Source organism: Capsicum annuum, chromosome 5 (assembly GCF_002878395.1).
Source record: "Capsicum annuum cultivar UCD-10X-F1 chromosome 5, UCD10Xv1.1, whole genome shotgun sequence".
Lineage (NCBI taxonomy): Eukaryota > Viridiplantae > Streptophyta > Magnoliopsida > Solanales > Solanaceae > Capsicum > Capsicum annuum.
In genome coordinates, this window is record NC_061115.1 from 196,866,454 (window position 1) to 196,938,542 (window position 72,089).

A 72,089-nucleotide genomic window follows, 5' to 3' on the forward strand; every position below is an offset into this window, starting at 1 on the left:
TCATCCAGGGGATCTGCTTGAACGGGTGGAGGTACTAACTGATTTCTAGTTCTTCTTCCATTAGTCATTTTTGGAGCCACATTCTGTAAATGAAAGGAAATATTGGATTAGATAGAGAGTTAAACTTGAGCTCATGCTCACTCGTAAGATATGAACACTGAAAGAAGGAAACTTATTACTAAAACTCCTCTTAGCTTCTTGTCCATAAGTGTGGTATGCGACACGCCTATGCACAAAACTCTACTAGACAAAGCCTTCAGACTCCCTAGGACTATTTTGAACCTTAGGCTATGATACTAAGTTTGTAATACCCCGAGTCTACACTCCAAATGCTATATAATACTCATGACCCAGAAGGACCACGAGCCAACCCATGACTGGCACCTACTATGAGCACTGAATAATAATTCTCAAATAATGGGGAAAAAAGGTTGAAATGCCATAAGGTTCATAATATCAAAATAAATACTGAATACTGACAAATAAATACTGAAAACTGAACATTTGTCTAAAATAATCTAGCCTGAAAGCCTCTAACTATCTGAATATAGAGTTGATAAGACAAGTCCCCAACTAACTCCGACTACTGAATATACGGGACTATTGAAATTCTTGAATGATAACTCTGTCCTTGAACTATAAGGACTCATCACTAAATCTGTTGTTGGTAGGCTGGGCTGCTAAGTGTGGTCAGGAGCTTGTGTGTCTGAACCTATTATATAAGACATCGTAGTGCAAAAAAAAAGATTATGCATCAGTACTTTAAATGTACTATTATGCTAAGTGAGGTAGGATAATATGCAAGGGTTCATATGCATGAACAATAACTTGTTGAGAAATATGAATATAACTGAATGAGAGTACATGTCTATCTAAAATTCTTGTAAATACTGATTATGCTATTCTGCATAAGAATCTACTTTACTGTAACTGAGATTACTGATAACTGAATTACTGATAACTGAGTTACTAAGACTGTGTGACTATATAGCTGAGTTACTATTAACTGGCTGACTATTTCTGAAAGTCCTAATTTTGTAGAACTAAACTAAGTTCTATTTTGAGCTGGGTAAAACTGTAACTGTGAGAGTATTCATCTAACCAACATACCCCGATTATAAACTTAGTTGGGGTCCAACCTGTGACCCTAGTTGGAAGGGTTTTAGCACCTTGCCATAGGATACTAACAATAGTTGTGAGTTAGCCCTATCTAGCCGGAAGACATTTTATTAACCCTCACTTGCAGAAAAACTCATATGAGATGTATCAACCATTATCTGGTAGGAAGATATCTCAACCTATGCTGGCTACGTAGTTCTATAACACAGGGATTGAAACCAAGGGTCAAACCCTTCACTGATTGGAATTCCCCCATCCCTACGTTTGCTCACTGTTGATTTCTACTCTTAACTGAATAGACACTGAACTGGTTTTTTGATTGTACTAGGCTTGAATAAACTGTTATTAATCGAGCTAAATGAATGAATTGGATTGAGTATACTGAGTTTTGTTAACAGAAAGAATACACTAAGTTTTGTAACTAACTAAGTACTGTTGTACATGACAACACTAAGACTATTTTAAAGCTACTGTAATTCTAAGTAAACAACTACATTTTGGGTATTGAGTACCCCCAAGATTCGATAGCATTGAAATTAAAACATGGCATGGTTATAATAGCACAACAATAGTAGCTAGTTAATAATGCTTCTATTTAGATGTTTTGTCAAACACTTGAGATGCATGCATTATGCTTATAATTATAACTAACATGCAAGCATCATGATCATAATCCCAACTAAAAATTTCAAGGGCTATTAAGATAAATAAAAATAACCCTACACATATGTTAATTACTTCACATGAAACTTGCAATAAATCATGGATTAAGACTCAAATAACATGATAATCATGGATACAATCAAATTCAACATGAAATTCATGAAAGCAATCAACTTGTAGTTTTAAAAGAGGTTCATGAACTCCAAGTGTGGAAGGAAACCCTTAGATTAACACATAATATACCTTGATTGTAAATTCTCTGAAAGTTGTGGTGAATTTCTGTAATACCCCATATGTTTTTAAGCTAGGAGACGAACTATTTTTCCTACGTATGAAACCGCCTATCCTATGCGCAGCATTTTAGTACGTGACTTAAAATGAGTATCCTAGCAATAAGACAGCTTATGATACATTAAGCATGTTCATATGAGTCACTTAAGGTAGTACAAGCTAAGAGTTTTTGAATCCATCAAGTTTTAGTGTTTGATTTTATAGGGGTCATATTTGAATGAGTATAACTCAATGTTAATGTAGTATTTCTGCATATTTATATGAACCAAATTGTAGATAATTGAATTATCTTTCCAAAGATACCAATTTCGCCTTAATCTAATACCCGAGTGAAAAGTTATGCCCATTTTCGTGAGAGATAGTAAGGATAAGCGATTGGTTACGCGCCGCCTAACTCAGTTCCAGTGCCAAAAACACTCCGTTTTGAGTTATTTTGAGGGTAATTAAGTCTTTTAACACTTCTTACTCATTCCTAAACTTAACCCTACGAAATATATAGCTTCTAAACACATTACAACCCTATTAACATCTCAAAGCTCATCATCCAAGAGCACCATAGGAGAAAAACAACTAGGGTTGCACAATCAAGCTTGAAGATCAAATTTTAAGGAAATTCCTTCATCAATCATCTAGAACCTCCAATTCAAGGTATGCGTAGTGTTCATACATGGATTTCTTTCGTCCGTTGAGTTCAAGAATCAATCTTTAAAATATAAAAGCTTGGTTGATTGTGGTGATATGATCATACCCATGTTAATGTTTGTTTGTTTTTCTATATAATAGTACGTGTTAGTTGATTTATGGATCCCTTTCATCGATAAAGCTCAAAAACAATCTTTTTCATTATAAAGTATGATTTCAATATTGTTGGGTATTGATGATCATGTTGTTGATATTGGGTGATTCCCAAGATGGAATCTTTATATGTTTTTTTTTTAATTTCATGATATCATATAAGTCAGAAACATGTAAATTTGGTTGTTCATGATGTATAATTTGATGAAATCCACCTATGCCTTAAAGAATGCATGCAAGGTATTTGATAAAATGCCTAGGATCCTAGAAATTCCTATTTACATGATTTCATGATATCTAAATAACAAGTTCATGTTAGTCATACACTCCAATATGAATTTCCATGCAAATTATGTGTTGTTATTATTGTGGTATAAAGCATGTATGGTAATGGAGATATAATTATTTATACAAAATATAACCATGCTTTCCCTACTATGTTTGAGATGTTGAATAAATGCATGAAGTATCATATCCCCAAATCATTACAATATGAACTAAACGTTACATGTTATCGTTCCCTTACGCTTGAATGGTTTCCATGCGATTGCTATGAATAGTATATGCTGTCGGAATGCCCATGATATTAGAATATGAGATTTATGACATGATTATAAGCATTCCTATTCGTGATATATATTATGATGACCATGTACTTCATGAAATCCCCCACTCATGTATTATGGATTGTTATTGATGCTCATATACTCAAGAAATTCATGTTGTGTCAGTTTCCTTCCATCGAGTCCTGGGGGTAGTTGTACCCAAAAAATATAGTTGTGTGCCTAGAGCCATGTCATGCTTTCATAACACTCTCAGTTAAGCCATGATCTATAGAATTCAGTCAGTCATATGACTCAGGAAAACTCAGAAATCTCAGTAATCTCAGTAGTCCAGTAATCTCAGTAATCTTAGTGCTCAGTAACCTCAGCAACCTCACCAACCTCAATATTCACAGTCAATCTCAGTAACTTCAGTACTCTCAAGCAGTCCTCAAAACTCAGTACATTTCATTAATCATTGGAATCCAGTAATCTTAGTTTAGCTCTGCTAAACAATACCACTAGTATCAATCTAGTTAATTAGTATCAGTTCAGCTAACCGGTTCAATTCAGTTATTCAATTTAGCTTAGTTATTCTGTTCAGTGTCCTTCAGATGGGAGTAGAAGTCAGCACTGGGTGAACCCAAGGATGGGAACTTACCCGCCAATTCAGGTTGTGATTCTTAGTAGTCATCCTTATGTTCTAGAGCTACGTAACCAGTGTAGGTTGAGATATCTTAACCCATCAGATTAGGGTTGATGAGGTTTCTTAACTCGTCAGTTTAGGGTTCCCACCATTCTCATTGAGTACCTGCCAATATAGGGTTCTCACAGCTGTCCTTACCAGTAGCACGGTATTGACACCCCTTCAGTTAGGGCAGAGATTGGACCCCAGCTTAGCTATTATAGCATATTTAGGGCATGTCAGTTAGATAACTACTTCCCACAATTTTAGTTATATATTTTAGGACTGTCAGCTATAGTTTTCTAGTCTCAGTAAAAAACTCAGATAGTACTTCAGACTTCAGTATATCAGGACTGGCAGATACAGTCAACTCAAAAATAGAATGGAACTCGGATTGTTTCCTTCAGATTTATCTACTGTGTGATATAGTCACTTATGCTATTAATCACAACAGTAATCAAAACCTATGCTATTAGTACTCAGCTTCAGGACTGTCAGATACAGTCAATCAGACCAGCTTTTTATAATTCGAACTATCAGAAACAATTATTAATTTATTAGTAATGAAATATCAGTCTCTTAGTATTCAATAATATTGTATCAGATCTATCACATATTAGTGATTTACATATCAATATCAGTAAACTCAGTCTTTCAGAATCTTATTATTAGTACACTCATTTTGTCAGTATTCATATTTAGTAGTTAGTATCTCAACGACTTTAGTTAAAGTTACGTATGCATGTATGTACTCTCACATTCATATCTGTTAGTATTTTTAATGATTATAACCCTTTGCATTTAGCCTACCTCACTCATATACTCAGTACATTCAGATGTACTAACGCATTTGCGCTATGTTGCTTTCTCTTATGTTACACCAAAGGTTCAGAGGCATGAGCTCCAAATTAGCAGTAGATTCTAGGATCAGCAGTCAGAGTTAGCCGTGAATCCTCATCCTTTGAGTACATGATGATTTCATTTCTATTTCAATTTTTAGTTTATTTCATTAGTTGGAGTTAGTTGGGGACATGTCCCATCAACTCCTTATTCAGTTTAGTCAGAGGCTTTAAAACTAGATGTTAGATTAGATGTTCACACTTCAGTATTTATGTTTCTTTTTCGGTATTGATATACCATATTTTTTAAATATGCATTAGTATTGAACCTTATGGCCTTACAGTTGATATTTCTGCATATTTTATGAGATATTATGCAGTTATAAGTATAGATATCAGTCATGGGTTAGCTTGTGATCCTTTGAGGTCATGAGCACTTTGTAGCATTTTGGTTCAGAAAATTGGGGCGTTCCAAACTTGGTATCAGAGCCTAAGGTTCAACAGTGTCCTAAGAAGTCTAAAAGTTGCATCAAGTAGAGTCTTGTACATGGGCGTGTTGTGCACCACACTTATGTGCAAGAGGCTATGAGATGTTTTAGGAATAGTTTCCCTTCTTGCGTGTCTCAAGATCGAGCTATAGCAAGTTTGTTTAAGGAAACCATGTAGATTCATATAATGCACCCCTCATGTTCACTTTAACTTAATTTCAAAGTAATAGAAACAGTGAAGTTGAAAGTCCTAAAGAGAGGTCTTTCTCAGAAAGTCCCTACGGTCAGTTATGAGATTAGAAACAAACTCAAATAGTATCCCATTAGTTCATTCTTGTTCCAAGTTCGTATAGATTTTATTTATGATCATGAGAACTCATTCTTGAACCCAGAAGTTTAGCAGTAGTAGAGTTGGGATCGTATTATTCTATTTGATCAGATTATGTATTAATGGGGATTAGATCAGTAGGCTGGAACAGTATGAGCTAAACACTTAAGTTTATTGACTCAAAATTAAGCATGAAGGTATGAATGTGATATTAGCAGTATGTGAGGAAACAAAATTAGATGATGTGTTTAGTAAGACAGAAAGGTGTTGAACATAATGTAGGTATGTGATGGTACATCAAGTACCTAAGCCAGGCCCTTAGATTTTAGTAGTAGATCCAGTATGTATAGAAAGCAGTAAGAGAATACAATTCCAAACCCATTATCATCTTAGTGCAGAGTTTTTTATTTCAGCTATTACGAAACCAACTCAGGCATTGCATACCAACTTTATGGTCACAAACTATAATCATGTATGAATTCAATTTCTAGCATAAGGAGTCCCTTTTACTCCATAGTACGAGTCATGTTCCATGAGAACAATCTACTTTCACACACTTTCCATGAGATTATGTGTGCCTTCAGTTCCCAATAGAAGGGGTTCAGTGCCAGCTCCCTCAGTATTCAAATCATATCCCACGAGTACAGAAAACTCTAGACTCAGTTCATGAAGCTCGACTCATGTATGCATATCATGCTTTCCAGTATACTTAGCTTTCATGACTCATTCTATGCCGCTATAGATCAGATGTATTTAGACTATCTAATGTATATCCTCAGTTCAGACCTTATTAGTAAATCCAAACTATTGATGTTTTATTCCTCAAGTACCAGTCATGTGTCAAGTTTAGTTTGTATCTATTCATGTTTCAGGTCCTCCTGATTTAGTCCTCTAGTTAACTTTCCTTATAGAACAGTTTAGTGATGAGTAGTTGTTTAGATAAGAAAAGATTGTTGCATGCTTACTTTGCACGAGGGCGTAGTTGTGAAGATAGGCCTGAATGTTATGATAAATGTGCAAGTAAACATCTAGAAAGGGGTCGCATTTAGAAGTTGGGAAAGTACAAAGTGTAAGTGTACATTTAGATCTTTGACTTATGTCAGTACCTAACATGTAGCCATCAAAAACTCAGTTGCCAACTCAATTATAGTTTTGGTATCCAGCACTCAGTGATCAGTGTTCAGTCCTTGAATTCAGTATTTCTGTACTAGATATAGTCTTAGTTATAATGTCATCTTCAGTTCAGTAACCAGATTTGAAACTCAGTACAGTTCCAGACATGCTTGACCATAGCATTTAGGTTGTCAGTACTCAGTTATCAGTGTTTCAATACCCCAATTTATAGACTACCTCAGAGCCATGTCATATTCTTGGTCTCGTATTTGCAAATAATATAGACTTCATGAATCCATGCTCAAATACCTCATTCTACTCAGTCAGTCCTTAACTCCTACATATAAAACTCAAAAATCTCAGCCCATCTATTCAGACTAAGTACAGTTTAGCTTTGCCGATCCAGTATTCAGCTATCAGTTATTCAGTTAATCAGATAAGTTAGTGTATTTATGCACTCATGTTTAGCTCAGTTCATTTATCATGTCTCATTTTTAGATCCTAGTTATTCAGTCATGACTCAGTTCCTAAGTGTTTTGAACATCACCTCAATTTCCCTCAGTAGCTCATCCAAGTCAGTATTTTTTGAGGGATATAGTGTCCCAAGGGGGAGATACATCATACCCCCAAACTTTCATGACATAAACGTGTTGTTCTCTTTTTTTTTGATGAATCTAGTTTGGAGAAGGGGTACTCATAAGATAACCCTCAAGCTCCAACTTCAGTTGTATGCCATGTTTTCAAGATTCAGTTCAGATCATGATATTCAGTATATCTACCACGTCCTAGACTAAGTTATAATCTCATGTTTCCGATCATGCATATGGAGTAACTAATCTTAAACTTATCAATATTATCAGTTAAAAGTAATAGTTTTCCTAAAACTTACTCGTTCTCATGTTCATATTTCAGTGCCAAACTTGGTATTCAGTTCCATGCTAAGTTTTCATTTCAAACTTGATATATTTACCATTGCATGTTCATGAGTAAGTTTAGTCATGAATTCACGCATCAGATATGTGTGATCATCTCATTAGTACTTTTAGTTATGCATTCACGTATCATGTCAGTCATATAATCATGTATCAGATATGCATGAATTCATCCTTTCAGTTGTGCATCAGATATGCATTCTCATTTTGAGAAAACTCACTTTATTAGAACCCTCAGTCTTATATTCATGAATCAGTTTCCCATGCATCAGATATGTATGTTTAGTATGTTGTGCTCAGCTTTCAGTCATGCCAGTCATGAACCCATATTTCATTAGTGTATGTCTTGTATGTACTTCATTTATCATCTCTCTTGCTTTAGTTAATTTCCATTTGAGGATCAATGTTCCCAAGGGGGTGATATTGTAATACCCCATATGTTTCGAAGCTAGGAGACGAACTATTTTTCCTACGTATGAAACCTCCTATCCTATGAGTAACATTTTAGTGCATGACTTACAATGAGTATTCTAGAGATAAGATAGCATATGATACATTAAGCATGTGCATATGAGTCACTTAAGGTAATACAAGCTAATAGTTTTTGAATCCATCAAGTTTTAGTGTTCGATTTTGTAAGGGTCATCTTTGAATGGGTATAACTCGATGTTAATGTGCTATTTCTACATATTTTTTCCCAACAAATTATAGATAATTAAATTAGCTTTCCAATGATACCAATTTTGCCTTAATCCAGTACCCGAGAGAAAAGTTATGCCCATTTTCGTGAGAGAGTAAGGATAGGCGATTGGTTAGGCGCCGCCAAACCCAACTTAGGCGATTGGTTAGGCGTCGCCTAACTCAGTTCCAGTGCCAAAAACAGTCCGCTTTGAGTTATTTTGAGGTTAATTAAGTTTTTTAACACTTCTTACTCATCCCTAAACTTAACCCTACGAAATATATAGGTTCTAAACACATTACAACCCTATTAACATCTCAAAGCTCATCATCCAAGAGCACCATAGGAGAAAAACAACTAGGGTTGCACAATCAAGCTTGAAGATCAAATTTCAAGGAAATTCCTTCGTCAACCATCAAGAACCTCTATTCCAAGGTATGCATAGTGTTCATCCACGGACTCCTTTCGTCCGTAGAGTTCAAGAATCAATCTTTAAAATACAAAAGCTCGGTTGATTGTGGTGATATGATCATACCCATGTTAATGCTTGTTCGGTTTTCTATATAATAGTATGTCTTAGTTGGTTTATGGATCCCTTTCATATATAAAGGTCAACAAACCTCTTTTTCATTATAAAGTATGATTTCTATATTGTTGGGTGTTGATGATCATGTTGTTGATATTGGGTGATTCCTAAGATGGAATCTTTATATGTTTTTTTTAATTTCATGATATCATATGAGTTGGAAACATGTAAATTTGGTTGTTCATGATGTATACTTTGATGAAATCCACCTATGCCTTAAAGAATGCATGCAAAGTGTTTGATAAAATTCCTAGGATGCTAGAAATTCCTATTTACATGATTTCATGATATCTAAATAACAAGTTCATGTTAGTCATACACTCCAAAATGAATTTCCATGCAAATTATATGTTTTTATTGTTGTGGTATAAAGCATGTATGATAATGGAGATATAAATTATTTATACAAAATATATCCATGCTTTCCCTACCATGTTTGAGATGTTGAATAAATGCATGAAGTATAATATCCCCAAATCATAACAATATGAACTAAACGTTACATGTTGCCGTTCCATTATGCTTTAATGGTTTCCATGTGATTGCCATGAATAGTATATGTTGTCGGAATGCACATGATATTAGAATATGAGATTTATGACTTGATTATAAGTATTCCTATTCATGATATATATTATGATGACCATGTACTTCATGAAATCCCCTACTCATGTATTTTGGATTGTTATTGATGCTCATAAACTCAAGAAATTCAAGTTGTGTAAGTTTCCTTCCATCGAGTCCTGGGTGTACTTGTAGCCGAAAAATATAGCTGTGTGCCTAGAGCCATGTCATGTTTTCATGACACTCTCAGTCAAGCCATGATCTATAGAATTCAGTCAGTCACGTAACTCAGGAAAACTCAGAAATCTCAGTAATCTCAGTAACCTTAGTGCTCAGTAACCTCACCAATCTCAGTATTCACAGTTTATCTTAGTAACTTCAGTACTCTCAACCAGTCCTCAAAACTAAGGACATTCCTTCGGTCATTGGAATCAAGTAAATTTAGTTTAGCTCTTCTAAATAATACCACTAGTATCAATCCAGTTAATCAGTATCAGTTCAGCTAATCAATTCAGTTTAGTTATTCAGTTTAGCTTAGTTATTCAGTTCAGTGTCCTTCAGATGGGAGTAGAAGTTAGCAACGAGTGAACCCAAGCATAGGAACTTACCTGGCAATTCAGGGTGTGATTCTTAGTAGTCATTCTTATGTTCCAGAACTACGTAGCCAGCGTAGGATGAGATATCTTAACCCATCAGTTTAGGGTTGATGAGGTGGCTTAACCCGTCAGTTTAGGTTTCCCACCATTCTCATTGAGTACCTGCCAATATAGGGTTCTTACATTTGTCCTTACTAGTGGTGCGGTATTGACACCCCTTCACTCGGGGCAGAGATTGGACCCTAGCTTAGCTATTACAGTATATTTGGGGTATATCAGTTAGATAACTACTTCCCACTATTTTAGTTACAAATTTTAGGACTATCAGCTACATCTACCTAGTCTCAGTAAAGAACTCAGATAGTTCTTCAGACTTCAGTATATCAGGACTATCAGATATAGTCAACTCGGAAATAAAATGGAACACAGATAGTTTCCTTCAAATTTATGGACTGTGAGATATAGTCAATTATGCTATCAATCACAATAGCTATCAGAACTCATGCTATTAGTACTCAGCTTCAAGACTGTCAGATACAGTCAATCAAACTAGTTTTTCATAATTCAAACTGTCAGAAACAATTATTCATTTATTAGTAATAAAATATCAGTCTCTTAGTATTTAGTAATATAGTATGAGATCCATCATTTATTAGTGATTTACATATCAATATCAGTAAACTCAGTCTTTCAGAATCTCATATCAGTACACTCATGTTGTCAGTATTAAGACTTAGTAGTCAGTATCTCCACGAGTTCAGTTACAGTTATGTATGCATGTATGTACTCTCACGTTCATATCAGTCAGTATTTTTCATGCATATAACCCTTTGAATTTAGCCTACCTCACTCGTATACTAAGTACATTCAGACGTACTGACGCATTTGTGCTATGGTTCTTTTTCTTATGTTACACCATAGGTTCAGAGGCATGAACTCTAAATCAGTAGTAGATTCTAGGATCAGCAATAAGAGTTAGACATGAGTCCTCATCCTTCGAGGACATGATGATTTCATTTCTATTTGAGTTTTCACTTTATTTCAGTACTTATAGTTAGTTAGGGACATGTACCATCAACTCCTTATTCAGTTAAGTTAGAGGCTTTCAGACAAGATGTAAGATTATATGTTTAGACATCAATATTTATGTTTCTTTGTGGTATTAATATACCGTATTTTAAAATATGTAATAGTATTGAACCTTAAGGCCTTACAGTTCATGTTTCCGCAAATTTTATGAGATATTATGTAGTTTACAGGTACAGATATCAGTCATGGGTTAGCTTGTGGTCCTTCGAGGTCATGAACATCGTGTAGTATTTTGGTTCAAAAAATTGGGGCGTTACAATTTCTTGGGACTTGAATCTAGATTTTGATGGCTTAGGGTTTGTTCTGAAGAGAATTTGTGAATAATGAGTGAATTTTGCAGTTAAAAAGGCTTAATTTGTGTTTTGAGGTTCATATTAGGTGGTAAAATAACCTAATTACCCCTCTCTTGATATGGATTATAATTACTGAAAAACATGTCCAGCGATGAATAGAGCAACGCGCTGCATCGATGGGGTCGACGTGATGGCTGGCGCAATATATCGAGATCATGTAGGCTCACTGGAATTTGCACTGGGGAGCTGGGGAAAAATATCTATCCACAAGATAGGCAATGCGATGTATTGATCCACTATTTTGGACTCCCAAATATGTCTCAAATGATGTTTGAAAATTCTGAAATTTATTTGAGAACACCTACTGACATTCCTCATCATGAATCTACCTAAAAATTGATATTTTAGGGTCATGATGGCTGAAAATAAGTTCGTCAAAATATCAAGGACAATATAAAACTAAGTGCCAATACTTAATTTTATAAGTTTGGGACCTATTTTCATGCTACAAAGGACTGAGTTATGCTTTGATTTTGCGGGCGTCTTACATGGTAATGCATCTTCAGTGCCCCTCGCCCATCCACTAGATCTCCTTCATTAGGTGTTATTCAAGTATATTGAGGGTTTTTGAAGATCTTTGTGGAGAGTCATAGATTCATGGACACTCAGCTATAGAATGTCGAGGTCATGCTTGTGACTTTTTATGAGCAGATATAGCCATGGGTCTTCAATGGAATCGAGATTGATGAGGGTAGATTGGATGCTACATATAGAGGCGTTATATAGGAGTTATGCATAGATTTGCCTACAAGTATTGATACTTTTGAGGGACGTGTGGTAGCCTTGGTTTGCAAAGATTGAGGCACAAAATCTTAGGCATATTAGGGAGGAGGTGGATGTTTTGCGATGAAAGGTACACTCTTTTACTAAGAGCCACATATCGACCATCACTCCAGTTTTTACCTAGTTATTCGAGGACCACATATGTATGGGCGGAAACACTTTAATTTATTTCTTAAAAATGAGGATATGAGCCCCATAGTTTGGACCATGAGAGGTCAAGGGGGAACCTGCAGGATCCAACTATGCTATATGTCCGGGCCCTGAAAAGGGTCAGACATGAGTCAGTAGAGACTATAACAATTTATCAGCGGAGGAAAGCAGAGATAGAAATGGGTGAATACTCTAGAAATGTACTACAACCACCACCACTACTGCCAGTCCAAATACACTCATTGAGGGATTATCATGATACGGATGACTATATCATCCCAAGTACGATCGTATTCTATTATTTTATATTATTTGTGCATTGGGCAAAGTTTACAGTTGTAAGTTAGGTGAGGATATACCATAGCCATTGAGGGTTTTTATAGTAATTTTTCTTTTACTGTCAGCAGTGATATGGTTATAGTAATGATATGTCTAGGTTTAAAATTTGTGTAGTGATATGTTTTGTTTTGTTTTGTATTTTTTTTTGTGCAATTAGAAGAGTTTTATGTATCTAGGGGTATTGTCATTTTTTATTTCAAGAAAAATAATACCCCTTAAAATTTTTTTTTTCAGAACTGCGTCAATATATATATGTTTGACTTTTATGGATCTTTTTATGGTATTAGAAATATGGACATGATAATCATAACTAACGTGTCCATGAACTACGTATGTAAGTAACTTGTGATGTGATTCTGTGCCATGTGTGTGTCAGATGCTACTTAGTTCTCTTTATATGTTAAATCAAGAGCTTGTTCGACTAGTCTTGCCTAGGTTGTAGGACAGTCAGTCAAGGATCATATGCCAATTTTTTAGTTTAGTCCACTTTTAGCCTTGATGACATTGCGTGTGTGAAATAGCATCCCTTGGTCCAATTTTTTAGCCTTGAAGCCTACTTTTTTTAACCTGTAACCTTTCCAGAGTGCCAATGAACCTATTTTGACCCTGGTCTTCCTTGGATACTGTACACCTCAACTCAGGAAAATCCCCTATATTGATGGTAGCTATCACAGGGATGTGTGATATATATTGGGTGTGAAGAAAGGTAAAAAAAGAAAAAGTTAGTAGGGCTGGGTATGATAAAGGAAGGAAAAAAATAAATAGAAAGGAAAAACAAATAAAGAATAAAAAAATTTCCACACCCAAGTTGAATGTGCATTAAGTAATCAAAGGGTGAAATAAAAGGAAATTGATTAAGTGTGGTCCGCAAAGTTAGTGTAGTCCCTAGGAAGCTTAGTGACTTAATACCAATGTATACCATACTAGCCCTCTAAGTTTACATTACAAGCCTAATAAAGTCCTACAAAGATCCTAACTAGACTATCTAAAAAGAAAGGGAAAAAAATAAGGGCAGGCCTATGATATTTGATGTGTATTGGTTGAACTTCTCTTTTAAGTGTGAGTGTCTCTTGACCTTCCCTGCATTGATAGGAGTACTTCATATGAGTGAGTTGGACTTCATTATTGTTAGAGCACATGGGCTGCAATATATTGTTGATGCATGCTTTCCTGATGCTAATGTAATTTCCATATATTGTTCAATTATATAACATTATTATGCATCATATTCATAAATGGTCGGTTTTTAACTTGTTCAAATAGGAGGGGGGAAAATATATTTTAGAATGAAGTGATGATTGACTGCGTTAGATAGCTTAGATTCTCTTAGTTAAGCGCCATGTTTTTGTTTTGTATTATTGTGGTTCTTACGGACAAGAAAACATTCTAAGTTGAGGGTGTTTGTATGCTATAGAAACACCACATTGTTGATGCTTATAACGATGAAAATATGCAAGTTTCTTAGGTAGTTTTGTAAGATATGTTGTGTTTTGTGTTTGTTTTGTAGGAAACTAGGTTTTCGATGATAAATTGAATAAAATGATGTATTGTTATTGTTTTTGATACTTACTAAGGTTGTTTTGGGCATATGTACCACTATCGGGCATATATGACCTAAGATAGTGTAGAGATCAAAGTGCAGGGGCTTAGAATTAGAAATATTAAATACCCTACACTAGCCTATATCCATATATGGTCCGTATATGACCCAGGATAGTGCATAGTTTGAATGTCCAAAGATCTCACAAATCAAACTTTAGTTCTGGTACTTACCTAGGTCTACATACTGTCAGTATGTGGCCAAAGTAAGTGGCCACCAACCATGTTTTTCCTTTTTCATTTGGGATTTTATTTTTAGTGTTTCCTTGGGTACTATATATACTCTTTATACATTTTAAAGTTAGGTTACGAACTTTTAACACTCAGAAACATATATTTGATTCCTAGATTTGATTTTGGTCTTCGAATTTCTTTTATATTACTTTTGACTGATAATTCTATTACAGTATTTGAGTTTTATTGAGTTATTATTGTGATATTGCTTAATGATATTCAATATGAATTCTTTTGATTGTCTCACAAGCATGAGTGGCTAAAAGTTATAGCTAGGGTTATATGAACCCAAGGTAAGTAAGTAGTAGGGCAAATATTAAATCCTCCTAGCTAATTGTTGTTGCATGCATTGTGTTTACCTACACGCTTATTTTTTTTCTTAAAAGTTGCAAATGTTAGGATCCATCTTGTATTCACAACGAACCTGAGGGATGTAGAGATTAGGCTAAGGAGATCATGACAGCCATTTTGTCTTAACTGTGAAAATATGCTTACTTGTTTGATCTTCTTAATATAGTTGACTTATATGTAATCAACTTAAGACTTAGAAGAGATAGCTGAAATTAGGGTCTAAGGTAAGGATTAGTATGGAGATTCTCTAAGACCAAGTGGAGATACATGGAATTCACAAAATTATCCTGAGAGGTGGTTAGTGATAACTATCTTACCAGAATCTACATGCACAATAGCTAAATAGTTAGGTTGAATATGACAAGTCTATTGAGTTAGAATCCAGGGGATCATAAACCTAGTATTCATCTATGACTGATCAAAAATAGAGTTGATATGTGCTACTTTCTTGAGATGGCCACTTCAAAACCCCTATTTAGATTTCCAGTTCTACCCATTGATTAATAAAAGTGCAAGGAAAATTTTCATTTATACCCTTAGGTTTGATTGCAACCTGAGTTAGGTTATTACATTTTAAAAATGACCGCAATAGCCTTATTTAAGGTGTAGTTTGGGCATGATAAGAATCAAAAGAATGACAATCACTGACTAGATATCACTACTCAATTCGCTAAAGCTATTATTGATCCATCTATGACTATGGTTGACAAGGTAAGGAATTATACTATGGATGTTTATAATTCACCTAAAACTAAAACATAGAAGTTAGGGACTAATGATGATACATTGCAAAAATTCATGGGTGTGGGGAATAAGATGATAATGATAAAGGGAATGGTCAGGAGGTCATACCAGCAGTGAAACTTATTCCACGACCTCCTCCACCTTCTCATTAAAGTTTGTAGAAGAAATCTAAAGATGGGAAATATAATAAGTTTATGTTGATACTGAAGAAACTATCTGGGAATATCCCTCCTGTGGAAGATTTAGAGCAAATTCCTAGTTATGAAAAGTTCATGAAGGATTTGGTGATCAAGAAGTAGATGGTGAGTATTTATCCTACTAATAATATGCATCAATGTAGTGCTATTGCATTGCAATATTTTATTTAAAACATGGAGGATCTCAAAGCTTTCTGTATTCCTTGTACTCTTCAATCCTTTAATTTTTCAGGAGCACTACGTGATCTGGGAGTTAGCATCAATCTAATCCTACCAATTGACAAGAATATGGGAGTTGAATAACCTAAGTTGGCCTCTATGAGACCATTGATAGCCAATCACACTGTGTAGAAGCAATTGATATATTGTGTGATTCTTTGGTGAAGATGGATTATTTCATATTACAAGTACACGTTGTAATTATTTTTTGTGAGATTGATTTTAACATCCCTACAATCATAGAAAAACACTTCCTAGTTACATTAGGGCATTGGTTGACAAGGAGATGGAATAGATAACAGTTAAGTTAATTATAAATTTGTCACAATTATTTTATGTCAGTCATTGAGGCAACCAAAGGATATGTTGGATGTTTTTGTGATAGACACTATAGATGAAGATGCATTATTTGTAACTATAGAGGAGAGACTTAGTATCAAGGCACTTTTAGTAGTGATAAGGAATTTTTCAAGAGATCATATCGATGACCATAATGAGATAGGGATCCGAAATGTTAGTAGAGGTTCTTAAACTTATCGACCAAATAGGTTTGACCATGATTTAATGAATAAAGCAACCCTTCCATCTCGCCCAACCAATGAGGAGCCATTAGTTTTACAATTGAAGACCAACCCCTCTTGTTTGTGTAATGTGTTCTTCGAAAAAACAATACCTTATCGTTTATCATTATAGCAATTTATTGGTTTCATAGGTTAAGGCCTCGATATCAATTTTATAGAGGTTTAAATGGTCTATTTGTTGGACAATTATTGATATTTTCAAAATTCTACCAAGAATTTGCACTCACGAGATTCAACTTTAACTGGAGTGAGTATCTAGCATTGAGCATTGGTAATTCCTAAATCCATCTATGCAAGAGATGGTGAAAAAAAGATTATTAAGTGGTTAGATACAAGTGTAGTTTATGTTGTATAACAAGTGGGTGACCCCGGTTCAGTGTGTGTCAAAGAATGGTGGGATCAAATGGTTCCTTATGAGGAAAATGACTGATTTCCTAAAAGACTAGTTATATGATGATGAGTTTGCATAAATTATTTAAACATGAATACTTGGACAGAAAATGATCACTTTCCTATGCCATTAATGGACCAAACATTAGATCATCCTTTTGGTAGTGAATGTTATTGTTTTCTTGATGCTTATTTAGGGTATAATTAAATTTATATTTCCCCAAGTTTCAAGAGAAAACCACTTACACATGTCTATCTGGTATGTTCTCATTTAAGAGGATGCCTTTGACCTTTGTAATGCTCCCACCACCTTTTACCATAACATGATGTTCTATTTTATTAGATATGGTGGAGGATATAATAGAGTTCTTCCTAGATTATTTCTCTATTATGGGTGAATCGTTTGATGACTTTTAAGCTCACTTGCCTAATGCACTGGAAACATGTTATGGGTGTTTGGTTCAAAATCAGGAGGGCATTATGCGGATGCTTAGAGTTTGCAAACCGATATGGTTATAATTCAAATGACAAATAAAAGTGTATTGAAAATACATCTTATTGATATTATTTGGACAATTGGTCTACACATGAAAACTAATATCAAATAAAATATAAAAACTATTGGGAGAACATCTTCCCCTAAACAAGACTCGTCAATGACTACATTATGGATGCAACTATGTTCATGTATGAGTAGGGGGCCTTCTAATTATAGAGTGCCAAAATCTTTCCTCCAAGAAAGAGGTTAGTCAAATGTACAAAGAATTATATTTTTCCATTCAGGAAAAGTAAGAGTAATTATGGTATTACTTTTTTTCCTTTTAACAAAAGTAAAACTTAAACTTGGTACGTAAATCAGACAAAACCCTAACAAATCTCCCTCTTTGGCTGATTTTCTTGACCTAATTTGATCCACCTTCTTCACTTGCATGATCTTCGTTTTTCAAATAATCTTCATCATTGTTGTTTTCTATGGTTAAAAATAAGTTTTAAAATATTATGGCTAAAAATAAATATTTTATTTTTATTTTTAATGATGCAACAACAGGAATGTTAAAATACGCTTAAACGTTCTTCTCCTTATTTAGCTAGAAAAAGATCTTCATTATCATCAAATTAGTTGTAAATTTATTTGAGTCATCTTGAACTTGTTTTAAACCACGTTTCACCAAACCATTGGACATTGGAACTACAGGCTCTAGTACCACTTGTTGGGTTTGAAATCGGGAAGGCATTATGCGAAATCTTAAAATTCGCAAACAAATATGGTGGTAATTTAGATGACAAATAAAAGTATACTAACAAGACAAATTATTAATATTATTTAGCAAATTTTCCTACTCGTGAAAACTATCACAACAAAAAATGTAAGAAACTATTGGGAGAAAATCTTCCCCTACACAAGACTTGTAAATGACTAAGTTGGGAATACTATTGTGTTCTTGTATGAGAAGGGGGTCTTCTATATATAAAGTTCCAAAACCTTTCCTCCAAGAAAAAGGTTAATCAAATCTAGAAAAGAATTATATTTTCCTTTTAGGAAAAGTAAGAGTAATTATGGTATTACTTTTATTTTCCTTTCAAATAAAGTAAAACTTAATCTTTGTAATAAAATCAGGGGAAAACGCTAATAATGAGTGTACCTTGTTCTGAATTGGAGTAATGTCTCTTCATAATAATTATGGTAATTGATGTTGGGGAAAAACATTCAAATTAGGAGAAAGAGGTTCACAAGGCTAAAATTGAGATGATTGAAAAATTTACTCCATCTATTTTTCTGAAAGGCATTAAGCGGTACTTGGTTCATGGATGTTTTTAATAGAAAATTCATCAAGGACTTCTTTAAGATTGCAATTTTTTTGTGCAAGTATTTATAGAAAGTGGTGAAGTTTTTTTTTATGATGCTTCTTAATGCTTTTGAGTGCCTTAAAGAAAGGTTGATCTCATCTCTTATTATTGTGTCTCTGAATTGGACCCTTCCATTTGATGTAATATGAGACACAAGTTATGTTTCCCTAGGAGAAGTCCTAGGATAAAGATACGACAAGTACTTTATCCCATTTATTATGCCAACAAAGCAGTCAACCCTACACAAAAAAAGCCATTGTTATGAAATAATAAGTTCATGTGATTGTGTTTGTTTTGAGAAATTCTGGTCCAATTTAATTGGTAACAAATTCATTCTGCACACTGACCATACAGTTCTCAGGTACCTTATTGAAAAGAAGGATGGTTGGCTTATATTTATTCAATAGGTACAATTGTTGCAAGAGTTTAACTTTGAGGTTAAGGACCAGAAGGGCAAAGAAGAAAAGGGAGACTAAAAGAAGCATGGTTAAGTAGTGGATCCAATAATGTAGGTGTAGTGTAAAGGGTGAGATAGTCCCATATGTACCATACGTTACCCCAAGCATACATTACAAACCTTGAAATGTTCTATAGTGTCCTAGTCAAATTGTCCAGAAAACTAAGGTATATTAAAAAAAGGGAAGCCTATGGTATTTTATGCACATTGTTTGAACATCTTTAAGAGTATAAGTATTTGATGTAGTCCTACTTTGATATGCATTATGATATTGTGAGATATGGGACTTTCTTATTGTGAACTTACATGGTTGTGTTGTCAAATACTTATTTTTTTCGTAGTGTCAATTGCATATATGTTTGGTAATTTATCCCAAATTTAATGCCAACACTTGATTCCTTTTGCATCATACTACCTTATACATGGATCCACATGGTAGTTTTGAAAGCTTTGAATAGGATAAGGTATGAAATTTAAGCTTAAATGATTTGACTGTAGTTGTGAATAGGAATAGGTAAGTTTGAGCTAAAATCATTTGATTATCATAGGTGATGTGTGAGAAGATGCTAAAACATTTAAGGCTTTTAACTGAGAATAATTGCAAAGTCTTAAGTAACTTTTGTCATTTTGATTGTTTTATCTTTGATTTTTTAGTGGAAGTCAAGATGCAAGAGAACCATCAATGATGGAAGAAAAAGAGTTGAAATCTGAAGAAAATAGAAAAGAAGTGTGGTTGACGACATTCCTTATAAGTCATCATCACTCTAATAGGTTATCAGCTTCATCGTCAGCCTTAAACAGAGAATGGAATTCAGTTGGAGAAAGTGATGATGACATATGATAGGCCATCAGCCTTGTGATAAGTTGTTAGAGTCTCGTTCGGCCTTAGACAGAATATGGGAGCTAAGGTGGAGAAGTGATGACATTATTTGATATGTTGTCACAGTTTTGATAAGCCATCAAGATCGTCGTTAGCCTAAGGTAGAACATGAGAGCTGAAGTAAATCGTCGACGACATCTGTGATAAGTCATCAAAGATCTAATATGTCATCACACTTCATTGTAAGCCTAAGCCAGCGAATGCCAAAGTTAAAGACGAGATTATGACATCTTTAATGAGTCGTCAGACTCCTGATAAGGCATCACAAAATATCATCACCTATCTGAGAAATTACTGAACTCTATTATTTTGTTTCTATAATTAAAGTGAACTACTTAAAGTATTGTTTAGGGTTTTCTTGGGGGCTGAACATATCAGGGGGAAGAAAAACTTATTGCAAGGGACTTCACCTCTCTTTGGAGGCTCTGAACTTAGAATTCAATTTTTAACTCTTTGATTTGGTTGTGGGAATTTTCTCTTGAACTTGGAAGACAATAAACTTAATACTTCATCTTTTGTAAGTTTAATTACTTTGAATGATGAATGCAATTGTTGCTACCTCTTTCTTTCTTATGTGGAAATGAAAACCACAACTAGGGTTGTGGGATCTATGATTATTCCTCCATGGATTTAATATTTGTTAGTGATTGTGGGAACATCTTGATAATTCTTTTGTATTAATTATTTTCTGTTGGTTGCAAACAATAGGCCTTGCTTAATGTTGATTTGCTTGAGATAAGAAATCAACCCTAGTAAGAAGTGAATTATCAATGAGGATTTGGGAAGGTTAAGCTCTCATCTAATGATTAATGTTGTAACAAGATTGATCAACTTAAGATAAAATTAGTATGAATAGAATTCTTTCCTAAGTTCAAGAGAATTAGGGAGTTCAACATCTATGAAGGTTGAGAAACACTTAGATGGACTATCAAAACTAATAATTTAGTGTTTTCCATAAGTCATGAGAATCCAATACTTTAATTGTTATTCAATGGAGGATTACTAATCATAGTGATCACAACTCTAGTTTCTCTATACCATTGATTTGAAATTTTGGAGTTTAAGATTTGAGTTCTAAGGTGAATTGAAGTGTTAATAACTTTTGTTCAATCATTTAAAACCCCTATATTGTCTTTTTGTGTCAGTTGTTTGAATTTAGCTTGTAGCTTTAGTTTCAAACAAGTTTAATTGCCACTCACATTGTTCCCTGTGCATTCGACTCTGACTCTAAAATAGTGTAAATATATTGACGACGACCGCGTTGCATTAAATTGACGTGTAAGTTGAGAGTTATCAAAAATGGCACCATTGTCGGGGAACAATTTGGCGTATTGAGTTGGCTTGGAATATTAGCTTACTTGCTTGAATTCAAACTTGTAAATATTTGTTTATTTTTTTTTTTTATTTTTAAAATTTTCTTTTATATTTATTTTTCTCATACCCTAATTGAGATGTCAGCCCGGATAGATGGTTTTTTGAGTGATGAAGATTCTTGTAATTATTATGGGGGACCATCATAATATGATGCAGACACTATTCTAACTAAGGAATAGACTGTAACTTGGTGTTTGGCTTGTGGTCAAAGTGATCGTTCTGAAGATATGTGTGCTCTCACGATTCAAACGGACAAATTGGTAAAACAAATTTTAGAGAATCAAGCACAGTTGTGGGTAGAGGTAAAGGAGTTACCACTACCACCATGTCTACAATGGCTAAAAAAAGAAAAATAAGAGCAGGACATAAGCCAATTTGAGGATAAAACTCAAGAATCCCAACCACTCAATTGTTATCTTGATCGAGAGACTGATATTGAGAAGGTGAATAAAAGTGAGTGCATAGTAGATAGTGTAAATTTTGAAGTAGAATTAGTTGGGCCTCACTCAAAGATTATTTCCACATTATGTTTAGATGATATCTTGTCTGTGGAATCATTTAAAATAGCAGAAGAGTGTGAAGATGAGGAACAAAAATCCTATATTCTTTATTTTACACTTGATAAGCAACATAAAAACACACCTCTCATTAAGGATGAGTGGTTTACCATACTCAATACATTACTCGACTTCTTAATTCTTGTAGCACCCCCTATGATTAAGGCAAGAAGATGGACTCTAAGTTGGGAGTGAAATTCATATCCTCAAGGTTGAGGAAAAAGCTGAGTTTGGTCATGTCGCAACACAAAATTAGGCACTTCTTGGGAGGCAACCCAAGGTATTTTGTTGTTTGTATTCGTATTATGTGATTGAGATTAGATCTTTGCACCCATGGTGCTATACGTATGTTTCTGACTCTCTTGTTTTCATACATTGGTGAAAATGTATGATTATAAGTTGAGGATGGGACTACTTGTGGGTACTGATGTCCTCTTAGGGTTTTTGTTGTTGTACCTCTTTTTCCCAAAGTCATGTCCCTAGTCGAGCCAGTATGTTTAGGCGTATTGTGATTTGTTGTAAAATGTTGTAGTTGACCAGGAAAAATACAAGTACCTTAGGTAGTTAACATATTTTTATTTATTTTTGAATGCCTCTCCAATGGTTTGTTTTATAACTATGTGATATGTATTTATGGGTGACCACTTTGCATCTTGTTATGGCATTAGTATTAGTGACATGATAACCATTGATAAACAATTGCATGAACCGAATGGGTAGTAGCTTGTGATGTACCTTTGTACCATGTGTGTGTAAGATACTACCTAGTTCTCATTGTGTGTAAAATCCAGAACTTGCTCGGTTGGTCTGGCCCGGTTGGTCTTTCCTTGGTTGTAGGATAGCAGTTAGGAAAAGATCATAGGCTGTTATTGATATTAGTCCACTTTTAGCCTAAATGACCTTCCATGTGTAAGTAATATCCCTTGATCCTGATTTTGAGCATGAATGCCTATTCTTTTTATTATACCTATCAACTTCCCATTTGTATCACAATAAACCTATTTTTACCCTAGTCCTCCTTGGACATTGTGCACTTTAACTTAGGCAAATAGCCTAAGTTGAGGGTGGCTACCATAGGGGTGCGTGATGTAAAATGAGTATGAAGAAAAGTAGAATAAAAGAAAAGAATAAAAAGGTGGGTGCGGTGGAAAAGAGCAAGAAAAGAAAAGTTGTGAAAAAAGAAGAAATGATTTCAAAAAAAGACTGCACCCATCCTGAAAATTTGTGATCATGAAAAGAGAACAATAGAAAAAGGTTAATAAGTGAGACCCCAGAAGCTAGTGTAGTGTCAAGGAGGCTTAGTCACTTTAAATATCATCTAGTATCACACCAGCCCCTAGCCTACATAACAAGCCTAAGAGAAGACCTATAGCGATCCTAGCTGACCTGTCAGAAAATCTTGGTAATAAAAATAAGGGCAAGCCTATGGTATTTGGCTTACATTGATTGGAACTTCATTCTAAGTGTGAGTGTCTTTTGATTGTCCCCATGGTTACATATGTGATGTTTGATAAAAGTGAAGTGGGACTACGTTGTATTGAGGGCACACTGGTTACGTTACTAGTTACTAACTTATTTGGATAGTGTAGTCTTGATACATGCATGATTATTGTTGCTGAATTGATGCAATATCTTGATTCTTGTCTGTCGCATTGTTGTTCTTCAATAATATGCACAGTTGTTGTTTTTAAATTAATTGACATTGGATATGGTGAAGATGTTTTGAGATAATATAGATGGTTGATTGCCGAATGTACTCTGTATCCTCTTAGTTGTGTTTTAGATGCTTGAGGACAATCAATTGTTTTAAGTTGAGGGTGTTGATGTGTGAGCAGATGCTAACACATTTGAGGCTTTTAACTGAGAATAAATGTAAAGTCTTTAGCAGCTCTTATCATTTTTTATTATTTTATCTTTTATTTTGTAGTGGAAGTCAAGATGCAAGAGATCCAACAATAATAGAAGTAAAAGAATTGAAATCTGAAGCAAATAGAAGAGAAGTATGGCTAACGCCATTCATGATAAGCCGTCATCACACTAATAGGTTATCAGTTTTATCATCAGCCATAAATAGAGAATGGGATTCAGTTCGAAGAAGTGACAAAGGCATGTGATATGCCATCATCTATGTGATAAGCTGTCAGAGTGCCCGTCAGCCTTAAAGAAGTGATGACATTGTCTGATATGTCATCACAATTTTGATAAGCCACCAAGATCGTCGTTAACCTAAGGCAGAACATGAGAGCTGAAGTAAATCATCGATGACATCTATGATAAGTTGTCAAAGATCAGATAAGCCATAATGCTTCATTGTCAGCCTAAGGTAGCGAATGTCAACAGCAAAGAGGAGATGACGACATCTATGATAAGTCGTCAGACTCCTAATAAGGCATCACGAAATTTCATCACCTATCCGATAAATTACAGAACTCTGTGATTTTGTTTCCATAATTATGGTGAACTATTTAAAGTATTTTTTAGGGTTTTCTTTAGGGATGAACATATCGGGGGGCAGCAAAACTTATTCCAAGGGAGAGTTCACCTCTCTTTGGGGGCTCTGAACTTAGGATTCAATTTTCAACTATTTGATTTGGTTATGGGAATTTTCTCATGAACTTGGAAGAGAATAAACTTCATACTTCATCTTTTGTAAGTTTAATTACTTTGAATGATGAATATAATTATTGTTATCGCTTTCATTCTCATGTGTAACTAAAACCCACAAAAAGGATTGTGGGATCAATGATTACTCCTCTATGGATTTAATATTTGGTTAGGGTTCGAGTGATTGTGGGAACATCTTGATAATTCTTTTGTATTAATTATTTTCTGTTGGTTACAAACAATAGGCCTTGGTTACTGTTGATTTACTTGAGAAAATAAATCAACCCTAGTAAGAAGTGAATTATCAACAAGGATTTGGAACGGTTAAGTTCTCATCTAATGATTAATGCTGTAATAAGATTGATCAACTCAAGATAAAATTAGTATAAATAGAATGCTTTCCTAAGTTTGAGAGAATTAGGGAGTTTAACATCTAGGTAGGTTGAGAAACACTTATATGGACTATCAGAACTGATAATTTGGTGTTTCCCATAAGTCACAAAAATCTAATATTACAACTATTATCCAGTGGAGCATTACTAATCATAGCGATCACGACTCTAGTATCTCTATATCATTGATTTGAAATATTCGTTTTTAAGATTTGAGTTCTAAGGCAAATTGAAGTGTTAATAACTTTTGTTCAATCATTAAAAACCCCCATTTTGTCTTTCTGTGCCAGTTGTTTGAATTTAACTTGTAGCTTTAGTTTCAAACGAGTTTAATTGTCACTCACATTGTTCCCTGTGAATTCGACCCCGACTCCAAAGTTGGGTAAATATATTGACGACGACCGCCTTACACTAATTGACGTGTAAGTTGATCGTTATCAGTAGGTACCTTATGTTTCTTGTTGTTAAGCATCATGTTTGTTAAGCTTTGTGTTAGTTGCCTGATGATATGTAAATTTTATAAGTTGATGATTTTGATATGCCATGGTTTCATGGAATTTTCTACGCTTAAAATATTGAAATTTTGCAACTACATAGGTATTCTTGTTAGATGTGATGTGCTTTATTTTTAGTTTTTTGCAGGAAAACCTTGTTTGAAGCAAAGAATGCAAAAAAGGGATGAAAATTTGCTGAGAAGGCCACCATGAGCCAACCTAAGACTCGTGGGTAGTACCTATGAGTGGTAGGTTTCAACATGGTTTGAATTTCTAAATATTATAAAGATGTTTGATTTGAGATTGATTCTCATGAACCTACCTACAGGTGTAGGTACAACCTACGACCCGTAGGTTGCCTCTTAGGTAGGAGGTTCTTCAATGTTTAGTATTTTACTCTGATTTCGATAACTAAATGCACAATTCATGGGTTGTACCAATGATTCAACCCTTGAACCAAGAGTAGATAGGGTCTTTGGTTTTCTACACTGTTTAGAATATATTTTTGCTTGTATCTATATATACCATTAGAATGTTTTATTATCAGTTCTACACTTTTGACATTTTTTTGAGTCCTGTGATACATTATAGATCTTAGAATAATTGTTTTTTGTTTTTAGAGTATATAATTAATTTATGATTTTGTCTTTTCATACTTATTCTTCGTAAGTTAATCTTAATTCTTTCATCCATTGAATCTTTTTGTGTTATTATTATCATGATCAACTAAACTTCATAACTAGGGTTGTTGGAACGTAGATGGATCAACGAAATAACTATAATGCAAACTCATTGTAAATTGGTGTTCTTGTATGTATCAGTATTTCCATTGCTTTGGTTGAATTCTTAATTGTTGTAAATATTTAGGAACTTGCCTTTAACGCCCCAAGAACCTATCCTGAGATATCACACGGTGCTTAAAGCTACACATAACCTTAAGCTAATCCTCTGAGCCTGTCTTTACTCCGATAATTCACCATGACAATAATCGAGTGGTAATAAGGAAGAATAATCATGCCATGAACATACTGCGATACAAAGTAATACTATCATGTACAATCAAAATACTAACATTCTGTACATACTGGTACTCTAGTCTGACAAAGCCTCTACTACATAAAACTGAAGATCCATTGGGACAGATCCCCAACTGGCTCATGCTGAATGAAAAAAATAAACAACCGTCAATTAGCAAGACAAAAATCATGAACATAGTTCCTCGAACCATGAGGACTCACCAACTGCAAGAATGTAGATTAAGGTACTCGTAGATCACTGTCGCGGCTGAGACTGAGCACCTGAACCTATATTGCGAGGAAATATAAAATACAAAAGGGTATAGGAGTAAGTACTTGGAAATGTAATGAGTATGTAGGGGTGGACGCAACATTTTAAATAATATCGTAAGGGTACAAGAAAACCATGCATGCTGACATTAATTAATTTCTTCGCTTGAATTATCTGAAACATTATTTCCATAAATCATCAGTAATAACACATGCTTCATAAATCTCATAAATCATTCAACTCAACTCAAAAGCTTTGACTCATGACTTAGAGTGACTGGGTAACTCAAGGTATTTAGATCATTATAAGTTCGGGAGTTTCTTATAACCGACATAACTACTCTATGTGAGCCGCATAGAGTCCAACACTTTGCCCTCCTAAGGAGAGAAGCCCACATTGGCAGGGGTGTTGTACTCTTGCCAGGGAGTACAACATTAATATCATTATCACAATCCCATACTTGTCCTTTGGCCCATAATTATCAACATCAATCCTACGGTGGTACATAGTTTTGGAGAAATACCATATTTCCCTCTTGGTGATAAATACTCCTCCCAGACTCAGCTCAGAACGCGTTAGAAAATCCACCTTAATCCATATCAACTCATGGGTCAATCACAGAGACCAAAATATAAATATATCTCATCTGTAATTCATGAACAACTGTGGACTCCTAACTCAACTCAAAATCAAAACAATCTTTCTCAATATCTAGTACCTTTGCTTATCAAATCATTTCAAATATCAAAGCTTCAAGGAAACATCATAGGACTCATTCTTGACTTTCAATCTCAAATTTCAATATATATATTCAATAGTCAAATTTCTCATGGAAAAGCATAACTCATGACACTTGTCTTAAATCTCTTAGAAATCATCAATACGTAATGACAACATACAACTCATGGAATAAAATCTCAATTTAAGAAATATGATGGTGAATTAATCATAAATATGAAACTGATTCAACTCAAAATTCATAAATCATAAATAAAGACATTTGGGTGTAAACCCACTTGCGAAATCATGTAAGTCAGTAATAGAATGTAAATTTTTAGGTACAAGAACAAAAGGAATGTTCTTGTTCAAACTGCACATACCTTAGCTTTTGATTTTGAATATATAGAAACTTGCTTGAAACTTCTTTCGCACACTTTTAGATCAAGACCTTCCTTCCTTTGACTTGAGGAGCTTAGTTCTTGAACAACTTGAAGAAATTTATGGGACATTTCTTGAATTTCTTAGAGATGATTTGATTTTTGGGTTTCGAAGAAACCCTAGGTTTCTAGAGAATTCTTGAAAGAAATTTGGAGAGAAATGGTCTTCTCTTATCTACATAGATATATATATATATATATAAGGACACAAGGAGCGGAAATGGCCAAGATGCCCCTTTGAAAAAAAGTTGAAATTTGTTGATCGAGGCCTGTGATGGTCGACCTAACGGTGTGTCAGAGGGACTGACGGTCTACCAAGCCGTCCGTCACTCGAACACAAAAACTGGAATGTTCTGGCTCGACGTGATGGTTGACGTAACGGTCCGTCAGAAAAGTGATGGTCCACCAAGTCATCCGTCACTTGAGGGCCTGAAATGAGACATTCTGTCTCGGTCTGATGGACACCTTGACGGTCCGTCAACTTTGTGATGTTCCACCACTTTGACCATCATATGAAATCCCAAAAAGGGAGCTACTGCCTTGCTTTTATGGGACACTTGACGGTCCACCAAGGACTTGATGGTCCACCAGGTCGACCGTCAAACATGAGCTATCATGTAGAATTCAATAAGGCGGCCATAACTCACTCATCCAATGTTGGATTCCAATGAAATTGGTATTGATAGAAAGTTTATTCAACATAGTTTAATCATCAATCACTTTGGAAGTCATACATATCCATTCAAAAAGATTGATTTAGGCTTAAGTAATGATTGGGGTATTACAATATCTCCCCCTTGGAAACATTCGTCCTGGAATGTTGCTAGATAGGCCAAAACAAGAGAAAATGAGGACGCACGGCTGGAACTACTCACATAAAAGGGCTCACTTTACTGTAATACTCTTGAGTACTTCACCAAATCCACGAATCGTAGACGGAATAACCATCTAGAGGAATAAGTTAGATTAGAAGGAAACTGAATTAAGGGAATAGTACCTTCAGCTTGATTCGAACTCATGGAGAAAAGATAAGGGTAACAGGCTCGTATATCCACTAATACTTCCCAAGTGGCACCCTCTACTGATTGATTTCACCATAGAACTTTGACCAGGGGAACTACCTTGTTCGTCAGTCTACGGACTTGATAATCTAGGATTTCAACCGGTATTTCATCATACGAAAGGCTATCCTGAAAATCACAACCTTCTGATGGATCAACAACAAAGAGTCTCCAATGTGCTTCTTGAGCATAGAAACATGAAACACAAGATGGACAGCTGACAATTCTGCAGGCAACTCAACCTCATAAGCTGTTTTCCCAACACAATACAAAACTCTATAAGGGCCAACATATCTAGGACTCAGCTTCTCTTTCTTTCCAAATCTTTTCACCCCTTTCATTAGTGAGATTTTCAAATACAATGAATCATCGACTTCAAAATCAAGAGCTCTTCTTCTCACATCTGCATATGACTTCTAACGACTCTGGGTTGTCTTTAATCTCTCCCGAATTAACTTAACTTTCTCCATAGCCTTAAATACAGCATCAGGTCCAATCACAGTAGCTTTACCCACTTCAAACCAACCTATGGGCGATCTACATCTTCTCCTATACAAGGATTCAAATGGAGCCTTTCCAATAATAGCATGAAAACTATTATTGTAAGAAAATTCAATTAACGGAATGTTCGTCCCAACTTCTTTTGAAATCAAAAACACAAGCCCTCAACATATCATTCAAAGTCTGGATAGTCCTCTCAGCCTGACTATCTTTCTGCTGATGAAAAGCAGAGCTAAGATAAACTTGGGTGCCAAGACCCTGCTGAAAGTACCTCCAAAAACAAGAAGTAAACTGAGTACCACTATCGGAGATGATAGACAATGGAATTCCATGCAACCTGACTAACTCTCGAATATACAGCTTAGCACAGTCCTCCACAGTGAAAGATGTATGCACTGGCAGGAAATGTGCGGACTTAGTTAACCTATCTACAACAACCCAAATTGAATCATGATGATAGCGAGAAGGAGGTAAACCAGACACATAATCCATATTGACTTCCTCCCACTTCCAAGTAGGGCTACTAAATTCATGCATCATTCCACTGAATCTCTGGTGTTCTATCTTCACCTGCTGGCATGATGCACACTTCTCTACGAACATCGCTATATCCTTCTTCATACCATTTCACCAATAAATCTCCCGCAAATAGTGGTACATCTTCATAATACCAGGATGAATAGAATACTGCGCGCTATGCGCCTCAGCCATAATTCTCTACCTCAGATCATCAACATCAGGAACACACAACCTATTTTGAAATTTCAATGCACCATCTCCCCTTGGGAGAAAACCTCCATGTTTTGGTCTTTAATTGATTCTTTCAGTTAGACTAAATGAGAATTTGTATCCTGTTTCTCTTTCACTTCAGAAACTAGGGAAGATACAAAACTACTTTGGACCCAAGCATTACCCTCAGCTGAGTCAAGTAATCTAACACCTAACATAGCCAAATGATGCACTTTGTGGGCTAACTCCTTCTTATCTTTCTCGATATATTCTACACTACCGATGGATGACCTGCTAAGAGCATCTACCACTACATTGGCCTTGCCCAGGTGATATAACCTACTCATATCATAATCCTTTAGCAATTCTAACCATCGCCACTGCCAAAGATTCAATTCTCACTAAGTAAACACATAATGCAAACTCTTGTGATCCATAAAGACATCAACATGAACGTCGTATAGCTAGTGTCTCCAAATTTTCAAAGCAAAAACCACTGTAGCTAACTTAAGGTCATGGGTTGGATAATTCTTCTTATGAGGTTTCAACTGTCAGAAGACATAATCTATAACCTTACGCTTCTGCATCAACGCATAACCTAAACCAACTCTGGAAGCATCACAATATACCATAAAACCATCGACACTATTGGGTAGGGTTATCACAGCGGCTGAAGTGAGTCAAGTCTTTAATTCCTGAAAACTCTTTTCACAAGAATTTGAGTTAACCGGGTCAATGGAGCAACAATGGAAAAGAAACCTTTGATGAAACGACGATAGTAGCTAGCTAGAACCAGGAAACTCCTAATATCATATGGGGAAATAGGTCTAGGCTAATTTTTCACAGCTTCTACCTTTTGAGGATCAACTCGAATACCCTCAGAAGAAATAATGTGACCCAGAAAAGCAACTGACCAAAGGCAAAATTCACACTTGTTAAGTTTAGCAAACAACCACTGATTTCTAAGGGTCTGCAAAACAATTTGGAGATGATTTACATGGTCGTTCTAACTTTGGGAGTACACACGAATATCATTTATGAACACAATAATGAACATATCAAGGTATGGTCTGAACACCCGATTGATAAGGTCTATAAAAGCTGCTGGGCCATTATTTAATCCGAAGGACATGACCAAGAATTCAAAATGACCATACCAAGTGTGGAAAGCTGTCTTTGAAATGTCACACTCTCTGAATTTAAGTTGGCGATAACTGGATCTCAAATCTATTTTTGAGAAATAACTAGCACCTTGTAGCTGATCAAACAAGTCATCAATTATAGGAAGAAGGTACTTGTTCTTAACTGTGACCTTGTTAAGCTGACGATAGTCTATGTATATGCGCAATGAACCATCTTTCTTTCACACAAATAAAATGGGTGCACCCCAGGCAGACATAATGGGCCTTATAAAACCCTTATCAAGAAGATATTTACATTGTTCTTTTAACTCTCTAAGTTCTGCAGGGTCTATATGATACAGAGGAATAGAAATTGGTTGTGTATTAGGGAGAAGATCAGTTCCGAATTCTATCTCTCTATCGGGAGGTACCCCTGCGAGATCTTCCGGAAAAACATCATAAAACTCATTAACAACACTAAGAGATTGAATAGTTGGAGTCTCATACTTAGTATCTTTAACTCGAACCAAATAATAGATACAACCTTTGGAAATCAACTTCCTAGCTTTAAGATAGGATATGAAATGACTTTTAGGAGATAAAGAATTTTCTAACCACTCAAAGATTTGCTCATTGGGAAACTAAAACTCTACTACCCAAGTACGACAGTCTATAGATGCATAAGAAGAGTGTAGCCAATCCATACCCAGAATAATATAAAAATCAACCATGTGTTGGTTAATAGATCTGCAAACATGATACTATTAAGAACATTGATAGGACACTTCTTATATATTTGCTTAACAACAATAGATTCACCCACTGATGTAGAGACCAGAAAAGGCTCGAAAATCTTTTCAGCACTGATTTCAAAATTGACAGCCACCAACAGAGTCACATAAGAAAGACTTGACCTAGGGTCCATCAACACATACTCATCAGAATAAAATACATGAAGCATACCAGTAATAATATCTAGTGAATACTCCTGCTCCTGGTGGGGTGGTATAGCATAAAAGCAATCTGGTGCTGACCACTTACAGTACTAGACAAGGCACCCTAAAGAGGAGTAGGATAAACTACAGGGGATGGAGCACTAATAGTCTGATTCTGGGGATGAATATCACGACTTCCCTATCTAGCATATGGGCAATCCCTAAATTTGTGGCCAAACTTACCGCAACAAAAGCAACCCCTCTGACTGATTAAGCACTCACTGAGATGGTCTCCCCCGCACTTTGGACATGGGGGATGACGAGGTTTGTTACTCATACTATCCTGGGACCTGGACATAGTAGGTCTATTACCCTAGTCTGGCCTAATTCTAAATGTAGGAGTACTGGCTGATGAAGGCTCTAGCATAAGAGAACGGCTCTGGAACTGAGGGCTGATCCCTCCAAAAAATCTAGCCTGACTATACCCCTGCTTCTTAGATCTAACTCTCTTATTCCCTCTCTCTCTCTCTCTTTCCTTCACTTTGTCTGCTTCAATTTGCTGATCATGGATCATTAGTCTTGTAAGGTCCATCTCCTTTTTAAGCATAGCAGATCTACACTCTTTCACGTCATAACTAGATACACCGACCAAGAACTTACTCATACTAGTTGTAGAATCAGCCATCATACCGGCAGCACATTTAGACAACTAGTTAAAACTATGGCAATACTCCTTAACTATTATGGAGCCTTGTCTCAAGTTCATAAATTCTTTTAATTTTCCTTCCCTCAACTCTGGGGGAAAGAATCTGTCTAAAAAGGCATCTTGGAATAATTGCCAAGTCACAGGAGTATCATTCTTCCCTCTACTCTTCCTTCACATCTCCACCCAATCATAAGCAATATCTTTCATTCGATAGGCAGCCAATTCAACACTCTCCACCTTAGTCATGTGCGTAATCTGAGTTATCTTTTTCACTTCATCTAAATACATTTATGGGTCCTCACCTACTTTTTACCCATAGAACTCAGGTGGATTCATTCGTATAAATTCACAAACCTAGGCTTCAGCAGAATTATTCCTTTGTAGAGGTGGAATAGTAGCCTCTGAGTTGGCTTGGGCATTGGCGGTGACCGCCTGGGCTAGCGCTTGGAAAGCTGCCCGAAATTCGGCATGGGACACCGTCTCACCTAAAGGATCAATAGGTTAAGGTCGGTCATTATTTCTGCGAGCTCTACGAGGAGGCATTTTCTGTCATAAGAGCGCATGAATTAACAATACAGAAAAATAGTCATAGGCATGATAGACTCTTGAAATAAAGAAACAAGTTTTCCTAAAACATCCCATAACCTATTGCTCATAGATGTGGGGTGCTAAACACCGATGATCAAGATTCTACATAACGCGGCTTGGCAGACTACCTAGGACTCCTCGAACCTTAGGCTCTAATAACAAGCTTGTAATGCCCCAATAACCTACCCCAAGATGTCACACAGTGCTTAAGGCCACACACATCCTTAAGCTAACCCTCTAATCCTGTATTTGCTCCTATAATTCACCATGAAAAAAATTGAGTGGTAATACAAAAGAATAATCATGCTATGAACATACTGAGATACAAAGTAATACTGTCTTGTACAATCAAAATACTAACATTCTGTACATATTGGTACTCTAGTCTGATAAAGCCTCTACTACATAAGAGTAAAGTGCCATTGGGACAAATCCCCAACTGGCTCATGCTGAACAAAAAAAAAAACAACCATCAATTAGCAAGAAAAAAATCATAAACATAGGTCCTCGAACCATGAGGACTCACCAACAGCAAGCATGTAGATTAGGGTACTCGTAGATCACTGTCATAGCTTAGATTAAGCACCTGAACCTATATCACAAGGACATATAATATACAAAATGGTATGGGAGTCAGTACAAAAGGGGTAGATGAAAAATTTTAAATAACATCATAAGTGTATAAGAAAACCATGCATGCTGACATTAATAACTCTCTTCGCTTGAATTATCTAAAACATTATTTCTATAAATCATCAGTAATAACACATGCTTCATAAATCTCATAAATCATTCAACTCCACTCAAAAGCTTTGACTCATGACTTAGAGTGACTCGGTAACTAAAGGTATTTAGATCATTATGGGTTTGGGAGTTTCTTATAACCGACATAAACACTCCATGTGAGCTGCATAGAGTCCAATGTTTTGCCCTCCTAAGCAGAGAACCCCACATTGGCAAGGGTGTTGTACTATTGCCAGGGAGTACAGCCTCAATCTCATTATCACAATCCCATACTTAGCCTTTTGCCCACAATTATCAACATCAATCCTATGGTAGCACATATTTTCAGGGAAATACCATATTTCTAGCTCGGTGCTAAATACTCCTCCCAGACTCAGCTCAGAACGCGTTAGAAAATCAACCTTAATCTATATCAACTCATGGGTCTATCATATAGACCAAAACATAAATATATCTCATCTGAAATTCATGAATAATTGTGGTCTCCTAACTCGACTCAAAATCAAACCAATCTTTCTCAACATAAAGTACCTTTGCTTATCAAATCATTTCAACTATCAAAGCTTCAAGGAAACATCATAGGACTCATTCTTGACTTTCAATCTCAAAAATCGATATATATATTCAATAGTCAAATTTCTCATGGAAAGACATAACTCATGAAACTTGTCTTAAATCGCTTATAAATCATCAATACGTAATGACAATATACAACTCATGGAATAAATTCTCAATTTAAGAAACATAATGGTGAAATAATCATAAATATCAAACTTATTCAACCAAAATCTCATAAATCATAAATAAAGAAATTTGGGTGTAAACCCACTTGCAAAATCATGTAAGTCAGTAATAGAAAGTAAATTTTTTGGCAGAAGAATGAAAGGAGTGTTCTTGTTCAAACCCCACATACCTTAGATTTTGATTTTGAATATATAGAAAGTTGCTTAAAGATTCCTTATCACACTTTTAGACCAAGACGTTGCTGCCTTTGACTTAAGAAGCTTAGTTCTTGAACAACTTGAAGAAATTTATGGGAGATTTTGTGATTTCCTTGGAGATGATTTGATTTTTGGGCTTGGAAGAAACCCTAGGTTTCTAAAGAATTCTTGAAAAAAATTTAGAGAGAAATGGAGATAAATGGTCTTCTCTTATCTACCTAGATATATATATATATATATAAGGCCACAAGGAGCGAAAATGACCAAGATGCCCCTTTGAAAAAAATTGAAATTGTCTGATCGGGGCCTATGACGGTCGACCTGATGGTCCGTCAGAGGGACTGACGGTCAACCAAGTCATCCGTCACTCGAACACCAAAACTGGAACGTTCTGCCTCGACATGATGGTTGACCTGATGGTCTGTCAAAAAAGTGAGGGTCTACCAAGTCGTTTGTCACTTGATGGCCAAAAATGAGACATTCTATCTCGATCTAATGGACACCTTGACGGTCCATCAACTTTGTGATGGTCCACCACTTTGACCATAACACAACATCCCAAAAATGGAGCTACTGCCTTGGCTTGATGGGATGCTTGACGGTCCACCAAGGACCTGACGGTCCACCAGGCCGACTGTCAAACCTGGGCTATTCGATAGTATTCAATAAAACAACCATAACTCAATCATCCGATGTCGGATTTCAAGGAAATTGGTATCGATGGAAATCTTATTCAATGATCTACATGATAAAAAGAGGAAATTGAAGAAATACAACATGATTTAAACATCAATAACTTTGGAAGTCATATATATCCATTCAAAAAGATAGATTTAGGCTTAAGGAATGATCAGTGTATTACATTGCCGGTATTTGATACTTGGTCAAAAGAGATATAGAGATTAGGAAAATGAGATAACAATAAAATTTTTAGGTGGTCATTCTTCATCTAGTTAACTTGTGACTGAGATTCAATAGTTAATCTTTGATCATAAAATAAGTGTCGCAAATGCCACACTCTGAGATCAAGAGGAGATGACTGAAATTTATTCAAACCAAGCTCAAGATATGATTTGGTGATACATAACTTGTTCGATCATTCATGAAACAAACCAAGATTGTTTGGCAAGTCTGTAGAGTTCTAAAGTCAGAGGGAACACAATCATAGTGATTGTCTCAAATTGATAAAGACTCTAATGTCCCAGCATTGGTGTTGTTACTAATAATTGGTCAAAAACTCCCATTTACTTTCTGCAATTTCCAATTACATCAACAATCTCGTGATTGACTTCTAATGTATTCCTCATTATATTGGCCCCAAGTTGGGTTCTATATTTAACAAGTGACCATTTTATTATTTCATGGAGGTGTAATCTTTGGTGATATCAGCTATCACTCTAGATGTCTCACTATACTATTTAATCATAGAGAAAAATCTTAATGGTCCACCCTATATTTGGAAAACGTGTGCACCTTGTCAATTTTTTCCATAAGCATTCTGTGTAGCAGCTCTAGCAGACAGAGTAAAGGCTTGTGCGTTTGAAACATTCCTTTTCACTTGAATAGTAGATATACTACTACTTAAATCTCCCTTTGGACAAAATTTAACAATATATCCCAGTTAACCATAAGTATAAGAAGCCCTATTTCTTCCATAACATGAGCAATATGATTTGTACCACACATCGAACAAAGAGGATGTTGACTTGACACATAGAAATTGTTACCCTTACTCGGCATCTATTGTTCACTGTATCGTGCTGAATTAGTATTCCTCAAAGACTACCCCACTGACTCTGACTGTGTAGGTCTGGACTGTCTATTATGAGAAAACTACCATTGTATTAATATGCTAGACTCAGTGTGACAATAATAGTTTGAGTGTCTTAATTCTAGTAGTAATGTTGGAGTCATACTTTATTATGAGTAGTGTAAAGAATCGCTCAAGGATGAACAGGAACATAAGTATGGGGTAGTGATCTAGGGTATATTTATAAATCAAAGTGCTAGTTATTGGATGTACTTGTGTATATTTTTTTAGCTACATTTCATATATATATTAACTTAGGTGAGCTTAATTTGTCTAGATAAACTAATGGATATGATTAGTGTTTAAGGTCTAAATTGTTGCAGTGAAGGCACTTGATTTGGTGGAAATACCATTATTAAAGATGACTAAATGGTTTAGGATCAATGTCAAGATTAAAATGAGTTTAACAACATCTGCAATGCTTGGTACACGAAGCAAAGTGAACAGACTATACCATAGGGGAGAATTGGAATTTTAAGCACACAAGTGTGCCACGCTCCCTGTCCTCCGTGATAAGAGAGTGCAATGCCCTTGGATAAAATTTCAATTGCACAAAATAATTTTCTTGTACAATAAGACCTTATAACATCCACTGTCCTCTGTGATAAGGCATGGGGCTTTTTTCGGAAAAACATATCCTACACTATCAATAGAATACTTAGCTTCTATTCTAAACATTTTGGAAGGAGTAGATAGTGACAAAACTCATGAGATAGGCTCTAAATAGTTTTTTTCATCTTTACCTTATCTCTCCTTTAGTTTTTACTTATAAATTCCATTACTATGATTCTTTGTAATACCTTAAGTTTCTAAACACCCTCATTCAAGCATTTAGTCTACAGACATGAGTGTGTAATTATTGTTTGATTGTTGGTTTATATATTTATCAAATATGCAATTGTTCTTGCATTCTTGGTTAACTATTCTAAAGTGACATAAACTATAGGATAAATATAAGTCCCCAAAATGATTAGACAATAGGAGTGGATGGATAGAATAAAGAATGTAAAGAGTGTGGATTATATTTTTAAATATCAGATGGCACCATTGCCGGGGAATAATTTGATGTATTGAATTGGTTTGGTATTTTATCCTACTTGCTTGAATTCAAACTTGTAAATATTTGTTTTTAGTTTTCTTTTATTTATTGTGTTAGGTAGATTTTTATTTTAGTTTACTTATTGCTTTGGAATTGGGGAATGAATATGATCTTGGTGATTGGAAGTCTTATCTTGATGATCCATTTCTATATTATGATGGACCTTACTTTTGGCGAGATTGTAGATATGCTCCCCGAAGGGAGATGTGTGCACCATCTCCATCCTACCGGGAGTATGATTGTCCTTTATGTGGTAGTCAAGATGGACATTGGAGTGCTTGCCCAAATTCCCCCTCCCCCTATTCTGCTAACCTAAATTCTAGTTCTTCTTATAAGTTGGATAGGTTTTATTGTCAAGAAAACGAAGAACGAAGCACCGGGAAGATGGCATTGAAGCAATGTTTCAATTAATGCTGGATCCCCAGAAAGAAATATATGATATCGTATGTGATATGTGCCAAGGCATGAAGGAAATCATTCATGAGGAGATAGCTATAGAGGTCAATCATTCAAAGCATTCTTCTATATTATGTTTAGATGATATCTTGTTGGTAGAATCATTTAAAATAATGGAAGAGTTTGAAGATGAGGAGCAAGAACCCTATATTCATGTTGAGCTTGATGTTGAGCAACCCTCAGTGATTTCCCAACAAACTAAACCAAACATGATATATGATTCCACGATTGAGGACATGTTGCTATAGGCAAAAGAAGAAACAAAGAAAATCTCTAATAAAGACACTTGCCCAATTCAAAGTGAAGATGTCGAGAAGGTGAATAAAAGTGAATGTGTAGCAGATAGTGTAAATTTTGAAGAAGGATTGATTGGGCCTCATTAAAAGCACTTTTCTACATTATGTTTAGATGATATCTTGTCTGTGAAATCATTTAAAATAGTAGAAGAGTGTGAAGATAAGGAACAATAATCCTATATTCTCTATTTTACATCAGACAAGCAACATAAAAACACACCTCACTTTAAGGCCAAGTGGTTTACCATATTAAATGCATTACTCGACTTTTTAATTTTTGTACCACCCCTTTATGATCGAAGAAAGAAGATGGACTCTAAGTTGGGGGTGAAATTCATATCCTCGAGGTAGAGGAAAAAGCTGAGTTGGGTCGTGCCGCGATCTTAAATCAGGCACTGCTTGGGAGGTAAGCCAAGGTATTTTGTTATTTGTACTTGTATTATATGATTGACATCATTTATTTGCATATATGGTGCCACAGGTATGTTTCTAACTCTCTTGTTTTGGTTTGACGCATTAAGGACATTGCCTGATTTTAATTTAGGGTGGGGCTACTTGTGGGTGTTGATGTCTTTTTAGAGTTTTTGTTTTCATGCCCCTTTTCCCCAGAGTCTTGTTTCTCGTAGAGCTGGCATATTTAGGCGTATTGTGATTTGTTCTAAAATATTGTAGTTTACTACGAGAAATACAAGTACCTTAGGCAGTTAATATGTTTTTGTTGATTTTTGAACACCTCTCCAATGGTCTATTTTATAACTGTGTGATATGCATTTATGTGTGACCACTGTGCATCTTGTTATGGCATTAGCACTAGTGACATGATAATTATTGCTAAACAATTGCATGAACAAAATGGGTAGTACCTTGTGATGAACCTTTGTGCCGTGTGTGTGAGAGATACTACCTAGTTCCCATTGTGTGTTAAATCCAGAACTTGCCCGGTTGGTCTTACCTTGGTTGTAGGATAGTGGTTAGGAAAAGATCATGGGCCGTTGTTGATATTAGTCCACTTTTAGCCTAAATGACCTTCCATGTGTGAATAATATCCCTTGATCCTTATTTTGAGCCTGAATTCCTATTCCTTTTTATTATACCTATCACCTTCATATTTGTATCATAATAAACCTAGTTTGGCCTTGGTCCTCCTTGAATATTGTGCACTTTGACTTAGGCAAATAGCCTAAGTTGAGGGTGGCTACCATAAAGGTGCATATTTAAAATGAGTATGAAGAAAACTAGAATAAAAGAAAAGAATAAAAAACTGGGTTTGGTGTAAAAAGAATAAGAAAAGAAAAGTTGTGAAAAAAAAGAAATGATTGTTAAAAAGACCGCACCCATCCTAAATATATGTGATCAAGAAAAGCGAATAATAGAAAACGGTTAATAAGTGAGACCCCAGTAGATAGTGTAGTGTCAAGGAGGCTTAGTCACTTTAAAAATCATCGAGTATCATACCAGCCCCTAGCCGACATTACAAGCCAAAGAGAAGACCTATAGTGATCCTAGCAGACCTGTCTGAAAACCGCAGTGATAAAAATAAGGGCAAGACTATGGTATTTGGCATACATTTATTGGAACTTCATTCTCAAAGTGAGCATCTTTTGATTGTCCTCATGGTTACATATGTGATGTTTGATAAAAGTGAAGTGGGACTACTTTTTAGTGAGGGTACACTGGTTACGTTGCTAGTTGCTAACTTTTTTGGATAGTGCAATCTTGGCACATGCATGGTTGTTGTTGCTGAATTGATGTCATATCTTGATTCCTGTATGTCGCATTGTTGTTCTTCAATAATATACACTGTTTTTTTTAAATTAATTGACCTTGGAGATGGTGAAGACATTTTGAGATAATATAGATGATTGACTGCCAAATATACTTTGTATCCTCTTAGTTGTATTTTAGTTTCTTTAGGACAAGCAATTTTTTTAAGTTAAGGGTGTTGACGTGGGACCAGATGCTAATACATTTAAGGCTTTTAACTGAGAATAATTGCAAAATCTAAAGCAAATTTTGCCATTTTTGATTGTTTTATATTTGATTTTGCAGTGGAAGTCAAGAGGCAAGAGAACCAACAATGAAGGAAGTAAAAGTGTTGAAATCTGAAGAAAATAGAAGAGATGTGTGGCTGATGACATTCCTGATAAGTCATCAGCACTCTGATAGGTTATCAGCTTTATCGTTAGCCTTATATAGAGAATGGGATTTAGTTGGAAAAAGTGACGATGACATGTGATAATCCATAAGCCTTGTGATAAGCCATCAAAGCCGCCGTCAGCCTCAGACAGAACATGGGAGCTGAGGTGGAGAAGTGATGACATTGTCTGATATATCATCACAATTCTGATAAGCCATCACGCTTCATCGTCAGCCTAAGGTAGCAAATGTCAAAAGAGAAGAGGAGCTGATGACATCTTAGATAAGTCGTGAGACTCCTGATAAGGCGTAACAAAATGTCATCACCTATCCTGGAAATTACTGAACTTTGTGATTTTGTTTCCATAATTAGGATGAAGTATTTAAAGCATATATTAAGGTTTTCTAATTATAAGAGGAGGCTGAACATATCGGCTGGTAAGGGATTCTGAACCTATTTTGGAAGACATGTATTTTGTTTTTTCTCTCTAGTTTCTTGGCTTGAACAAAACAATTAACTTTGAAGATAATATCATCAATATTTTGGGATTTCTACTTTGATCTAATCTTAGAAACACTCGTTGCTATTCGTCTTGTTGTAATTTCATCTTTCAAATTATAAATTTCACTTGTTGTATCGATTATTACATTATGAGTGGCTAAATCCCTTTAACTTGAATTATGGGATGTATGGGTTAGGTCTTGGTAGGTTGCTAAGTGTTGAAGATTCTAATGATAATAGTACTCCTTGATAATTTTGAGGCTTTAATTATGGTCTATTGGTTTCAAACGATAGATAGCACCTGCTTTGATTTGCTTGAGATAAGAAATCAACTATAGCAGAAAGTGAATTATTGACAGGTCCTTGAAAGCTACCAACATTCCATTAAATAATTGAAACTATAACAGGGTTAATTAACCTGAGGTGAAGTTTGGTTAGTGAATATAATTTCCCTAAGTCCTGAGAGGATTAGCTAATTAAATGCTTAAGTAGGTCGAAAAATATTTAGGCATAACTTCGATAAAGACAATCTATTGTTTCTACCTATCGTTAGAATCTTGAATCACTATTAGCATCTATCAAGAACCAAAACCTATAATGAACATAATTCTTGTTTTCCATAAACTCTTGATTACAAAAACTAAAACTAAAGTGACCAACAATTATTTGCTAATCTCCAAAACCCCCATTTTATCTTTTAGTATCATCTGTTTGAATTCGAATTTTAGCAATAGTTTCAAATTAGTTTAATCGCCACTGACATTGTTCCCTGTGGGATTCGACCCCGACTCTAAAGTTGGTTAAATATATTGACAACGATCACTTACATTTTCACATGAGAGGTGTAGTTTGTGTGGTATCAAGGTTACATTACTAAGTTACGCTTTTTGATGAATCAAGTTGATCGAATAATGTGAGCCAAAATTTGATTTTTGAACATAAGGGACAAAGGACCAGAGAAAGACCTACTTTTATTGGGGTCTGAGATAGCCTTCTTGGCTTCTTCAAACCTAACATCAAAATTCTCAGGCCAAGTGTCGTTCATGAACAGAATGGCCTCATAGAACTTAGTGTCAAATACTTTCTTAAAAATAAAATCATAGAGAACAACACGAGTACCTAGTATTAGGTTTACTAATTCCCCACTGTCTAGGGACAGGTGAAGGTTATCATAGAACACATGAATGTGGTTTTCAAACACTTACAATCCACATAAGGGGAAAAGCATAGACAGATCTTAGGCCAGGAAAAAGGATTGACATTGCAATGGTACTTTCTTAGGTGATAGAGGTTGACGATTCATCTTGGTGCAATAGAGCGATTTTGAAAGGTGAGGAATCTCTCCTTATGATTACAAGTACAGAACTTGTGCAATTCATTTGGCCGAAAAGAATCAAGAGGAGAGGGCTAATATATTTGTGAGAAGGACACAGGGCTTGAAGAAGAATGCTTTTTAGAGATAGTTAACTAGAGTGAGCAAGTGGGGGATTCATCAGAGGATTCAAAGAGAAGTACGGGTTCAACATTGTTGGAAATATGGTCAGGATAAATTTGGTAGAGATAATCCATGGAGCCAGTTCAAGTCAAGGTAGAGGAGAATGGAGATAGATAGGTATAAAAGAAGTAAAGAGGAAAATAAAAGGATGAGAGATGATAGGGGATGGGGGGTAAAGTGAATGGTTGTGATGAGTGAGACGAAGTGGCAGTGAAATGTGTGAAAGTGGGAAGGCTGAGCGATGGTAATTATGGATATAGAGAAAAAATAGCGTGAAAGGATGGAAGGAAATGATGGCATTTAGATAAAGCAAAAATATATGATGGATTTTAAGTACAAAAAATAAAAGATTTTAATCACCAAAAAATTTATGAAATGATAACAGATCAGTAAAGAATATTATATCAAGTTTTTTCCCTTAATAACAAAATCTTTCCTGAAGTAAATGTTTTATAAAAATATTTGCAAGTTGATTTTCTGGGTCAACAAATTGAAGAGAAAAAATCACCATTTTCTATATGATCACAAAAACAATGATGCTTAATGTTTATGTGTTTAGCTCTAGAATGATGCATCTTATATATTGATAAGCTAATAACACTAGTATTATGTCACATAATGTGAACAGATTTAAAAGTTAAGTAAAAATCAATTAACTGATACTTAATCCATAAAATTTGAGTACCACAACTTCCAATGACTATGTGTTTAGCTTTAGTTGTGGACAGAGTAATTGTTTTTTGTTTCTTAGCATGCCATGAAATTAAGGCATCACAGAGAATTTTATACGTACCACTAGTGTTTTTTCTATCATTTTTATCACTGGCAAAGTCAGCGTCGTAATATCCAATTAAATTAAAATGAGAACAGTGTGGATATCATTGTCCAGTGTCTTAGGTTCCAATAAGATATCGTATGATTCTTTTGATGGAAGTCGGATGAGATTCTTTGGGGGGCGACTATAACCTTGAACACTTACATATGATTAATGTAATATTTGGTTGACTTGCGGTCAAGTAGGGTAGTGAGCCTATCATTCGCATATATGTCCTTTCATCCATATCTTTTCCAAATGAGTCTAAATTAACACTTGTGGATTTACTCTTTGCAGATCTATAGGCCTTTGATTTCTATCTGCCAAACTTTTTGATTAGTTTCTTTGTATATTTGGAGTAATATCCCATACTTTTTCCTAGCTTAAAAAGCTTTCTTTGAAATATGAATCCACTTTTGTACATGTGGGATTTTTAAGATTTTCACTTTTTATCATGTGGGAAATTGAAGTAGCTTTCTAACGATACCGATTTCATCTAAATTTGAAATCAGAGTGAAAAGTTATGGACGTTTTACCGACAACTGTCAGAATCACCCAGGTGCGACGGCCAAGTTGACGGACCGTTGATCTAGCGACAGACCTTTACCTTGACCATCGTAGCCAAAGCAGTAAGGCAACCTACTGGATTTGGTATGACGGACAGGTTGATAGGCCGTTGAACTTGAGATAGACCATCTCCCAATTTTTAGCTACGTAAGCAGTGAGTCCTTTTCCTGGTGCACGTGCAACGGTCGAAACAACTGACCATCAAGCTAACGATAGACCATCACACATCCCATTCAATTATTTTTAAGTCATTTTTAAAGGGGATTTTTGGTCTTTTACCACCGATTTATATACCTAGTAATATCCGACCAAGGCTAGAAAAATTCATTATTCTTCCACAACATCAAAAATTAGGGTTTTCTCCCTAACAGCAATCCTTAAGCAACAAAATCCAAATCTTCTTCAAGAACTAAGAGATTCAAATTCTTCAAGTTCGATAACTTCAAGAAACTCACTACCAGGTATGTATAGTGTTCATTCATGGACAATTTTCATCAATGAAGCCCAAGAATCTCTTTTTAATGTTCAAGTGTATGGATTTCTTTATGAATTTCGTGTTGGGTTAGATTTTGTTCATGTTGATAATGGCCAATTGAATTCTAATCCATGTTGGTTGATCAATTTTATGTGGAATTGATTAGTATAGGTGTTGATTCATGTGAACCTATGATTAAATCCTTCGATGATGAAATTAGAGTTGAATCGTGATGTTTAATTGTTGTATAATGTTGTCTACTTATACTATGCTTACCATGTGTTTGATTAAATGCATATGAGAAATAAAAGTGCCCAACTAGTATGATATTATGCAATCCTCATGTATGTACAAGTTTATGCATATCACATATTTTATGAAATACCTCAATAAATAAATTATGGATTGTGATGTTGGTCATGTATTCAAGAAAGTCATGATTTGTCAGTTTTTTTCCATCGATTCTTGGGACTCCTTGTACCCAATAATTTAGTTGCATGCCTATGTCAAGATCTCAAGATATTCTCAGTCAATTCATGTTCAGTAGAATTCAGTAAGACTCATGACTTAGGAAAATTCAGTAACTTCAGTAAATCTCAGTCAGTTATCATACCTCAGTAATATTCTGTCAGTTAATGGAACTCAGTTAACTCAATCCAGTCAATTCAGTTAATCATGTTCTGTGTCTATTCAGATGGGAGTAGAAATTAGCACCGAGTGAACCCAAGGATGGTAACTCACCTTTTATATGAGGGTATGATTCTTAGAAGCAATTACTACATTCTCGAACTAAGTAGGCAGCATAGGTTGAGACATCATATCATGCTATATAAGGGTAGATGAGGGGGCTTCACCTGTCATATGAGGGTTCCCACCGTTCTCACTAGAGTTACCTGATATACAAGGGTCACTCACATGTTCTCCTTACCAGTGGCACAATATAGACACCCTTCCAATCAGGGCACAGACTGGACCCCAATTCATGTATATTGTATTATTTGGGACATGTTGTTTAGATAACTATTTCCCACAGTTTTAGGATCAGTATTAGTAAAAGAACTCAAAGATTTCTTTAGGTCCAGGACTGTCAGATACAGTCAACTCAGAACAGTATGGAGCTCAGCTAGTTCCTTCATTTTCAGGACTGTCAGATACAGTCACTTATGTTACCAGTTATATCAGTCATCAGAACTTGGTTACCAGTCATGTTTATTATCAGTAAATTCATGCTATCATGATCTCAGTTATAGTTAGTATGTATTCATGCATGTATTCTCCTATTTATATTAGTCAGTTAGTTGGTATTGTTCATGATTATGAACCCGATGCATTCAGCCTACCTCACATATAGACTAATATATTCAGAGTACTGATGCATTTGTTCTATGGTGTCTCATACCATAGGTTCAGAGACACAAGTTCCAGAGCATCAGTAGATTCTAGTCTCAGCAGTCAGAGTTAGCAATGAGTCCTCATCTTTTGAGGACATGATCATTACTTTATTACATCAACAATTTATTTATTAGTTGGAGTTATTTGGGGACATTTCCCATTAACTTCTTATTAATTCCTTTTTCAGACAGTTCAGTCATTATTTAGAGGTTTTTCAGACTATAACATGTTTCACAAAGTTTATTTCAGTTGTTTTGGGTATTTCATACCCCACCCAGATGTTATATTGTTATTATATATTATATCTTAGTGTTGAACCTTATAGCTTTTTAGTTTATGTTTCCAAATTATACAGTATATTATGCAATATACAGGTACAGATATCAATCATGGGTTAGCTTATGGTCCTTCGGGGTCATGTGCACCATGTAGTATTCCATGTACCAGATTTAGGGCGTTACAAACTTGGTATCAGATCCTAAGGTTCAATAGAGTCCTAGGAAGTCTGAAAGCCGCATCGAGTAGAGTCTTGTACATGGGTGTGTTGCACGCCAAATTTCTAAGCAGAAGTCTATACGATGTTTTAGGAACAGTTTCCCTTCTTTCAGTATTCATGTCATTCCAATGAGCATAATCTCAACTTAATCTCTTATTCTAATCTATTTCTCCCTTTCTTCTACAGAACATACCTCCAAAAAGAAGAAATGAGAATCTGTCAGCCCCTCAGGCCGAAGAACCTTTGGGCGAAGATGTTTCTTATGCAGAGTTTAGAGCTCCATGCACTACTCTTGCTCAGTCAGTTACTACTCAATATGAATGACCAGTTGTTGTTTCGGCCAACCCAGTGGACAATTCAGCTGCAGCTAGGATTTGGGACTACACCTGAATGAATCATCCCTCCTTTCTCGGGTCTAAGTCAAATGAGGACCCAGAGAAATTCATCGATCAGGTTTAGAAGGTTACTGACATTATGGGGGTGTCAGCTGTTGAGAGTGCTAAGCTAGTTGTATATCAGTTATGGGATGTTCCTCACACATAATACAAGTATGGAAGTCAGAAAGACCAGATGATGTAGGTCCTATTGTGTAGGAGGAGTTGGTCACCACATTCATAGAAAGGTCCTTTCCCCTAGAGCTGAGAGAAGCTAAAGTGTTAGAATTTATAAACCTCAGGCAAGGAAACATGACAGTGAAAGAGTATTATCTTAAGTTTACTTAATTAGCTAGATATGCTCCTCATGTGGTTGCAGATAGCAGGGCTAAGATAAGTTTGTCTCTGGGGTGAATGATAGTGTGGTCAATAAGTGCAGGTCTATAATGTTGAATAGTGACATGACTTTAGCCAGGCTTATGACTCATGCACAACAAATAGAAGATCAAAAGATTAAGATGAAGGAGAAGAAGAATAAGAGAGAAAGGATAGGTAGTTTTAAATTTCATCAGCCCAAATCAGAAAGAGGAAACCATTCTTAGTTTCATCCTAAGTTATCAATTCTAGCTCTTTCTTTAGCTAGTGCTCCAGCTCCTAAGTTCAAAGATGGTAGAAAAGATAAAGCGCCAGGCTCTAAGTCTCAGGGCAGTGTTAGAAGTGTCGGCACCTATCCTCTTTGCCGGACTTATAGCAAGTACCATCAAGGTAATTATAGAGTTGGAATTGGTATTTGTTTTGGATGTGGCAAGCCAGGTCACAGAGTCAGAGACTATCCTCAGCCAGGTCCTCAGAGTTAGTAGAACCATTCCTCAACTCAATCTGATCACCCAAAACAACAAGGTGCTTCCTCCAGTACTACTAGTGCGTAAATCCCAAGTACAATTTATGCTCTCCATTCTTGACAAGACCAATAAAATTCTCTTTATATAGTTATTGGTACATTACAAATCTTTCATGTGCATGTATACGCTTTGCTAGATTCGGGAGCTTCTTTATCTTTTGCTACTCCCTATATAGCAGGTAATTTCAGAATCAATCCAAAAATTCTAGTAGAGCCCTTTTTAGTCTCTACCCCTGTGGATAAAACCACCATAGCCCAGTGGGTATATAGGGACTGCCCGATTATGATATTTCAGAAAGTCACTCTAGCAAACTTAATCAAATTAGAGATGACTGATTTTGATGTCATTCTCGACATATATTGGCTTCATTCCTTCTTTCCCATAGTCGATTGTAGAAATAGAATAGTCTAGTTCCAGTTTTCAAATAAACCCGTCCTTGAGTTGAAGGGTAGTACTTCAGCTTTCAGAGGTCAGCCTGTTTCCTACTTTTGGGCAGGGAAAATAATATCTAAGGGATGTGCTAGCATCTTGTTCGAGTTAAAGACACTAGTTTCGAAACTCCCAGTCTTGAATCAGTCCCAGTAGTAAGTGAATATTCAAATGTCTTTCCCAAAGATCTTCCAGGAATTCCTCCTGAAAGGGAAATAGACTTCGGCATTGATCTTTTTCCAGATAATCAGCCTATATCTATTCCACCATACAAAATGGCACCTACAGAATTTAGAGAATTAAAAGAGAAGTTGAAGAATCTCTTATATAAAGGATTCATCAGACCTAGTGTGTCCCGTGGGGTGCAACAATCTTATTCGAGCAAAAGAAAGACGTTTCTCTTAGGATGTGTATTGATTACCGTTATCTCAATAAAGTCATGATCAAGAACAAGTATCCTCTCCCTAGAATTGATGACTTGTTTGACAAACTTCAGGGTGCCAGCTATTTCTCTAAGATAGACCTCAGATCAGGCTACCATCGGCTCAGAATTAGAGAATATGACATTCCAAAAACAATCTTTCGTACTCGGTATGATCACTTTGAATTCCTAGTCATGTCCTTTGGTCTTACTAATACCCCAGCAGCTTTCATGGACTTGATGAACTATATGTTAAGAAGTATTTGGACATGTTTGTCATAGTCTTAATGGATGATATTCTTGTATATTCTTGCAGTGAGGTGATCATGTAGACCATCTCAAAATTGTACTTCAGACTCTCAGAGATCATTAGTTGTTCACCAAATTTAGTAGGTACGAGTTTTGGCTAAGGTAAGTAGCAATCCTTGGTCAAATAATTTTTGGTGATGGCATTAGAGTAGATCCTCAAAAGGCCAAAGCAATATGAAGCTGACCTCGCACTGTCTCTCCATCAAAAATCAGGAGTTTCTTAGTTTTGGCTGGCTATTATAGATGGTTTGTTGAGGTATTTTCTTCTATTACATCCCCTATTTCCAGATTCACATAGAAGAAAATCAAGTTTTAGTGGTCAGATACTTGCGAGAAAAGTTTTCAGAAGTTTAAGACCCGACTCACCTCAGCTCTAGTCCTAGCTTTTCCAGATGGCTTAGATGGGTTTGTAATGTATTGTGATGCATTTAGAGTAGGTTTTTGTTGTGTCATCATGCAGCATGGTAAGTTCATATCCTACACCTCCAGGCAGCTTAAACCCCATGAGAAGAATTATCCTACTCATGATCTTGAGTTAGCAGGCGTAGTATTTGCCTTGAAGATTTGGAGGCACTATTTATACGGTATTTATGTAGATATCTTCACAGATCATAAGAGCCTTCAGTATGTATTTTCTCAAAAAGATCTTAATATTCATCAAAGAATATGGTTAGAGCTCTTGAAAGATTATGACATGAGTTTCCTTTATCATCCAGGCAAGACAGACATTGTGGCCGATGCTCTCAGTAGACTGTCTATGGGTAGTGTTGCTCATGTTGAGGACAATAAGAAGAAGTTATCTCAGGAAATCCATTAGCTTTCCAGACTAGGTATTCTCTTAGTTGATTCAGAGAAGGATAACATATGGGTTTATAGTAGTTCAGAATTATCTCTAGTTTCTGAGGTGAAAGAAAAGCAAGATAGAGATCCCAGCCTTGTCAAGTTAAAAGAGTCAGTCAAGGATTAGAAAGTAGAGGTTTTCTCCCAAGGGGGAGATGGTCTTTTGCATTGTCAGGGTCGTCTGTGTGTTCTAGGTGTAGACGACTTAAGGTAGAGAATTCTTGCAAAAGCGCATAGTGCACACTACTCTATTCATCAAGGGGCCACAAAGATGTACCGCGATTTGCGGGAAATCTATTTGTGGAGTGGGATGAAGAGATATATTCCAGAGTTTGTGGCTAAGTGCTCTACATGTCAGCATGTTAAGATAGAGAATCAAAAGCCTAGTAGGTCCATGTAGGATTTTAGTAGTCCTACATAGAAGTGGGAAGTTGTGAACATGGACTTTATAATGGGTTTGCCTCATACCCATCATCAGCATCATTTAGTTTGGGTCATTGTAGATAGAATGACCAAATTAGCTCATTTTCTTCCAGTCCATACCTCTCATTCAGCCAAGGATTATGCCAAAATCTACATCAGATAATGGTCAGATTGCACGGTGTTCTACTATCTATTATTTCAAACAGAGGTACTCAGTTCACCTCTTATTTCTGAAAAGCATTCCAAAAGGGTCTTGGTGCCCAAATTCATCTCAGTACAGCCTTTCATCCTCAGACAGATGGTAAAGGATAAAGGACCATTCATACCCTAGAAGATATGCTAAATGCATGTGTAATTGATTTCAAGGGTAGTTGAGATTACCACTTGACTTTGATTGAGTTTGCATACAACAATAGTATTTTGATGGCTCCATTCGAAGCTCTCTATGGTAGGAGATGTAGATCTCCAGTTTGTTAGTTCGAAGTTAGTGAGGCCTCATTGATTGGACCTGACTTAGTATTCTATGCCTTAGAAATGTCTAGTTGATCAAAGAAAGACTTCGGGCTTCCTAGAGCCGACAGAAGTCTTATGCAGATGCTCATAAAAAAAATCTCTAGTTCGATATTAGTGACTATGTCTATCTAAAGATATATCCCATGAAGGGAGTAAAGAGGTTCGGCAAGAAAGGAAAGCTCAGTCCCTGATATGTCGGTCCCTTCAAATTTCTCAGTTGTTAAGGCAAGGTAGCTTATGAGCTCGAATTGCCTTGAGACCAAGCCTCAGTTCATCCACTCTTCCATGTCTCTTTGCTCAAGAACTGCATAGGTGACCCAGTAGTTGTAGTCCCTATTCAGAGCATAGATGTTCAGAACATCCTCTCTTATGAAGAGATTCTAGTCGAAATTCTAAACTGTCAGACTCGTAGACTGACGAACAAAGAAGTCCCTTTAGTCAAAGTTCTTTGGCAAAATCAGTCCGTTGAGGGAGCTACTTGGGAAGCAGAAGAAGATATGAAATGAAGTATCCTCACCTCTTCTCCTCCAACTCTTATCAAGATCAAGGTAATAGCTCTCCTTAAGCTTTTCAGTTTCATGTTCAGACTTTAGCTACAAGCTTGGTATACAGTTCATGTTCCAGATTTCATCACAAATTTGGTATTAAATACCATTGCATATTCAATCATGCATTCAAGTATTAGTTTATTTATATAATCATGCAACATACATGCATTCTCATTGTGAGAAACATGGTTCACCAGAACTCTCAGCCATGCATTCATGAATCAGCTACATAGGCATCAGATATGCATGCTCAGTATGATATATTTAGTTATCAGTCATGTCAGTCATGAAATCATGTTTTAGTCATTCATGTTCAGTATGTACATCAGTTTATATTCTCCCCTAATTCTCATTCTCATTCGAGGATGAATGTTCACAAAGAGGAGATATTGTAATACCCCATAATTTTTCCTAGCTTGAAATTATCCCAAGAAAGTTAAAAACTTTCTTTGAAAGATGAATCCACTTTTGTAAAGATCGAATTTTTATAATTTTCACTTTTTATCATGTGGTAAATTGAATTATCTTTCCAACTATACCAATTTCATCAAAATCCGATATCGGAGTTAAAAGTTATGGATGTTTTACCAAGAGCTATCAGAATTGCCCGGGTGCGACGGCCAGGTTGATGGACCGTCGATCTAGCGATGGACCGTCGCCTTTACCGTCGCAGCCAAGGTAGTGAGGCAACCTTCTGGATAAGGTGCGACAGATAGGTTGACAGACCATCGAACTTGCGATGGACCATTGCCCAAGCCAACGCTACTTAGGAAGCGAGTCCTTTTCCTGATCCACATGCGAAGGTCAAAATGACTGACCATTGAGCCAGTGATAGACCGTCGCACCCATCGTCGTACATCCTATTCAATTATTTTTAAGTTATTTTTAAAGGGGCCTTTTGGTCTTTTACCACCTATTTAAATTCCTAGTAATATTCGACCAAGGCTCCAAAAATTCATTATTCTTCCACAACATCAAAAATTAGGGTTTTCTTCCTATGAGCAATCCTTAAGCAACAAAATCCAAATCTTCTTCATGAACTAAGAGATTCAAATTCTTCAAGCTCAAGAACTTCAAGAAACTCACTACCAGGTATGCATAGTGTTCGTTCATGGACTTATTTCGTCCATGAAGCTCAAGAATCTCTTTTCAAAGTTCAAGTGTATGGATTCTTTATGAATTTCATGTTGGGTTTGCTTTTTTTCATATTGATAATGACCAATTAAATTATAATCCATATTGGGTGATCAATTTTATGTGGAATTGATTAGTATAGGTGTAGAGTCATGTGAACCTACGATTAAACCCTTGGATGATGAAATTAGAGTTGAATCGTGATGTTTAACTGTGGTATAATGTTGTCTACATATAATATGCTTACTATGTGTTTGATTAAATTCCTATGTGAAGGAAAAGTGCCCAACTAGTATGATATTATGCAATCCTCATGTATGTACAAGTTTATGCATATCACATGTTTGATGAAATGCCTCAATAAATGAATTATGGACTATGATATTGGTGGTTTATTCAAGAAAGTCATTCTTTGTCAGTTTGTTTCCATCGAGACCTGGTGGTACTTATACCTGACAATTTAGTTGTATGCCTAAAGCCTATGTCATGTTCTCAATATACTCTCTGTCAAGCCATGTTCAGTAGAATTCAGTTAGCAATTCAATGAGTCTCATGACTTAGGAAAACTCAGTAACTTTAGTAAATCTCAGTCAGTTATCATACCTCAATAAGATTCTATCAATCAACGGAACTCAATTAAATTAGTCATATCAGTTCAGTTAATCATGTTCATTATCTATTAAAATGGGAGTATAAATTATCAGCAAGTGAACCTAAGAATGGGAACACACCTGTTATATAAGGGTGTAATTCTTAGAAGCAATCCTTGCATTCCAGAACTATGTAGCCAGCATAGGTGGAGACATCATAGCTTGCTATATGAGGGTAGATAAGGTGGCTTAACCTGTTATATGAGGGTTCCCACCATTCTTACTAGAGATACCTGTTATATGAGGGTCACTCACAGATTGTTCTTACCAGATGCACAGTACTGACACCCTTCCAATCAGGGCATATTTGGGGATGTTGGTTAAATAAATACTCCCTACAGTTTTAGTATTAGTATCAGTAAAAGAACTCAGCTAGTTCTTCAGGTTTAGGACTATCAGATATAGTCAACTCAGAACAGTACAGAGCTCAGCTAGTTCCATCAAATTTTGGACTTTCAGATACAGTCACTCATGCTACCAATTATATCATATAACTCCCTAATTTTTTGTAACTGGAATACCACATGGTTCTCATAATCATGAAGGACCACTAGCTAACCCTCTTCTGATATCTGTACCTGTTCACTGCATAATATAATAAAATACATGCAGAAAATTAGTGGAAACTTACCATAAGGTTCAAACTATCTAAAATACATAATTCTACAAACTGAATACATATACAACTCTCCAAAAAACCTCTAACTGTCTGAACTGTGGTGTTGATGGGACATATCCCTATCTAACTACCTCTAATAAAATAAATTGGATATAATACTATACTAAAATAATAATCGTCCTCGAAAGATGAGGACTCTCTAATACTTCTACTACTGCTGACTGAATCTGGACTGCTACGGGTACTCTAGATCGTGCCTCTGAACCTATGGTGTCAAATAAAATAACAACACCATAGCACAAATGCATCAGTATGTTGGAATGTACTGAGTATGAAAATGAAGTAAGGCTAAATTCAAGGGTTTATGCATGAAAAATTACTTAATTGAATGATATTCCAGAGCTGGATTAACACATATAGAGAATCTGTAACTACTGAACTTACTGCACATACTGACTCTAAGAATACTTGGACTAAATCTGATAACTGATACTAGATATACTATCAAGCTAAACTTTCTAAACATACTGAGATTCTGAGTATCTGGAGCTACGAAACTAATACCTGAGTTCAGTAACTTTTGAATACTATATAACCGAGTCAACTAATATCAACAACTGAGTCTAAGCCTGCTAGTATCAATTGGCTAAATCTGAGATCAAACCTATCTAGTGGATGATCTCTAAGTCTTCTATAATGATGAGGAATAATTAAATCTGAATTTGAGATCAACTCTATCTAATGAGTGATCTCTGAATCTTCTGATAATGAGAATACTTAACTGAATCTGACTTAGATCAAGCCTATCTAATAGGAGATCTCTCTAATTACTGATGCTGAATAACTTTATGTGAGACCATGCCTATCTAGTGGGTGGTCCACGAATCACTGGAACTATCTGAGTTCCTTACTGAGATAGATGACTGTATCTGACAGTCCTAATTTTAGAGTTCTACCCTGTAGACTGATAATGAAACTGCAACTGTGGGAGTTCTTACTTAACTGACATGCCCTGAGCCAGAACTAGTGGGGTCCAACCTGTAACCCCAGCTGGAAGGGTGTTAATATCATGCCATGAATACAGACCTCTCTGGTAAAGCCTATCTGACGGATCACCCTCTTAGGAAGTCAAGCCTAAGGTAGTATAATAGTCAAGCCTCTCTGACGGATGACAAGCCTTTTTCAGATGAGTGACTCCTACATCCTACGTTGTCTACACAGTTCTGGAGTTCAAGGATTGCTCCAAATGACTCTGCCTCTCTGACGGGGAGCCGCCATCCCTGCACTCGTTCAGTGCTAGCTCCTACTCCCAACTGAAAGACTCTGAACTGAATCTTAGAACTTGTACTTCAACTAAACTAAATCTGTTACTGAATTGCTTACTTGACTAAGGTGGCTGAGTTTACCTGATTTCATTATCTGATGGAATATTTCAGAATTCAACTTTATGTCTGAATGAAGCTGAGTTCTGTAACTTAAAGGGGATTTACTAGAATCTGAACTGAATACTGAGTACTGAGCTTGATTAAACAGAACACTGAGATTTACTGAGTTTTCTTACTATTCAGTCATTGACTGAGTTCGATTGATAATGGCACAACTGAGATTATCTTGAGACTGACTTGTCTCTAGGCACACAGCTATATTTTTCGAGTACAAGTTCCCCTATGACTCGATGGAAGGAAACTGATAGGACTCGACTCTTTGAATTCATGACCAACATCCATATCATAGTAATAGATTCACTATATACTCAATAAAACATTACTTTAAGCACTTGGAAATAATAACATGTATTTTTATAGGAAATGCAAGCCAACACTTCATAACTCATTCTGCAAGATCTTGCAATAAACACATGACATGCGTTGAAGGTACATAATAAAGGATTTCATGCTAACATGTTACCATCCATTGACTAAAGCTTTTTAACAAACACTTGGCATGCTTAGCTTATACCAAACTTGGGGATTTCTAGTCAACATTGTCATAATGACCCAATTTTCTTCATACAAGCATTTTATCAAACATGTAGGGAGCATGACTTAGTTAGTCAACAATTACTACTTATAAATATCATGACTCCGTCAACCAATTCGTCATACAAGGATTTCAACATGGTATGATCATGATTCAACACACATGGAAAAACATGATTATTTCAAACGTCCGTCAACATATAACAACATCACACTTCAATCTTCTTGGCCTTACAAAAATTCATTACATAAATTAACATGATTAGATAATTAAACATGCTCCTTGAAGAGGCTTTATTATGAACACTACAAGATCAACACATACTAGGGTCAAAGCTTGAGTGTTTATCATCAAATCATGAATTTCATTTCAACCGCATCAAGAACTTCAATTTCAAACCACATAAATCATAAAAATTCATAAAAATATCATCTATGAATTTTTAAAAAGGATTTTTGAGTTTCTTAGGTTAAAGGAACCCAAGAATCAACATTTGCATACCTTAATCTTTGAAATTTGATGAATTCTAATGTTTGAGACTCTATTATCTCTTGTAATAAATGATTCTCGAAGCCCACATAATGAGGAACTTGATTCTTGAAGAAATCTTGAAGATATATGGATGATTTTTGGAAGATTAATGTTTATGAATTGAAATCCTAGATATTTTTATAAGAGAATTGGAAGAGAAAATGATGAAATTAGGGTTTGGATGAGACTTTTCATTTTTATAGAGGCCTCCAAAAGATGGAAAAAGATAAATATACCCATGCAAAAACATCCCTTAATTACTGAAAAAAATAGCTGACGACATTTGTGACATGTCGACAAGCTGGTGATAAATCATCTCGAAATGTCATCACAAAAGGTAAAATCTTGATATTCTAGTTAATGTTGACGACATTGGTGATAAGTTGTCACGGGTGTGACAACTTATCATAAAATGTTGTCACTAGGGATGGAAATCTACCCAAGTCTGAAGACATTGGTGATAAGTCATCACGTTTGTGATGGCTTATCAGGAATGTCGTCACTCAGTTTCCCAGCCTGACATGCTAGAGTAAAATGGGAATAACTCCTTGGTCTGATATTGGATTTTGAAAAAATTGGTAGAGTTGGAAAGATAATCCAAAGAGATTTCATTTGATATATAGTAGGTCCTCAATTCGATATATACAATGAGTTATGGTCGATTGAATTTGACCCAACTTTTGACACTCACTAAATATTAAACGATGGGAACGCTTTCAACTTGTCCTTGAGTTATGGGACCTCTATGGTCTTAATTCCTGCTAAAATAGATTCTCACACTACATAATTGGTTAACACACTAAATTTACAAAGGATTTAAGGCTTTTGGAACATTTACGCATATGAATGACGGAGTTCCATTCTAGTCCAAAATGTGAGGTGTTATATATAAGTTATCAGAACTCAGTTGCCAGTCGTGTTAGTTATCAGTAAATGCATGTTGTCACGATCTCAGTTATAGTTACTATGTATTCACGCATGCCTTCTCACATTCATATTAGTCATTTAGTCAGTATTGTTCATACATATGAACCCCATGCATTCAGCCTACCTCACATGCATATAAGTACATTTAAAGTACTGGCGTATTTGCGCTATGGTGTCTTATACCAGAGGTTCTGAGACACAAGCTCCAGAGCATCAGTAGATTCCAGTATCAACAGTCAGAGTTAGCAGTGAGTCCTCATCTTTCGAGGACATGATCATTACTTTCATACCTCATTAATTTATTTATTAGTTGGTGTTAGTTGGGCAGGTGTCCCATCAACTCCTTATTCAGATAGTTCAGTCATGATTTAGAGGCTTTTCAAACTATAGAATGTTTCAGACAATTTATTTCAGTTGTTTTGGGTATTTCATACCCCACCCAGATGTTATATTTTTATCAAATATTATATCCCAGTGTTGAACCGTATGGCCTTTCAGTTCATGTTTACACATTATACAATATTTTATGTAGTATATAGGTATAGATATCAGTCATGGGTTAGCTTATGTTCCTTCAGGGTCATGAGCACCGTGTAGCATTTTAGGTACTAGATTTGGGGAGTTACATTTGTCTTGACTAATGAATATACCTTTGGTTGTTTTCTTGATTTGTAGTCCCAATAAAACGATTCATTCTCTCATCAGAATTATTTTCAAATTTTCTTTCACCAAATTAGCAAAATTCTCACATAGGGAGATGTTAGGACTGCCAAAACTATTAATATCCTTATAAATTTGCACAGTATAAATATTTAAGTCAGGGTTTTGTATAAATAGTGTTGTACCAATTTTACCTCTTTTTAAGTTATAATTTAACATAAAGTTATTCAACCTCTCATACTAAGCCTTTGGAACTTGTTTGAGACCATAGAGTGCTCTTCAAATTTGAAAACATGATTTGGATAAGATGGGTTTTCAAAACCAGTGTTTTTCTTTTACAAAGACTCCTTAATGAACGAATCCATTTAAACATACACTTTTGACGTCCATTTGCTATAACTTAAAATATTTATAAGTATAAGAAGCTTATATGATGCAAATTAATTCTAACCTTGCTACCGGAGCAAGGGAATCATCATAGTCAATAACTTCTTGCTTGTAGCATCCTTGAGCTATTATTCGAGACTTAATTATGATCATTTTACCTTTTTCATTCAGTTTGTTTCCTTAGACCCATTTGGTTGCAATTATTGAGCAGTTCTTGGGTCTTTTAAGTAGAGTCCACACTTAACTTTGTTTGAATTGGTTCAATTCTTCCTTCATGTCCTCAACCCAGAATTCATATTTGAGGGCCTCATCGATAATGTTTTGTTTGATTAAGATACAATAGTAACAGATGCTTTCTTTATCAAAAAGGTTCTTGTTTGCATCCTATCATTTTGATTTCCAATGATAAACTTATTTGGATAGCTAGCATTGTGCTTCTATTCTCTTGGAACACATGGTTTGACTACTTTCTCTATAGGAATCAACTCTAGAGGAAGTGTAGTCGACTAGTCTTGTGAAAGATTGGGAGTTTTGTTTTCTTTGGCTTCGGATTAGAAATTACACACCTATTCTTCATCAATACTTAAACTCGTAGGAGGGTGACACTTCATTAAATAAAATATTCATAGATTCTAAATGTATAAGCTTCTTTTATTATAAGCCTCTTAAGCACGACTGGTAGAAGAATACCTAGGAAAATACCTCATGACTTCGTGGATTGAAATACTTCAATAAGTTCATATGAGGAGCTGAGTTTTACTAAGCTGACTCTGATGAAATTTCCTCTAGTGTTATCTCCAAATCTAACTATCATCTTTCTATTTTCTTTAGATGATAAATATATTATTTGATTTTCGTCATATGTCTGGAACATCCATTATCGATGACCCACATTCCTTTTTTAAATATTTTGTGGGCATGTTCCTATAAAGCAAGAAAATTAATTTTATTTAGGTACCAAAGTGGTCTTGGGTCATTGCGGGTTTGATGTGCTCCCTCTAGGCTTTAAAACCCACATACTTTTAGTCTTATGCCTACAATTGCAAGATTTTTATGCATTCTATCCACAGATAAAATAGAAAGATCCTCGACAGGAGAAAGAGGTCTTGGCTTATTTAAATGATTCTAATAAGGAACTTGAGTTTATTTTTAAAGAGTTCAATCTCACAAAATTATAACTTGGTGATTTTATAATGCAATTCAGTTATATTTTTACATTATCAAGCCCTTCTTGAATTAAATCAATTTCAATTTAACATGATTTGATTTCTCCTTTACAGTTTCTTTATTCCTTTATGAGACCTTATTTAAGTCGAGCTTCCCAAATTCTATTCTCTTAGGAGATTTTATTATATTCATCTATAACTTTTTAAAGTGCGACAATTATCATATCTAAATTATATTAAAGCATATTACAATTATGATAGTCATGTGGTCTTCCCTTGGAAGATTCACATTTTTCCATGAATCACATGTTGGTTGCTTCTATTTTGTCTTAATTACTCCAAGATCCAAAATTTTGATTCATTCTTGATGGTCTTCTTCTTAGTTCTAGACTATTTTTCTTGAAGAGTCCAAACCTTACACACTGATAAAAGCGATCACCATTTATAGTTGAATCATTTCTTTTGCTCCTTAGGATCTTTGTTGTCTTTGTCTCATGATTTTCTTTACTCCATTATTTATGAGAGTCATTCCTTTGTTATTGGCTTCTTGTAGAAAGTCCTCTTCTTCAGTTGGGGCGGTATTAAAGGCTACTGGTTTCTTATTTTCCTCCTTGTGGTACTTGTTGATATAATTTTGTTAATAGGCAATGATATTACCTCATAGATCGTCAGTCATGTTGTAAAGATCAGAATGCCAGCCTTAGTTTCCAAAACTTTTGGGAGACTTCTGACCAGCTTTTGGACTTGCATGGTATTTTGATAAATTATTCCAAATGATTTTAGCTCGCAAAAGATTTTTCTAAATCGGAAAACATTGTTTCAATGATCTCATTTTTTCATTTTGAACAACTCATATTCATTGACTAGGGTAGCTATATTTGACTTTTTTGTCTTTTGTGGTTCCTTCATCGGTTACCTCAAATTTTTCCCACATTTGTTTTGTAGTCTCGCAGGCTTATATCTTACCGTATTCTTCTCTACCAACAGCACAAAGAAGTAAAACTTATAGCTTGTGCATTAGTTTGGATTACCCCTTGTTGTTATTTGGTGACCTCAAAGCTTTCAAGATCTTCTATGTCGGTACTACTCAATTCTTTGCCTTTATCATTTTGCTTCTCCATGAGTCCAGGAATTGGCTTTAGTCCTTTTTTAATGATGACCTTGGCTTGGAAGTCATTTGGTTAGACAAAGATTTTGAATTTGTTCTTCAAATATGAGTAGTGTTGTCCATTAAAGTATGGTGGTCTTTTAATGGAATGACCATCTTGAAGAAGAGAACTAAAATTTTGATTTTTTGACATTTGATCTTTGCTCACGTGTGGTTAAGAAAAACTGTTGGTGCGGCTTTCTCTAAATCCGATTGAAATTCAAGAGGTTGTGTGAATTGAAAATATTCTATGAGTCGACTATTAAACCGTCAAAGTCAACTCGCCCACAGATTAACACATTTCAAAAAAAATAGATCAGATTTAAATAAATGGATATGTAAATAAATTAACGTAAATAAAAACACACAGATTTATCCTTGTTCAGAACACCAATGTGGTGTCTACTTCTAGTCCCCTTGGGTTTCAACATTTTCTTAGATTTTTCAAAGTTGGGATAGAGTATAATTATGAGAAATAAGTTTCTAAGACTTACTTTGTTCTTCAAATCTCGTGACACAGCTTCAATTTTTATTACAAAGTTGACTCGATCCTATTCTTTATATAACTATTGTAATCTAAGAAGTACAAATATTTGTAAGACTAAGATTGAGGCAAATTTTGATTCTTCTTTGAAGTTGCATGAGTGGTTAAGCCTTTTGTCTTTTCCTTTATAGTCTTTAACTTCTTCGGCCTTTGATCATTGTTAGTAAACCCAAGAGATTTCTTCTCAATAAAGGATTTTAATTCATTCCTTGATTGAGGGATGGAACCATAAAGTATGTTCATACAAGATATGTCCATACAAGGTACAACTTCCACAGTAATACTTGTCCATATCTGATATGACCATGTAGAGGGTGAAAGAAGAACAATGGATGAACTCCCACAAACCTTAAACTCTTAATCTTGAAAGAGAAATACCAACCTTGATGTTTTCTTGAGGTTCTTGGATTTGGGAACTTGAATTCCTGGTTTTCCTTGGAGATTAAGTAATTGAATTGATGATTTTGGGAGATGAATAAGGTTTCTTTGAGAGGAAAATTTAATAAGAGGGGAAAATAATGCCCTAAATGGTGATATCTATCATGATATGCCGACTTGAATTAAGGAGAAAAGACCCAATTACCCCTCAGGCAATCAAATTTGTAACTCGACTACTTTTTGGATGATCAACATAACACGGTATGATTTCCATCACCATTAGATCCGCGACACGGCACTATCACACTGAGATTCTAGAATTGTGATCCAAACATGACACAATCCTCATTCAAAAAACCTGACACTCCCCCAAGACATTCTCCTTACACCCCTGAACATGTATTAACTCAAAAAACAAATATCTCAGGGTCGGGAAGACATATTTAAAATCCTCAAATTTAAGAGGCCTTAAAAGGATTAAGTCCCCAACACTTAGTAAAATTTTTAGGATTTAAGCCTCTTATGATGTACCTAGGAGCCGAACTGAGCTAAGAATAATACAGGGTATTACAATATGTCCCCTCTGGGAATATTCATCCTCGAATGCAATTGGTTAGATTGAGCGTACTGTTCTGAGGTAACTGAGATTATGTACTGAACATGCATGATTGGGAGCATGATTGCATTGCTGATTCCGAAACATGACACATGAACTAAATATCATGAACTGAGCTTACTCCTTTAATATATGTAATGATATGACAATTATTATAAGGCTGGGATAGAAATGAGAGAGTTAACTTATGAGGAACCATTACTTTAGGCTAGATTTTATTTCCTACTAAAAAGATAAGAGGTTTTGGACATGAAAACTCAGGGTATTACAATATCTCCCCCTTGGGATCGTTCATCCCCTAAATTATATAAACTTTGTTGAAATGTTAAGGAATGACTAAGATGATGCATGGGACACTTATGAACTCAATCATTACTAAATATCAGAATCTGAAAAATAATTCATGAACTGAACTGAACTCATAAATACCTGTTGTGACAATTTTAAAATATGTGAATCCATTTGTATTATTTGGTCAACTTATGATGTTGGATAACCAACATGATATAATTTTCTAATATAGACATCCTTTATGGTTAAGACTAATTTAGACTAGAAGTAAGGACCTAACTGAACTTACAACTTGCATGATTGTTGATAAGTTACCTCATGGAATATTCATATTCAGGAAACTTCAGATAGTAAGACTAGATAGAAAGATAGAGAATCATAGGAACTTGTGTGTCTGACTACTAAACTAAATTGTTGGTTATACCGACTGAATTATACTGAAAGCATTTACTCAATTATTCATTCCACTTCAAAAATGCACTTTACTTGAGGATACTTAAAATCTTCACATAGGCAATAATAAGTCTATCTACTAAAGTCTGAGCTGAACTGAATTCTCTCACTATGTTAAAGCATACTCAAATCTATAGATTGTTACCCATCACACCATAATACTAGTTCGAATCATGAATTAAATACACCCTACGCTTTCACAACTCCTTATCTCATGAATAATTCTTATTACCACTTCACTAACCATATTCAACCCCTACTAGACATTCATTGATGCCCAATGCGTTCTTCTACATATATGTATATATATTTATAAACATGAAATTCAAGACTATCATGATAACCACATCTGCACTTCTAAATAAACAACCATAAAAGCATCTTTCTCATCTCCTCAAAAACACTATCAACAATAACTTCTTTGCACTACCCCAAGAAAACAAACACAAAATTGTGACTAACCATGACATATAACAAAAATTTGGCCTCAATCTTACATCACACTTACAACCTTAGCTAAAACAAGCATACAACAATCTTTTATCAAGAAGAAACATTTACTCTCTCCCATCAAAATAATTGTTTATCATCACTATCTTGACCTAAAGAATGGTCACTGAAAGGTTAGAACAAGAAGACTTAAAGAATGGAGGAATACTATTCATAACTTGGACACTTAACTGAAGCTTGATGAATAGAGTATCCATGACATGGATTCATTATAAAGATCAAAACTGAGGATATACATGACATGCTCTGAATTTCACTGATCATTAGGAGTGAAGCATGAGTACCTGGAATTGAACATACTATAAATCATAAGTACACAAGTCATCAGTTGCATGATATGAGTTTGGAGTTCATTAATTCATGCAAAATGATTCAACTGCTGAGTGAATTGGAACTCCTCATACTCGGAACTGGAAGCATGCATGATTCTATGAAAATAGCATGAATATGAGCTATGTTCATAGAACTAAAATATAAGGCATGTGTACATATTATGATGACTGAAGTACAAACTTTGCACTAATATGAGTGCACCATTCTCCCTTACTGCTATTCTAAACATGCTGGCATCACTAATAGAATATGAGAGCCTAGCCTTATTACTTGTTCTATCATCTCCTCCCTCCTCTTCCCCCTCTTTAGCTTTAAGCCATTATTATAAGTCTACGGGACCCTTTAAGTAAGTCTAAATTGAATTGACATTACGTAGATTCTAGGGTAATACACAAATGATAAACTCACCCTGAAAGACTATACCTGAAAATATAAGGTCCACTGCTAGTACTTCCTTCTTAGATACAAATCCTATCTTTCTATAGCCTCAATGGTCATCATATAATAACTCAAACATTGATTAACTTAGAATTTTCATAAGTAACACCAGACACTGAGTTCACACTATCAAGAATTTCATCTCTTCCTTCTATTTGCTCAATTTTCAAAGATTCAAACATAGCTTCTAACACTTAACATGGATATCCCCAAACCTTAAATGAACCATACTAACTTGCTTCATATCCTACTAACATCACATTTAAACCATGAAAATTACCATTACACCAACATGCCAAACATCAACAACATATTATTGAATTAATAAACTTAAATTCTTGCATACACTATTTAAAGCCTACTGATTCACCCTTCATACAACTCGTTCCATGAATACCTAATCTGCTAAATCTAAAAAATCACCCACTTTATTATTGTTAAACTTCTAAGTTCATGCTTCTAACTCTTGGTCATATTCTTTCATAGGATTCTGAGAAGGGATTTAAAAGAACATCTGACTTTGACTCAATGCATGATTTTTCATGAACAAAAAAGTGAATTCTTTCAACGTGTAGAACATAATGGCACTGATGGGATACTTTTGAGCCTGCATGCAATCCCATAACTATCTGTGAAGCGCTTTATGAAAATACTACATCTGTAAGAATTAAAGCTAGCTATTTCTAGTGCCTTAAGAATAAGGCAGAGATGTCATGAATGGATTAACGTAAGAATCTGCATAAGTTACTTATAGAAAATTTCTACTACATGATCTAAGACATGAAAGAAGGGAAACATTTCTTAAAATCCCTATAGCCTCTCAAAGAAAAGGACACACAAATTCGTACAGTTCCACAAGAATCGACTAGACACGGGTTCATAGACACCCTAGGAAACTTGAACTCAATACACTGATACCAAGTTTATAATGACCCCAGACTACCCTCTAGTTGTAACACAGTGCTTGGAACCACAAGTGATCTCAAATTAACCCATGAACTGGCATACTATTGAGCAATTGATTTATCATATATAAAATAGCTGGTTTTGCTGTGTGGAAATATAATCATGACAAAATCTAGGAAAAATATAATACTGATACAATTTACAATCTGATAAAAAATGAAATTACATGACTAACTCTGACTGACATCTATGAATTCTCTACTATATTGTGTATATATAGCTGGGACATACGTCCAACTACCACTATTAAATACATATGAATAATAATAGAGTACATGAATAAAAACTTTCTGAAGTCCCCAAAATAGAAGAACTCATCACCTACTGGCTAGATACTGCAACTGTCTAATCATGATGTTTTAGCTACAATTGGTACCTACATTATGAAATAATGTCACCACAAAGACGTATATGTGGATCACTACTTCTGGAATGTACTAAGAGGGAGTGAATGCAATAAGTACAATTGACTTCATACGTAATCATAAAACATGCAAACCTAGTGTAAGTAGACTTATCAGGAGACTAAAATCAACTAAAAAATAAAGTAGCTTAAATCATGAGTAACAAACATAATCTGATAAGTTAGTGAATCACTATACTTAGTTTCTTAAAATTTTAATTTTGTAGAATAAGTAGAACTCAAGATGGGAAACAGTAAAACATGGATACAATAAGAATACTACTCTTACACTATGCAATGAAAACTGAAATAACTGGAGGATCTGAATATACAAATGTATTGAGCACAAATGCATAAACATACAAAACCAAACATAGCATATACTAAGTTGATCTGATTCACTGACTAACTGATAATTATAATATTAATCCTATAAAACTATACTAAGCTTATTCTGAATTCCCAGACTAAAACTATGGGGTACTGTACATATGAGGTAAGTACTAACTAAACAACATGAGATAACAAATGATAAATACATGAAAACTATAATATCTGATAATGCAAGACCAAGAATATATGCATTTCTCAAATAATCCATATACTAAAATACTAAAATTTGTATAATTAAATAACTATAAATTTGTATACTTTGGTCAAGAAAACTTTAACTAGATTATAGACTGAATAGAACACTAAGACCATGGGAGGTATCACCTAACTGACATGCCCCAATCTGAGATAATCGGGTTCCAACATGTAACCCTAGTTGGAAGGGTGTTAGTACCGTGCCATGAGTACAAACACCAGCTATGTGGATGCACTAAACTGGGGTCCCAAAGGACTAAGGAGTCGGTCCTAAAGTAGCAGTGACCCTTAAGAGAGTGTTAGTCCTAAAATGGCGGGTGACATCACATAATCCTATGCTGTCTACGTAGTTCTAGAACATAGGAACTACTACTAAGAACCATGTTGAAACTGATTGGTGAGCCCTCATCCCTAGGTTTTCTTAGTGTTAAATCCTACTCCCAACTAAACTGACATTGATTACTGGACTGAACCAAGTTTAACTGAACAAATAGATAGTCGTAATAACTTACTAAATAAGAATGCTCATGGTTTATCTAAAGTAATTTTGAAGATATTGAAATTATGTTATCAACTAGGTATCGGGTGTTCATAACCCACCAGTGCTGAATAAGAATAAGAATAAGGATATATAAAAGCTTTGAAACCATAATAGGGAATCATTACTCAAAACCCATCACTTAGGCATTTCATCGATCACATGGAAATCAAGACTTTAACATAGGTATTCTTTTAAACAAGATGAGATAGCATGATTACTAGAAAAAATCATAAGTTAAGGATGTATTTTGATTTGCATAAGCATGATATAGTAACTATAATATTTAAGAAATTCTATAATCATGTCCATATGAAAATGATTGAAATTTATATAACAAGGGATTCATGGAGATAATTCAACTTGAAAAATGTAAAACTCATAAATTAAAATAAAAAAGAGTTCTTTGGCTCTATGGGTTAAAAGGGACCCATGGATGAACTCCCACATACCTTATGCTCTTAATATTGAAAGAGAAACACCAATCTTGAGGCTTTCTTGAAGGTTCTTGGATTTGGGAACTTGAATTCTTGGTTTTCCTTAGAAAGTAAGTTACTGAATTGATGGCTTTGGGAGATGAATCGACTTTTATTTGTTAGGAGAATTGAAGAAGAAGGGAAAATAAGTCCCTAACTGGGGATATCTTTCATGATATACCAATTTTGATTAAGGAGAAAAGACATAATTGCCCATCAAGCAATTGAATTCATAACTAGACTACAATTTGGATGATCACCATGATGCGGTAAGAGTGCCATAGCCATTAGCACCACGATGTGGCACTATCACAATGAGATGCTAGAATTATGATCCTAACATGACCCAATCCCCATCCAATAAATTCGAAACTTTGATATGTGAGCGGATGCTAACACATTTGAGGCTTTTAACTCTAAATAATTATGAAGTCTTAAGAAAATTTTGGTTATTTTTGAATGTTTTCTTGTGATATTGTAGTTGTAGCAAGGATGGGAGGAAAATATAGGAAATATGAACAAAATAAGTAAAATCTAGTATAAGTAAGCTAATATGAGTCTGACGGCATTTCTTGCAAGCCGTAGAGATGTGGTAAGCTACCAGAAAAAGGTGTTAGGAAGAACAACAGAGAAGAGTTGCTGGATGAGAGTGACGACATTCTCAATATGTCATCACAAGTGCGGTAAGCCGTCAGAATATATCGTCAGTGTGAGGCAGAACATGGTGAAATAATCTAAAGGTCTGACGATATTTGCTACAGGCCATGACAAATGTGGTAAGCCATTATAGGACATCGTCAGAGTGAGGTAGAAGAGGTCAAGATGGCATGACTTCTGATGACATATCTGAGACGCCATCAGAAGCCTGACGACCAACACCAATATGGCGTTACCTAAATTCGAGACCAGCAGTTATTTTGTTATTTTATTTCCTTAATTAGGCTTTAGTATAAATAGTAGTTTTTAGGGTTTTTAAAAGCAGGAAGTTTTCATTATTAAGAACAAGAATTTTAGAGGGATAAACATGTACATTGTTCTCTTTTGCCAATTATTTTAGTTTCTTTCTTATAAACTATTCTTGGGTTTCTAGCTTGGGATTTAATTGAAGAAATTATTTGTTGTTTTCCATCTATACGTAAGTTTATCATTATCATCATGAATTCAACTTGTGATTTCCTTCGTCAAATCATGAGAGGCTAATTTCATTAGCCGAGGTTATAGGATCCAAGGATTAGTGTTTGATATGATGCTAGGTGTTCAACGAATTCAAAGAGTAGTAGAATATCTTGAAATTTTGTGGTTTTAACTAAAATCTTATGGTTGCAAACATTAGATTATGCCTTAGGTTTTATTTGCTTCTAATGGAGAAATAGACTAGAGGACGGGAATTATCTACAGGGACTCGAAAGCTATAACCTTCTATTTAATGATTAATGTCATGACTGGATTAATCTGCCTGAGATAACATCTGATTGGATATAGATATATTATCTAAGTTTGAGAGAATTAGATAACAAATTGTCTGGTGAGATCGAGAGATAAGTCAGATAGTATCATAGTTAGGGATATTCTATTATTCTACTCATTTCGAGGATCTCTAGCATTACCTGGTATCTATCAATACCCAAAACCTTTGGTGATCATAACCCTGATTTCCCATGAATATATTTATGTTCAACTATGATTCTCTTCATTCAAATTTATGCAGCACACCTTTTCTTATCATAAAAATAATATCATTTTTTATATATCATGATAATTTATTCTTAAAAATGCTATTTTTACCATTAATATGATAATTTATAATAATACAAGTGTCTATGACTTCATTTTTTTTTTTCAAAACTCAGTCAAACATTGACACATTAACTAGTCTAAAAGTAGTATGAGTTACCAATATCATATCTATAGAGTAGACCCTTCATCATATAGTAATGGATGTGCGTAATAGGATTATTCTACAAAAGATATGTAGATTTTAGTGATTTTAAATCAGGGAATCGCTGATTAAGATTCAACTTTCTTTTACTGATTGAGTTAATGACTCAAAAAATTACATTATTCCTCCATGCATGATAATAAAAGGATTAATGAATCTTTAATGACAATTTGATGATCCAAACTTGGTTAAACACTTAACATATTTTAGCCTTAAAATGAATGGAGAAAATTGTTTACAAAGACATAAAGAAAAATTAAAACAAAATTACGTCGCTACCAAAGAACAAAAATATAAAAATAAATAAATAATAGAGGCATTACATCTGAACTAATTATCAAAGAAGAATTATTTCTCTCTAACACTTTAAGTTTTAGAAAATACATAATTTATACAAATGATAATACAATTAAGAATGAATATGCTTAGATAAAAGACAGAAACAAATGAATATTTACTTAAATGGGCTTACATATGACTGTTGTGATTTACTTATATATATCATCAACATTATTTAACTTGATATAAGATAAATTTTTAATTATTTTTCAAAAATTAATTTTATCTTTTATTAGTAGTTATTGATAATTATATTTATAAATAATCGAATATTATTATTTTATCAATAATTAAATTTTAATAAAGAAAAAATGTACTATCAATAGCACATTAAAATTTTAATATTTAAATATTATATAAAATATATTATAATTTGTAATTCTTCTCATGTTGATATAAATAAAAAAATATAATTGAAATCTTAATCAAAGTTTATATAGCTTAAAATTTGAAAAGAAAAAAGTGACATAAATTATGACAGAGAAAGTACTTAACACTCGTAAAATAAATAAAATCGATTACTATTCTTGTATTATATTTATAGTGATCACTTACATGCAAAACTGCAGATGTTCGTATTATATCATAAATAATGAAATAGAAGAAACAAAAAAATTCTTCTGTGGACCCTAAACTGACAAGGGTATACAAACAGATTTGTTTAAATGTTACAACTTTTTGTCAGTTAATCTTGAAATTATATGAAAAAAAGGACATCAAAATGCCTTATATAAAGACGAGAAAATTAGATCAGAAACTGAAGATTTTAAATTTGTCATACTTTGCTTGGGAACTACAAATTTTGCCATTTGTTCCTCCTAATAACTACGCTAGAAAGAAAAAGCAAAGTTGGTGCTTTTAGTCCCTGAAATATTGATAATTTTTGGTTTGGATCCTTATTGTATATATCATAAGCACATTTAAATATCCATTAGTTAGAAAGTGCACTTAATAGTCGTTCATATTGTGAAACTTTACCAAAGTAAAAAATTATTAGTCGTAAACTACTAAAATATTCATGTGTTAGGTTAAACATACTATTCTGACATAGTTTTTTCATGCACACTTGGAAGCTCGACAAGCTAGGAACAAGGTGTCTAGTAGATACACAAAACAAGAAGTTAAGCTGACTGATCCTAAGATGATACAACAAGAATTTTTGTCTTTTTTCAGAATATAGAAGGGTGTGCAGTAGTTAATCTTCCTTGTATTGACATCACAATTGTCAGAAATGACCCCATCTTACTATAAACCAACAACAACAACTTGTGCAGGAGGTTACTAAGGTGGATATAGTCCAAGCCTTGAAGACCCTTCCAAATGATAAGTCACCAAGAATTGATGGATTCCCCACTGAATTTTTCAAAGAATACTGGAATATTGTGTGTGATGAGCTTAGTAAAGCAGTGACATAATTCTTTCAAACTGGTAAATTACTAAAAGTTGTGAACAATGCCACTCTGACTTTGATTCCAAAGGTTAGTAAACCAACCTTTGTGAAATATTTTAGACCTATTGCCTGGTGTACCACCTTATACAAACTAATTGCGAAGATCTTGACTAGAAAGCTAAAAATGATGGTTGATTATCCGGTGGGAGCTTCCCAATCTGCTCTTATTGAAGGAAAAAATATTCTGGATAATATTATGTTATCTCATGAATTAGTAAAAAGATAAACCAGAAAAGGGATGTCCCCTATATGTATGGTCAAGCTTGATATTTGGAAAGCATATGACTCTGTAGAGTGGCCATTTCTTAAGATGGTACTCCTAGATTGTGGACAACCTAGTAAATTTGTTGATTTGGTAATGTAATGTGTATGCACTGTCAATTACTCCTTGCTAATTAATGGAGGCTTGGTCCCTAGTTTTCAAGAACAAAGAGGTTTGAGGAAAGGGGACCCAATTTCTCCCAATCTCTTTGTATTAGTAATGGAGTACCTGAATAGATCTCTCAAAAAACATTAGACTATCCCTGACTTCAATTATCAACCCAAATGTGAAAGTTAAATTTGGTGCATGTGTGCTTTGTTGATGACTTAATTATGTACTGTAGAGCAGATAAACAATCTCAAAAGTTGATAATTGAATTCTTTGAAAATTTCTCCTTAGTTTCTGGTCTGAAAGCATATATAGAAAAGATTTGTTTGTACAT